This window comes from Electrona antarctica (genome assembly GCF_951216825.1).
Source record: "Electrona antarctica genome assembly, chromosome: 15".
NCBI lineage: Eukaryota > Metazoa > Chordata > Actinopteri > Myctophiformes > Myctophidae > Electrona > Electrona antarctica.
Window position 1 is genome coordinate 12,887,363 of NC_136796.1, and position 72,089 is coordinate 12,959,451.

The 72,089-nt window shown below is 42.9% G+C and overlaps 4 protein-coding genes and 1 long non-coding RNA gene across 8 annotated transcripts; 4 read left to right on the forward strand and 1 right to left on the reverse strand.

The window, feature by feature from the left end:
- Nucleotides 1-1,649: 1,649 nt before the first annotated feature.
- On the forward strand, nt 1,650-2,336 carry cldn35 (claudin 35; the record flags this gene model as incomplete). The annotated part of the gene is made up of 1 exon (XM_079522318.1): nt 1,650-2,336. One exon carries the CDS (start codon nt 1,650-1,652, stop codon nt 2,334-2,336), a length of 687 nt encoding a protein of 228 aa, XP_079378444.1.
- Nucleotides 2,337-3,847: 1,511 nt separating this feature from the next.
- Nucleotides 3,848-8,128, reverse strand: airim (AFG2 interacting ribosome maturation factor; the record flags this gene model as incomplete). The annotated part of the gene is made up of 4 exons (XM_079521954.1): nt 7,701-8,128; nt 6,316-6,495; nt 5,611-5,726; nt 3,848-3,888 (listed from the first exon to the last, which is right to left on the reverse strand). The coding sequence occupies exons 1-4, from the start codon at nt 7,967-7,969 to the stop codon at nt 3,848-3,850; spliced, it is 606 nt and encodes a 201-aa protein (XP_079378080.1). The 5' UTR covers nt 7,970-8,128.
- Nucleotides 8,129-9,005: 877 nt separating this feature from the next.
- cdca8 (cell division cycle associated 8) lies at nt 9,006-15,455 on the forward strand. Of its 3 annotated transcripts, none has more exons than XM_079522564.1 (11): nt 9,006-9,117; nt 9,391-9,512; nt 10,137-10,265; nt 11,642-11,682; nt 11,837-11,906; nt 12,118-12,191; nt 12,338-12,423; nt 13,014-13,112; nt 14,136-14,265; nt 14,752-14,838; nt 14,942-15,455. In XM_079522564.1, the coding sequence occupies exons 2-11, from the start codon at nt 9,416-9,418 to the stop codon at nt 14,975-14,977; spliced, it is 849 nt and encodes a 282-aa protein (XP_079378690.1). In that variant the 5' UTR covers nt 9,006-9,117; nt 9,391-9,415; the 3' UTR covers nt 14,978-15,455. The 3 variants fall into 3 exon arrangements, with proteins under 3 accessions (XP_079378690.1, XP_079378689.1, XP_079378691.1); XM_079522563.1 differs by having other exon boundaries at nt 9,394-9,512; nt 12,115-12,191; XM_079522565.1 differs by having other exon boundaries at nt 9,101-9,117; nt 12,115-12,191.
- Nucleotides 15,456-17,787: 2,332 nt separating this feature from the next.
- LOC306937929 (isocitrate dehydrogenase [NAD] subunit gamma, mitochondrial-like) lies at nt 17,788-18,996 on the forward strand (the record flags this gene model as incomplete). The annotated part of the gene is made up of 1 exon (XM_079521955.1): nt 17,788-18,996. The coding sequence occupies one exon, from the start codon at nt 17,788-17,790 to the stop codon at nt 18,994-18,996; it is 1,209 nt and encodes a 402-aa protein (XP_079378081.1).
- A 1,622-nt stretch (nt 18,997-20,618) lies between these two features.
- Nucleotides 20,619-37,349, forward strand: LOC306938338. 2 transcript variants are annotated; one of them, XR_013791711.1, is made up of 4 exons: nt 20,619-20,718; nt 27,493-27,651; nt 32,748-32,861; nt 36,082-37,349. It is a non-coding gene; the product is annotated as an uncharacterized lncRNA (long non-coding RNA). The 2 variants fall into 2 exon arrangements; XR_013791712.1 differs by lacking the exon at nt 20,619-20,718 and adding an exon at nt 20,965-21,084.
- The last annotated feature ends 34,740 nt before the right edge of the window (nt 37,350-72,089 follow it).

The following is a 72,089-nucleotide window of genomic DNA, read 5'->3' on the forward strand; positions in this document are numbered from 1 at the left end:
CATTCACAACAGTGCCAGACAAAAAGGGGTGCGTGAAAGCAGATTTTTGTAACTGGTTTAGAGTGTGCGCTGCATGGAATGAGGCAGTGCATGTCCATTGTAGAGGCCCCCAGATTGTCTTTGTGTTATGATCCACCTACAGACACCGCTCTTTCTCTATAGCTGTCCTTCCATCCTTTGTTCTATCGCTCTTTCACTCTCTCCCTCCCTCTATCTCTCTTTCCAGGCAGTGCAGCTCTCAAAGGGTCAGTGTAAACAGGGTTTCTGAAGATGGGAGGGACCAACCTGATGCTCTATCTATCCATTAGTCAGACCAAGTGGCTCTGTTTGCCATCCATACCCCAACTTGGGCTGGATTGACCCAATTGGGCGCCGCTGAGTTCAGAGAGGGGCAGGACGGGCGACGACGGCTGTGCCTTAGATTGAGTCTGAAGTGGCCTTGTCAAGGCTTGGACCTCCATTGTGCTTATCCTAGCAAGAAGCCACTTGAACATGGCAGCAGCCATGCCTGATGATGAGGTCTGTTCGCTTTCTTTCGTCCTGGAAGAGTGAGCTTTCGGAGATATGGACTAGCATTGCGTCTGCTGAAACCAAGTCATTCTGCACACAGGTGGAGCTGTGACTGAAGCTGGATCTTTTTTTTGGAGGGACATGTACAGATTTGCAACTGGAATTACGTCCTTTTATTGATTCGTTGACTGTTTCCATGGCTGACTAAAACATCTGTGTTTGGTCAATCTCCCGTGGATCTCTAATCTTTACACCTGGAGGACTAAAATGAGGATTGTGTGGTTAATTTACAATGAAAGGTATAAAGTAGTTTAGCGTTTTGTTTAATCTAGAATCAATATTTTACTCTTGCCGTGACCATCCAGCGCTGTATCAGAGTGGCACAGAGTCCAAGTATCAGGTTCTATCAGTCTAACTGATCTAGGTAAGGCTACACCGAACCAGAGTAAGAAACTGACACCCACAATCAACCCAGATCCAGATCCGGCTGGGTTCGAGTTGGGTTCAAACTACAGGACCTGCCTAAAATAAAAGTTGGATGAGATTCATTCAACCCACAAACATCATAGGCCTCAGTGGTGCCATTTTTCATAGCTGATCAAGCCAGTGTTGGTGGGCTGCCACAGGTGGCTGCACAGGTATTGGCTAGTCAATAATTCATCATCTCAAACTCAGAAAGGGTAAGAAGGAGAAAGTGTGTGAGCTTCTGGGCATTCGGAAAAGACTGATGCTATATGAGGAGGGGAAGAAAGAGGTTACCACCTGAAAACAATGAAAGGAGACTTGGTATGAATGATATGGAATGGAAAGTGTGTTACATTTGAAAAACCTGCTGAATAGAAAAAACGTAGTATAGTGGATGCTGACAGAAGAGAGTGACCTGCACCGCGACATTAAGGCCAGGATCTTAAGAAGCTGGTAGCCTAGAACAGGTAAAATAATAGAACCATCTGGACACTGCAGTTTGACGGAGCAAAGAAAATGTTCTGTGGCATGTTTTGTATGTAGGATTTTATCTTGCGTATCAAAAGTTTGTTGATTGTTGACAGTTTAATTGATTAAAAGAAAAGCATAGTGTTTCACAGACTATTCATCTTGAGAACACTTATTTTAGGGGTAGAGAAAGTACAATAGTTATCATGGTGAACACTGGCATGCAGCTGATTAGCTTTACCTGTGCAGTCACTGGCTGGATCATGGCAATCACAGTGACGGCCCTACCACAGTGGAAGGTCTCCGCCTTCATCGGCAGCAATATCCTCACCTCTGAAATCAAATGGGAAGGCATCTGGATGAACTGCATCTACCAGACCACTGGCCATATGCAGTGTAAGACCTACGACTCAATGCTGGCCTTGCCTCCAGACATCCAGGCTGCCCGCGCCCTCATGTGTGTGGCCATTTTCCTGGGCTGGCTCTCCTGCACTGTGTCCTGCTGTGGCATGAAGTGCACAACCTGTGCCGGGGATGACCGCCGGGCCAAGGCTGGCATTGCGCTCTCCGGAGGGGTTCTGTTCATTCTGACAGGCCTGTGTGTTCTGGTGCCGGTTTCCTGGACCGCTAATACAGTGGTCCAGGACTTCTACAACCCTAATGTGCCCCTAATGCACAAACGAGAGCTTGGTCAAGCGATCTATTTGGGCTGGGCTGCTTCGGTTATCCTTATGATCAGTGGAGCTGTGCTGAGCAGCACCTGCCCGCACATGCAGGAAAGGGCTGCTGGGTACAGAAGAGGGTACATAGGCCGAAGCTTTGCTAATTCACCGCAACAAGATCCCCCAAAGCCCATTTCATCCAACAGTCTGCCTATGAAGGAATACGTGTAGAGAGGAAAGGAAGTTTGAAGCTGTGGAAGCAGGAAAGATGGCCGTAGAAGAACAAAGCAAAAAGATGAAAGAACACTAAAGATGAGTGGGGTGGGCATTGAGTTGGACTATTGAATTGCAATTGTTCTCAGCATTTACCTGTCTGTAGTTTAAACCTTGTGAATTTAAGTGGTCTATGAATTAAGTGGAAATCCACTTTTGATGAGGTCAGATCATATTTATTTATTGAACAATTTGCTTATTCTTTTTGTAGATTTACCTCTTAATATTTTTCTGAATTGTCTCCAGTACATCACAACCTTTATACAATATTTAATTTGATATTCGGCCATTACTTGCAGTGTAATAAAGAAATGATGTCCTGCCTATTTTGTGCAACATGAGGAAATATCATTGTGATATTATAGGTCAGTAGGTCAACAAACATTTTACATGTATCACCGTCATGTTTGCTTGTGTTGAAGATTGTAGTGATTTCATAGTTATTTTCGTATGGCAATGACACTGCCTGTCACATTTCCAACATTAAACTTGGTTGAAATTGCATGAATCAAAACTGTTTAAGAATAAAATGTGTGTTTTAATGATTATGTTTCTTACATCTTATTGCATTTCCTCAAAAACATAGTCCATGTTTGAGCTGTATTCAAAAAGGCAATAAATCCAGTAGAATAAAAATGATTAATGGGTTCATAAAATCAAAGTGATTGTTCATTTTTGTCTTCCATTTCCCTAGTGTTGTTGGGGCAAAATGGTTTTGTAAAAATAGGCTTTTTGATTGATTGAAATATTTATTAACAGTTTGCAGAATTACAGTACATTTCGAGCACAAACTCAATACAAAGGCTGTTAACTGTGAGTGGACGACCCAATTAAGCATTACACTTGTTTCCAACAGGGTCCACCATGTTCAATTCATCAAAACATTTAGAGACGTACAAATAGACACTTCTATATAGACAAAGAACAGAACAGGAATTCATCATAATGGAGGTAAAAAGGGAAAAGAAACATATACAGTGAGGGAAAAAAGGGGGGGGGGATTCACGTTCAGCTCCGTTCCTTTTTTGTTTGCCTTGGAGGAGCTGCGTTGGGTCCCCAAGTCGGCTCCGTGGCCGTACCTTGAGTTGGCTGTGTGGCCGTGACCGTCTCTTGTGTTTCCCTTGCGTTGGGTCCCCAAGTCGGCTCCGTGGCCGTACCTTGAGTTGGCTGTGTGGCCGCGGCCGTCTCTTGTGTTGTCCTTGCGTCCGTGTATGAGGGATTCAGATTTTACGGGGGCCAGTTTCGAATTGCAGCCATCCGTAGGTGCCCTTTGACAAGGCTTACACAAGGAAGGCTCACATTTTACTTGAGTAAGTGGTGTGGTGTGGCTTCTGTAAAGGGTCCATTACATACAACTAATACACATACATCCAGTATGTCCGGATCGGTTTATCCTTCTTTATCAGGATTTCTGCTCCTGTACCGTTTAACCACTTCATAGAAAGGCAATTCAGTCTCTTTTTCTTTCTTCATTGTGACTCCATGAAAAGGGACACTTTGAAGAGTACATCTGAAACGAGACACGATAGTAATTAGTTCACATTTAATCTTAATCTTCATACAAGATGGAAAACATACACAAGTGTTAAATTAACGCCAAGTTATTCAAAACTAAATGTTTTTCAGAAATTCTGAAAACATAAAAGAAGTAACATTACATCAGAGCTGATGTCATGTGAGCACACTTTTTTGTAAGCGTAAGTAAGTCGTCTTTTCCACAGGAACGATTTGAATTAATATATAATCGTGATATGACAAGTGTTGACTTTTAATAGTATTAATCACTTAAGCCTTATTTTATACTTTCAAAGACATTTTTTTTTAAAGCTAAAATACCTAACCCATACAACACAATGCGTTGCGATATGTGTTGTGAGCTTGTAGATTCGATATTTTTTATTTTTGGTTATGTTTGAAAAGATAATATCATATTATGATACCAGTAAGACGCCCTAAAGGGCAAGGTTGCGTGCACGCATCAGCCTGCGTGACGGCAGACTGCTGGGTGAGCGCTGGTGCTTTGGCGTGGGCAGTCAGATCAACATATGGAATGAATTCTGTACTGGCCATATAATCATATATGGAGCGTGTCTTGAATGTACAGGGTTTGACGAGGTCAGATCAACATATGGAATGTCAGAACAGGAATGTCGGGTGGGGAAGGATCAACATATGGAATGTCAGAACAGGTCAGCTCCATATATGGAGATCTAAGGGTTTGAGGTCAGATGTAGAGTTGCTGGCCGGCTCCATATATGCAGATCTAGGTGATGATCCAGTCTTCTCCATGTATGGTTATTCAGGGTTAGATGAGGTCATTGTCATGATCTTCATATATGGAGATGGCCATATATGGTGGCGTGACCATATATGGAGGCGTTAACTTGAGCCTCATTGCTCCCGCGGGCAATGAGGCAATGAGCCTCTGAACAGCGCTCAGCGGGTCAATGGAGACCCAATCGATCTCCGGTTCCAACTACGATGTTGCAGATTTTCCCCCTGGACCCCCCTGTGGTTTAAGAGGTTAAGGGTCTCCATGATGTCACGTGGTCAGATCCATATATGGAGATCTAAGGGTCTCCATGATGTCACAAGGTGTGATGGATTGGCATTTGGCAACCATATATGGAGGTGTGACAAACAGACGGCAGATGCAGGTTTTCATAGTAAATGGTCACAATATCACGGTCATTTGGTAAAAATAGTGATATTTGTGCAAAAAAGGAATAAGATATGCACATCCCCAGTTTTTGAGGGGCGCTAGCCCCCTTCTATAGGTTAATATTTGTTTTAGTTCAATGTTTGTTTTAAAAACGCCATTGACAATGAAGAGAAATTAATGTTTGTTTTGTCCCTAACAAACATTAAATCACATTAACAATAAAGAGAATTTAATGTTTGCTTTGACACTGTTTGTTTTACATCATCATTACATCACCTAATCATATCCTCATCCTCCTTGATGTTGTAAGATGATAAGAGCGCCCCTCACTTCACACGGGTGTGATTTTTAGATATGGTGATGGACCCAAAAATGATCAAATGAAGAAAAAAGGTAATTTTGTCCGCACGCGATATGTTTGCTCCCCATCTTCTCTTTATTGTAACCAAACAACGTTTTGCGCATCCAGGGTTTCTCAAGACTTGAGAATTTTCTTGAGATTTCTTTTATTTTGCCCATATCGCCCAGCCTTAATCTGCGTAACAACAACCCTGTATGATGAGGTCTCACCAGTGATCATCTCATCTCCACTGGGTGACTGCAAGGACTCCCATCTCTTAGGGGCTGATTCCAGAAGAGAGAGGTCATCATGGCTTAGGGTCAGCAGCAGAGTCTTCCTTCTCAGAAATCGGAACATATGATTGAGGATAATAATAATTCATTAATAATGATAATGGGGAGGACAAATTAGACCCATTATTTCCTAAAGTTAGCAGCACCTCTTATTGCCGAGCAGATTTCAATTTCATCAAGAATATTTGAAAATTTGCACATATAATCCCACTGCACAAGGGAGGTGACAAGCAACATTTATATAATTACAGACCTATCTCGAAACTACCTTGTCTTGCTAAAGTCCTTCTCTGTCAGTGGCCCAACATCCATCTGTCAGTGGCCCAACATCCTGGAATGAACGACAAAACTCTTTAAAACTGAGCTCCCTACCATCTTTCGGTCAGTTCAAAGGCTGCATTGAAAATGAGGGCTTGCCCTCAACTAAAGGTGATGATGATGATGATTGAAAAGAAATAATATTTCTCTTTGTGTTGATCCTTTCAACAGGGTTTCAAATTCTACTGAAAACTTGACCCTGACTATTTGCTGATTTACATCACCCATTCCTAGCATCTACTACGCATCTATAGTTCTTCTGAGGAACCATGTTTTTTAGAGACTGGGTAATACTGTAATACACTCAATCTCGCATAAGGATACTGTTGCCGATAGTATCGCTCTGCATCCTGCAGCCACTCCATCATGTCGGCTACTGACGGGGTGGTGGCAGATCTCTGGGTGCAGGTGGATAAGTCCAGGTTGTCTGTGTTCTCCTCATACAACTGGAAGGCTCCATGCACCTGGTTACTGGTGGCATCCTTCACAGACTGGAGAGAAGCCCTGCCAGAGAGAGAGAGAGAGAGAGAGAGAGAAAAGCAGTAGTAACTAGAAAGGTCGCAATTTTAAAAAATTGCAAAGTGTGGTTGCCGCAGTGGCTTACATATGCCCCTCCCACTGATATTGCCAGCCAATTACAATGTCAGTCACCCCTGCGATCATGCGTAAGTAATTCGGAGGGGATTTATTCCCCAAAAATCATGTTTTTGCGACAAACGGTTACATTTCTCGCCTTTGCGGCGCCCCCTATGGATGAAAATAGAATTGCTTTTGGTACTTGGTTGATTGAACCACCCGCGACATGTGATTCAAATTTGGGATGGATTGGACATTCCGTTCGTGATTTATGGCATTTTTTGTGATGTAGGCCCCTCCTACTAACTTCGGACGACGATTACGGCCGAACGATACGCACTACCAAAATTCTGCCGATGGTGTTTTAACCGGAAAGGTCCAGAGATCATGTGTACCAATTTTTGTGAGATTTGGACAAAATCTGTAGGAGGAGGAGCAAAAAGTGTGTTTTGGAGAAAATTCAAAATGGCGGAAAATCTATCATGACGCAAATGGGCGTGGCCTATATGAGGAGATGCGTCATGACTCAAGGAAATCAGGGAAAAAATTATTTTGATTTTACAACCTACGGTTCAAGAGTTATAAGCCAAAATGTAAAGTGGGCTGTTATAGCGCCACCATGAGGCCGACCGATAAGATTATAAGTTGATTAATTTTAGTAATTATTATGAACCTACCCTCCAAGTTTTGTAACTATAGTGCTTACAGTCTCTGAGGAAAAAATACTTGAATGTGAGAAAATGCGAAAAATCGCATTTTCCCATTCATGTCAATGGGGAAATTCTATTCACTAATAAATTCATATCAATTAAACTATACAACATTTCTCTTAAAAAAATACAAGCACTACCTTCCCGATGAAGCCGGTCAATTTGAGATATGGCTCAAGTGCGTACAGTCAAAACTGTGGGAGGAGTAGCACATCAAAAAAAAGACTAATCCAGGTAAATAAAGAATAAAGTGTTACAATTACAATAGTCTGGTTGCCCTTTAGGGCAACCACACTAATTATGTAACTTATTACATAATGGGTTTGAGTTGAAGGGTAATAACGGTTGAATCTTGCAGATAAGGACATGTATAATGCACATTAATTGCGTTTAAAAGTCTTGTGAATCAAATACATTACTCACATTTTCTCATTGAGCTTGTCCAAGATTATTTCCGTTGCCTCGACGAGCTTGAAGTGCAATCGCTCTTGCAAATCAGGGAAGGAGTTCAGCGGAGTGCTGGACAGTTGGACATTGGAAAGAGCTTTGAACTGCTCTGCTACGTTTCCAAGAGACACGACCAACGGGCTGCATTCAGCCAGTACAGTGTTCCACTCTTTCTGGTTGCTTTGGAGACACTGAAAGCACGCCCTCAATTTTTGGTGAAGCGATAGTAACACGGGCTTTGACATTTTAAAGTTTCACAACAGTTTCCACAAGCAAATGCCATCAGATCAAGTCACATATGAACAAAATAAAAATGACCTGGTAATACGAAACGTCTTTCATTTGTTACAACTTCTTCCTTCTCCACAAACTACGTTGTATTCACAAATCAGGTCTGTTTAAGGTTTATTAAGTCACACTGCTGCCATGATGCTCTCGGTCTGTACACTGCCTTCCGGTCTCGTGATGTAAACACGGCCGTTCTATGCTATGATTGGTCGAAATCAGTGGTGGAAAAAGTACTCACATTTTGTACACTTAAGTAAAAGTATCAATACTGCAACGTAGACATACCTTTGTTACCAGAATGGGTGCGTTCGGAAATGGCGCAATACAAACTGCCAGTGCGCTCTGGTGCGCCATTTCCGAACGCCCTACCATTTTTGGAACGCCCTACCAACAGTCATTAAGACATGTGGCAGCGGTGGCCGAACGGATAGCGGCGCGGTCTAGATACCGGAAGGTTCCCAGTTCGAATCAGCCGTCCGACACGTTAAAATTACCACCGCTGAAATGCCCTTGAACAAGGCATCAACCACTACGATGAAATGTGTTCTATGAGCAGGGCCTGGCTGGAAACAAGTTCTTGAGCTTAGCCCAGATACCCTGGGTAAATATAGATTTCATTTCATTTCATTTCATTTCATTTCATTTCATGCGAATCCCTTGACTCCTTCAAAACCGCTCTCAAAGGGCACTGAATTCCAATCAATCAATCAATCAATCAACGCACCCAGCTTGTAGATCGGCTATTTTCAAATGGCTGAAGTGGTAAATGTATGTTTTGTAATAATAATTATCAACATCTGCCTCTGAGATCATGATGTAGTGTGAGTAGAAGTAAAGGTACTGGAAATTAGAAATACTCAAGTAAAGTACAAATTACTTTACACCACTGGTAAACACGGCCGTTCTATGCTGTGATTGGTCGAAATGAAAGTCCGCCGTTGCGCAGTTCAACAAAGCGCCCTGTTTGGCTGATCGGTCAACTTGGCTCCTCCCTCTCCACAGATTCGAAAAATTCTGTTCATTTTTCAGTGAGGCCGTTAAACCCAGAGGGACACCGTCCGGTAGCAACAAAACGACGAGACAACACAAAACACACATTAATACGGTAGGGTAACATACATACAGACCACATATAAGGTTGTGTACATTCCCATTTTATGTAGGACACAGTGTATGCAGCCAGATTATGGTGGAATGAATATGAAAAATTCAGTCAGCTAGCCTAGCAAACGTGCCCACTTCTCCTCTAATAGCGTTAGCTTACTGTTGCTAACGGTAGCTGTTTAACGTTTAACTAAACAGCAGTGAGTATGGGTGCCAACTGAGTGACTACCAAGCGTTATTTAAATGTTACTGTACAACACAATTGTCTTGTCAGCAGCCGTTCCGCCATACACACAGCCATGGCTCCAAGGAAAAGGACCACGAAAGTACAAAAAAAACACGACGACGTCAAGATGAAGAAGGTGGAAGCCTTCCTTCAGGACTTCGACGGCGAAGGTAACGTGAAGCTCATTCTGTTGCGCAGACGTTAGAAACGATGACATGATAATTACAGGCAGGGTTCATCGTAGCCCGTCTCCGGACCCCCCGGGTTGAGCTCCTTTGGACCATAAAGTCATCAAAATGTCAGAAACTTTAACGTAGGGTTCCGAAAGGAGCTAGGTTCATCGCCATGTTTGTGGTGGACATTTTTGTCAAAATTATATTTTTGCCAAGGACATACAAATATTACCAGAAACACGTCCTCCAAGTGGGTTGGGGGACTTTCAGGTTTCCTTGAGGGTGGTCCAAATGGACCATTGTGTACAAATGGAACCAATGGGTCCTTTTACCACTGTTGTACTGGCGAACTCCTAATGGTGTCATAATAAATCAAGAAAACCTGGAGGCTGCATCTTAACGATCAAAATAAGAAGTACATTGTTCTCTCTTTTTTGGACAAGGACAAGTTTTGCCACAGACACTTGTCTGACATTTCCATACACAGACATTTGTCTGTGTATGGACACATTGATGACCCCTGATTACAACCAATGTTATTGTGTAACAATATCTAGCTACATTCCAGGAATGTGAAATGTAATAATTAATTACTAACCGTTGTTGTTTTTGTTTCTACAGTGAAGGCTATAGTTGAAAGGCTGAAAGTGAAGAAAAGCGACCTCCTGAGGAAATCCCAAAATGCTTACGACATGGCTCTGATCAAGCTTCCCAAGCAGATCAGACAAATGAACTGGTTAGAATATTACAGTAAGTATGCACAAAGCTCATCTGGAACAAATCATGTTGACATTTTTTGAATTGGACAGGCCCTGAAAAAAAATAAGAGCCATCATGTTCCCCAGTTTAGTTTGTGCCTTGTGCATATATTTTTCTCTGCATATATGCCCATGCTGTGCAGGGAGTAGTGGTAACAGGGGGACATAATCCCCCCCCCCCCCCCCCCCCCCCCCCCCCCCCCACACCCCACCCCCCCCCCCCCCCCCACCCCCCCCCCCCCCCCCAACAGAAGCGTCATGATTGTCAGATCCAAATCCATTATACACTGACACCACGGCGCGTAATCAGCACCTCAAACTGTGACTCCGCCCACCCCCGGGGGAAGTTGTGATTTGCTCTCGTTTACTGCAATGCAATTTGCGGCATTTTAAAAACAATATTGAGCAGAGTAGCGATTATCAAACGTATTTGCAATGCCATACGTTGAAAGATCTGTTGCCCGTGGACAAGGCACGCTACCTCCGCAAGTTAGATAGCATCGGCATAGATGTTTGTCCGTATGTGATTAAGGATTGGACCAAGTTGCACTGGCAGCCATAGAAAATTCTTACCCCAGGCTAAAACCGGATGTGACGTTTTTGGGCGTTCCTGTCTAGCGTGGTGTCGGTGTATTCAATTTGATTTTTTGATTTTGAGATATTGTTGCGTTATAAATGCAAAAAACACACATTCAAATATTTTAACAGTTAAGATCTTTATCAAACTTGATAATACACCAGTTAAGATAAATGTACATAACTACTAACATTTTTAATGCAGTGACAATGGTGTAGTCTACGTTTTCAGGACTGTAAAGAAGATTAGTCTGCGTATTCAATGATCAATTTGTCACAGCAAGTCGGAGTGAGATCCAGGTGGTAAAACCACTGGTTCCAGCGATGTAAAGTGTCAGAGCGAGCTGCTGTCTTGCTAGAAGGATTATGCTGAGTGTGCGAGGTCGGGCATTCAGAGCTGAGACTTTGGGAAGTATAACATGGGTTTGTCTTAAAGAGCTTAATGTATGCTACATTATGCTAGTATGTCGCAGGGACTTGCCCTCAATTCAAGCGTTGATGCTAAGTGCCAAGCAGGGAGGCACTGGGTCCCATTTTTCAGAGTCTTTGATATGACCCGGCCAGGGATCGATCCGACCTCCCAGTCCCTGGGACGGCCGGGCACTCTAACCACAAGGCCACTGAGCTGGTAGAGAGTGGTGGTGGTGGTGGGTGAAAGTACAGAAGGGGCATTGGTGATTAGAGACATGCTCTTGTTTGTAATATTGAAGTGTGAAATCAAATCTGAATAGTGACACTCCCATTAAAGTGAGTAAACTAGCATTCATTATTTGGTATCTGCCTCTCTCTTAGGGTCAGAGAAAGCCAAGGAACAAGAAGTGGATCAAGAAACGGTGAGAACAGTGGTTTTAATGAACAGAACCAGATGCAGTGCCGTCTGTTTAGTTGTTTCGGCACCACATGTGTAGGCGGACAACCACCACTGTTACCTATGCCTTGGTACATTCAGTGATTTTCATATCTAGCTTCTCTCCTGTCTGTTTACAGAGAGATGTGGCTGCCAAGGTTGATACTGTCCTGGCTGTGGTCCATGACATCGCTCCAACAGTCAAGAAAAGTAAGTGCAGTACAGCCGCTTGACTCATCCACCCATCTGTCCTAAGAGACCATTACTGGTAATACTGCTGATATTAATCATACAGCACACCTAGTTTACACACACAAGCTTAGCTCTCAAGCTTTTTTGTGTTTTATCCTTTTGACGGCTATCATGTACAAACTTACCATGTGTGCGCATTGTTTTTTGCTCGAATTTTGTCTTCCAGCAGCATCCAAGAAAAAGGCCCCAACCAAGTCGAGCTCGGAGGATGAGGAGAACAATCCCACTGTGACAGTGAAGAAGGTGGTTACTGTTTTCCACAAGCCCAGACACAGAACAAACAAAAACAATATGTACTATATTATAGACATGAAGTTGAAGTAGATGTGCAGCTGCATTTCTACCATAGACAGTGGTTGATTTAACGGTTTGTGTGTTTCACGATTCAGGGAAGAACTGCAAAGAAGCCACCTCGAACTACAGCTAAAAAAACTGCAGCCCGCTCTGTCACCAAGCAGAACACCTCTGTTAGAAGGTAAGATTGATATCTATATTTCTAATGTATTGAGTGTGATATTTGGGGGGGGGGGGGGGGTCTAGCCTCTACCACGATTTTGTTGCTTTGCGCAATCTCAATATCGACTCCTGTAGTCTAGCGTCTAGAGGAGTAGTTAAGCGCTATAAAAATGCAATTCATTAGTAATATTGATTCCTCAGGCGTAAAAATAATTTGCTACTCTAAAAATGTGTGGATGTATGTTCCAAGTTGTACGCTGCAAGCTTCTCTGGCAAACGGAATAGGAGCTGACTGGAATTATGATAATAATAATGTACCTCAGATCGAATTGAATCGCTCAAATGTATTGTGTTGAAGTTGAATGCATCTCAACAAGAAAATGTATTGTGACGGGAATGTGAAACGTCTTGATAATATGTGATTCACGCATGTAGAAAAAGTTACGTGTTTTACATATAAATGCAGTTTGGGGGGTTTGTGACCATCATGTAAAAAGTAAACGGCGGCTTGTTAATTTATTGTCTGACCATGTGCCATTCAATCAATGGTAAGTCCGTAACTAAAAGTCTTTCTGGTTTGTTGCAACGCTAACAAGAATCTGTGTTCAGATCCAACAGGAAGCCCTTGGTTACACCTGCCAGGAACATGCTGGACTCTTCTTTATTCGTAGGAGCTACTCCACTGATCACTCCAAAATTTGACCCTAGGTAAGAGTTTAGTGGGTTATATTTGGGGGGGGAGGGTATATATGTCTCAATAATTACAAATAATACAAAAGTGTAGCCTGAATAGACACCTCCCACTATGTGAGTGGAGAGCTTGTGTCATGTTTACATTCACCCATTCACACACACATTCATACGATTGCGGCGGAAGCCATGCAATGTACCACTACCAACCAGCACATCCGGAGCAATTTGGGGTTCATGGAACCGCCGACCCACGGATCATTGGACGACCTGCTCTACCTCCTGAGCCACAGTCGCCCCTGATAAACCTGCAGTTTATCCCGGTTGAAAAAGTGATTGTTCTTTGACTACCGGGGTGCTTCTAACTATTAGTCAATCCGTGTCGCAGACCGTTGTCATGCTGTTTTCAAGCTGTGCTCAGGAGCTGACAGCTGAGATGACTGGTGAGGAGTAGACTAGTAGTAATGCATTATACTTGAAACCTGCTGCATTGGTGATGTTACCGTCTCTGACAAAGCCAGAGAAGCCTTGTAAATAATGACGACGCTCTAGTTCGTCTTTAAAGTGCTTGCCACTTTGCTGTGTAATCGGCCGGGGGACGGCAGTGGCTCAGGAGTAGAGCGGCCGCACGGGAACTGGAAGGTTCCCAGTTCGATCCTGGGCTCCCCCAGAGTTACTGTCGAAGTGTCCTTGTACAAGACGCTGAACCCCTAATTGCTCCCAATGAGCAGGTTAGTGCCTTGCATGGTTTCCTCCGCCATCGGTGTATGAATGGACCGTGAATGTAATGCACAGTCTATGTAAAGCACATTGGATAAAAGCGCTATATAAATGCACCATTTAATCGGTGTGTCTACACGCAGGGACTGTCGGCTAATGCCCCTGACTAATTTGAAACGGGCCAACTGATTAAATTCACTTAGTGGTTCAATTTACTATGCCATGGGGAATATTTGTGCCTTTTCTTTCAAGGAAATAACAGACTTGTTGAAACCCCTGATATGGATACATTGCTCACTTTTATCTCCCTATTGCCCTCAGGCTTCCCAAGACTCCTGCAGTTAGAGTTCCCCGTCACAAAGAAAGGGTCTACAGCATTTCTGTCAACGGCTCTCCTGTGGCTCCCACCACTGAGGATGTTGTCATCAGCGTCCCTATTGGCAACGGAGAGGTATTGACTTAAGCGTAATTTACATAATATACAATACGTAGGCATTAGCTGCCTTTTCCCAGGGTTCTGTATTCCACTGGTTTATTTATTTAACAATGATGCCTACACTGCCATCCACATCTAGCAATGACGCCATGGTAGTTCTATGATGCCTACCATGTAAGCATTGTAGGCAGTTGTTTTTTCATGTAAGATAGGAGGCCATTGTATGTAATGTATGTATTCAGATATTGCTTATATAATATTTCTTGGGTCATATGATATTGAGACAATTGGAACGTCTCCTTGGAAGTATGTAGTTGTACAATCCTGATTCATATTTTCAGTTTGCGGTGTCGCAAACTGAAAATATCTGATCTACAATGTGATGCGCTGTGAGCTTGTAGATGGGCTATTTTTGGTACACGACACAAGTCACACAAGTATTAATGGGGCATTGCCATGTACAATACTGAACTAACTGAGTGTTGTTTTGAACTACTTTAGTGCATTCAGCTTCTGGCAAGTCAGATGGACTCTATAGATTTATCTTCACTGGATGAAAATGCTCTAAGGAGTATTCAGCAGCTACAGGTATGGAACACGTATTCAATTTCATCGTTTTTTGTAGCTATGTATTGCATTATGCTGGGACACAAACATAATATTTGTTTTTACATTGTTTTTCTTCTCATAGAGTCAGCTTGCAGTATTCTGTGGACAATCTCAATGAGCGTTTAGCAGAGAGTCAAACCCCTTTGGCCATGTTCGGTGAGGGTCATCTTTGTTTTTGTTGAGATTTGTTTAGATTATTTCATACTTTTATCATTTTATACTAAAATATGTATATATAAATGCTATTCCAATGCTATTGGAATTCTTTTGGGTTTGTTGGAGTTTTCACTCTTTGATTTTAAGAATGTATTTTAGATTAGATGATCATTTATGTAATACTGTATATGTGTGTCACTGTACTGTGCATATACAGTATATACTGTATATATTGCATACACAAATACTGCAGATATGCTGCATCTTAGCAGTTTCTAGAATTACATGCATCTTTATGCTTGGAGTAAGATGTGATATTCTTTGGTTTAAGTGTTTTGTTAAAGTTGTTCTGGTAGTATATTTTGTTATGGACACAGAAAGACACATTCAAATTTCTTTTGACTCACAGTTTATTACATTAAATTTGATTTTACAAAAAACATTTTTTTTGCTCAATCATTTCATTTATCCTGTAAAATATTTTCTGTTTACTCGGGTAGGACTTGGGTAGTACTTGGGTAGTACCACTTCACCACTTTTCAACTTCTCTTCCTATAATTGGTCCTAACTAATGTTCATGATAAAATACCACCATTTTTTTCTACTCTAGTCTGTGTCTCATAGGAAGGCTGTGGGCAGTTCAGAAACCCGTCCACCAGTGACATCATCGATAGTGAATCCAAGCTAATAGAAACGGCAGACTTTCTTTTCCTGAAAAGTTGCAATGCAAAAGTTGAAGCCATCGTTCTCACGATAATAAAAATCTAAATATATTTTAAAACAAATCTTGTTTAAAAAAAAATCTGCCTAATGATGATGTCACTGGTGGACGGGTGTCCGAACTGCCCAAAGCCCTCCTATGAGACACAGACTGAGTAGGAAAAAATGGTGGTGTTTTATCATGAACATTAGTGAGGACCAATTATATGAATAGATGTTGAAAAGTGGTGAAGTGGTCCTTTAAACAGCTGGATAGTTGAGGAGACTTATGTTGCTGAACAAACACTATATTAATTATTACTATGGGATCATGGGCCATAATAGCTGCTTTGCACTTTAACAAAATATCACTTGCACCCTGTTTAAAAGTGTGCTAATGAAATTACCACAAATTGTTGGCAGTACAGACATGTCTCTCAGCACTTGGCTGGCAGAAATCATTCTCCATCCTAAGGATACATTTGGTGAATTACCACTTCCATCTAGTGTCTCAGAAGGGAATGGCATGTGTGAGCCAAAGCCAAAGATGTAGGAAATTGTGATGGAACACAAGTGGAAATCTAATATTTACTACTGTGGCTTTGAAAATACAAAGGGCTGCTTTTTTCCATTGGGCAGATGTTTCAATAGTATTGTAAGTATCATGATGAAGTTTCAGAGAAAAGACTTGTTATAGGTTTCAAGTGAGCACATATGTAGCCTATAGTGTCATTCCTTCTCAGTTATAGAAGAAACATGAACACATGATAAATAACCTACCACTTAAACAGCAATTTATCAACAGAAATAAGTGAGTAACTTTATTACAGCTGGGCCTACATGGTTCCACATTCCGTGTTTGAAAAATAAAATCCAACCATCTCCTGTGGGCCAGTTTCTCTTGTAGCATAACTGGCTACCACCTTATGCAAATCGCAAATGTACAGAAGGTGGCTGTATGACTAGGATACAATTCATACATGCAATATTTACAAATAACATGTTTTATGAATATGGTTTATTGTCCAACCATTCTCATGTTTGGCTTTTTGCTTGTCGTAAAACTAAAGTTTTAACCTGTTCTTTCCCTATTAAATTAAATTTGTTATATGGCCATAAAGACATAATTCATATTTAAAAAAGACACTGGTCATGTCTTTGAAGGATATCAGCTGTCAAACCCTGTTTAGGTCATTGGCTGGACTGGGAAATGCAACTTCAGAGACATGTGCAATGTATACGTTTTAAACATAACAGAGTAAGGCCCCTTCAGTACATGCAATAGGTATAAGAATTGAGGTTCCGGCACTGGACGGGTCTACTGCATCTGCAGCTGACAGCACTCCTTATATGGGCATAATCTTTGAGCTTTTGTGTTTAAGGATTGAATGGGCCATAATGTTTGAGGGGAGCTAACCCCTTCTATGTCCAGCTTTGAGTGTTTGTGTGTAAACACAAACATTGAAGACAAAAGTGAGGATGCAAATTGTGATTTGGCCGGCGTGATTGTGTGGGAGATGTACCATTGGTTGAGAATGAGATGATGATAAGAGCTCCCCTCACTTCACACTGGTGTGATTTTTATTATTTTGGTTTACAATTGAATTACATTTTAAAGACGTTAATGTTGGAAGGAATGGTTAAGCGCACATGCACTTTCAAAATAATGTCGCTCAAAAACCATGTGCAGGGACAGGATCGATGCTTGTAATATAGAAACGTAAACAAGTTAATCATAATCGAATGAAATTGTAGAATGCCATTGAAGATTCACCTGTAGTTATTAGGTTACTTGGAGGCCAGTATTATGTCATAGTGATTATGTCACTATGGAATCTCCATATGTGGGCACTGGGCAGGGTTTTCAACTTGTCACCTTCAGAGTTTGGGGAAAGTGTTTCAACCAATCAGCTTTGGAGAGTTTGGGGATCTCCATGTATGGGCAAGTGTTTCAACCAATCAGCTTGGCAGACTTTGTGACTCACCATATATGGACATAAAAGGGACAGAGATGCATGTATGTAAAGATGATTTATAGATGGATGGATTTCTCATCCTGCTTTCAAATCAATGATGGCTGTGTCCAATGTTGCACTCTCGTTGTCCAAAGTAATTAAGCCTCTTTGGATTGGATCTCTGGGAAATACGGTTAAAGTATTGGGATCAACTTTTGTGAATTATAGAGAGAAGGTGACAGACACTAGAGAATATATTACTCATGCGGTTAAACATGGAGACAGACATACAGTCACACTCATCCCTGGGGGTGGAATTGGCCCAGAGTTGTTTAATCACATCTGTGACGTTTTCCGGTACAGCCATGTTCCAGTAGACTTTGAGGTGGTGAATGTCAACTGTTCCTCGACACCTGAGGATGACATTAACGATGCCATTGATGCCATCCGCCGTAATGGAGTTGCTCTTAAAGGCAACTTGGATACAAATCATATCATGCCACCTTCAGTGAACTCCAGAAATAATCTCCTTCGCACCAGCCTTGACTTGTATGCATATGTGATGCACTGCCAGTCCCTCCCTGGCGTTCAGACCCGCCACAAGAACATTGACATCATGATCATCAGGGAAAACACAGAGGGAGAGTACAGTAATCTGGAGCATGAGATTGTGCCAGGGGTAGTGGAGAGTCTTAAGATCATCACCCGGGCTAACTCCCTCAGGATTGCTGACTACGCTTTCCGTTTGGCCAGGGAGAAGGGTCGCCGCAGGGTCACTGCCGTCCACAAGGCCAACATCATGAAGCTTGGTGATGGTTTGTTCCTGCAGTGCTGCAAGGAGGTGGCTGCTGGTTACCCAGACATCATCTTTGATGACATGATTGTGGACAACACCACCATGCAGCTGGTGTCCAAGCCACAGCAGTTTGATGTTATGGTGATGCCCAATCTGTATGGGAACGTGGTCAGCAATGTGTGTGCCGGTTTAGTGGGAGGGCCTGGGTTGGTGCCAGGGGCTAACTACGGGCACGAATACGCTGTCTTTGAAACTGCCACAAGGAGCACTGGGAATAGTGTTGCAAACAAAAACATTGCTAATCCCACTGCCATGCTGTTGGCCAGCTGCATGATGCTGGACCACCTGAAGCTGTATGACTATGCCAATGTGATCCGAAATGCAGTCCTCACCACCATGAATGAAACCAGGTTACACACGGCAGACCTTGGGGGTCAGGCCACCACGTCAGAGGTGGTCCAGTTCATCAAGACGATGATAAGCCAGGGACCGCTCACCGCTGGCCTAGCGGGGGGTGGCCACGGGGGTTAGCAAGAATGTCACAGGGTTGGCAAGAATGTGGCCCTGGCATTTGTGGACCTCACAGGACCAAGAAGGTCTTCAAGTTAAGTTATAGCTTTGTTGAAAATTAAAGAAGATTAACAAGAAAGGCAGACAGCTAGCCTAGACTACAAAACCTTTTTTCAGTAGCTGCCTATTTAATCTAACCGCTCTACAGGATTGCTGCTTCTGCATCTAGATTAATTACTATTAGACCAATTTAAAATCATAAGTATCATATTTGTGATGTTTTTCATTTAGAATTTCCATTATTATTGAACCATATAGATGTTAATATTTCGCCAACAAACATAGGAAACTATTTAGCCTACCAAATGTAATCATTACTCCCTTTGGGGAAAATTGGCAACATCACTAGCACCATTGAACAGTGGCCGGTGTTAGATCGCCATTAGATCTAACACCGGCCACTGTTCAAGTTTGATATCACAGTGCTCGCTTGTCTATCACATCAACTGATACACCTTTCACACCATCTTTCCATAACTCATACTGTAGGCATTAAGTAGCCTACACATCATGAATTAAGGCCAAAATGAATTGTTTTTTCTTACTACAAACACGTTCACCGATAGGCAAAAACAAAAATATCAAGCCATAGTAAAAAGCAAAAGTGAAACCTATCTACAGTAACTTTGTCTGTCCTTGTTATGTCTCACTGATTACTGTTCTTTTTTTTATCCCATACATGGATGGCCATACTCTCGAGTGAAAGACACATTATTCACTCACACACACGTGCAAGCAGAGATTTCAGGCATTTATACTAGACAACATACATATAGATATCACTTAGTATATTTCTTTCAAGTACTAGAATAAGATCACAGCAATACAAATTAGCCATGTCATATTACATGCTAATTTACATGCCATGCTGCATGCATTCCCAATGAATGCCATGCATTCCCAACTTGCATGGGTGGGTGGGTGGGTGGGTTGGTCAGTCAGGGAATCCGGTTCTTAGTACACCCTCTCCCAGATGCACCCAATTAATCTGTGTGTGTTTGGGAGAGGAGTGTACTAAGCACCGGATTCCCTGACTCACCAACCCGACCCATGGGTGCGTAGTATTAGTCCGACGTCCCAATAATCCGACACCTGTGTTTTTTGAGGGCTGTATCTGTCTGTCCAACAACTGACTTATGTCCTGTCATGGCAGCCAAGTGCACTTTTAACAGACAAATAGGGTGGCAGCCAATAGGCTATGGACTTTTAATGTTTGTTTAGAGCACTAAACGTGGCGTCATGTGGCAGTCAAGTCTTTGGACTTTTAATGCTTGTTTACAACACCTTAAACAAACATGATTACCAGGTGACCCTCACTTCACACAAGTGTGATTTCTTTGTAATATCCTTTATGTGCAATAATTTATTGTGCATATGCTTGTTGTCAATCAATCAATCAATCAACACAGAGAACCTCAGTATTGACTCTTGATTGATTGAATAGCCTACTTTTTCAGTTTGTAGAAAGAAAGCACAGGAAAGTACAGTTCAGAAGCCAAGGTCTGGCTGCTCTGCTAAGAGGAACCAAGGGTAGGCTACTTTTATTAGCAGTCAGGTTCGCGCCACTTTTAAAGATCTATCATCTCCAGCTGTGTGCTTGAGTGAATTCAACCTGAAGTTGAGACCAGTCAGTGGCCTGGAGTGGACCAGTGTTTTTCAGCGCCAAACTTGCGTTACTATGAGGTGGGTTTGTTTTAGTTTTTAGTTTTCTTCAAGTATGCTATATTTCTATTAACCTACTCACTGTAATTCTGTAAAAGGCTATATTCGTATTTTTAGACTCCTTTTTCGCTGAACACCACCTGGCTGGTCCCGAGTCCCGACCTCCCTGCACTGAACAGGTTGGCGTCGTTTATTTTGGAGGGGAGAGGGAGGGACATAGGCCTACAAGCTATATTTATTTTTAATTATTTATGATAATGCGGGCGACGGGCCTCTCAAAACATTTGCTTGGCGTGTGTGCCTATGCGTGTGTGAGCACGGGTGCGTGTGTTTTCAAGTGTGCTGTAGCCTACGCGCGGATACAACAGAAGATTTTCATTTGAGCAGGTAAACAAATGTAGTTTTGTTGTATTATAGACTATAGTTTAGTGTGTGTAGTGTGTTTGTGAAGGAACTGCGCCTGGCTACGGGAAAGCCTGGTGACGCGAGATGGCTCTGGGTTTAGGCTACACTGCCCATGTGTCTGTGTGTGTCGCGTGTCGGTGGACAGTGGACACAGACATAAGGCAAATAAATAATGGACATTGAAATGAAAATGGTTGAAAACCACTGACTGAACTATAGGAAGAAGGGGGAAAAGTATATAGTCACCTTGCTTGGTGGGTGACATGACATCTCAGTTTTGGCCCCTGGACCAATAACCATTAGACTTCATGGAGTTTTTAACTCTTTTCATATCAAGGTCCATTATTTATTTTACATTTGAGCCACGCCACGGACCACCATTAATATTGATGACATTAAATTTTAGTCTCTCAGACCCAAAACTAAAGAATATTTTGTATAGTCGTTAGATAAGATTTTGTCCACATTTCCATGCTGTATTGATGTTTGTACCATAGAAGAGATAACAGACAAAACAATAATCTCTAATTGTGTTGACGTAGGCCTACTTAAGTATTAGGCTAACGTATAATGCAGATTTTTAACAATAAGTTAACTCATGAGACGAGAGCATAAAATGTAACCAAATGGACCCGTAAGTTAAAGATCTATAAGGTCCATTTGGTTACCAACTTTCCATCATTTAGCTGGGGACCGCCTGGAGGCTGGAACCCCCCCAAGGACCACTGGTTGAAAACCACTGCTGTAATGCTACTTGTATTTAACTCACTTCTGTGTGTCATTTCAGCCACTAGGTGGCGGCAGCATATCATTATAGAAGTGCAGCATAGTTTGGGCAACCTTTGCTGTCGCACAGGGCACAGCTAGGCTGCCCAGCTCCCCCCCCCCCCCACATACACACACACACACACACACACACACACACAATAATGAACTGGCAACTGCACTGAATGAAGTAGTGTAGTGCAAGTGTGATGGCTGGTTAAATTCTTATCAAAGAAATTAATCGATTCTGACTAGGGTGAAACAAGAACACAATGTACTTTCGTGTTATTGTTCAATCTGCTGTGGCTGCATGCTTTAGTAGAGGGGGAAATATAGTTCTAGGCGTCTGGCTGTTTTTGCCATCAGAGCTTTTCAGTAATCGCAGGTGGTGCCTTCAAGTTGTTACCAACAAAGTAAAACCTCAATTACAATTTCAAGTTCTTCACTGTCAACCTAACTTTTATTCTGTACAGAACTGCCGTAAATACAGTATTTATTTATTTATGGCAGGTTGTTTATTATTATTGGTTACCTCAAACCTATTTTTATAAGAACAAACCTTTTTTTTGGTAATTTGATTTAATACTATATTAACATTTTGCAAAATAGTAGCCTACAGAGGCACAATTCTACAGTAATTCTAAAAGGATATGTTTCCATTATGGTCCTGTATATTCAATTCATACACATTCATTCACTTCTTAGGGCCTAAGACTTATATGCCACAGCCTGAATTCACCCATAACCATTATTATAGTTGTTGATGACGACGATGATTGCTTGTTATCATTACTTATTTTATTTTTCAAACATAGCAGATCTAAATGCAACGTCTTGTGAGCTTGGAGATCTGCTTTTTTTTTTTTTGCTAAACAAACGACAAAGTATATGTTTTTTACTTATCCAAGTTCCCCATATCCTCCTGTGACTTTGTTTTCCCAGTGAGACGGAGGTGAGTCATGTGACGTTATGTGTTGGCAGGAAGAAGTGCCAAACCGTTCCACTGCTGGCATGATAGCCTGCCTGCACTCTGACCTTCAGGGACATGAGAGCCTGCCTGCACTCTGACCTTCAGGGACATCATAATGCTGCCAATTAAGGGCTCATTAGGCTTCGTTCATTATTTTTCTGTCATGTCCGTATATATACGTACCCCGCCGCTAGGGGACGTTATTTGCTAGGTCCGTATATATATATACAGACCCCAACGTATATAATGGTTGAGCCCCACAGCAGCTTTTAACATTGATCCGGTTGCTATGCATGGGACGTTAAATCTGATCTCCGTTTACATCGGTTAAGAGTAGGATTTTCGTACCTCCATAAGTCGGAATCCAGCAGAGCTGTCCATGGTGGATCTTCAGCCATACAAAGTTTGTGACTGTGCACCACGTCACTCCCGACATGTAAACATTTCTAGCGAGAGGTAAACACTGTGTGCTTGTGCTAACAATACTAAAGTGTGTGTATTGGGCGGGGGGGCGGGCAAACTCCTCTTAAAGTGAACGCGGATGGTGGCATAGGCTAACTTAATTTATGCTAACAGCTAGAGGCAGAGAAAGAATTAAGTGTGATGAGCTCGTTAGGTGTTTCCTCCTGGGAACGAACGGGTAGTAGAGGTCATTCTGGGCATCACCTTAGGCACAGGTAGACAGTACGCATGGCTCTTTCCTTCTCCCCCCCCGCATCACACGACACCGATACACAGTAAAAACCTCTGTGTAAATGTATCCATTTGTAAGTCTGAGAGTGTACACATGTAACCACATTCGGGTTAAAATGAACCCTGCAGTATTATCCAAACATATGGGCGCTAGCACTGCTACTGCTCCACCTCAGACCTGGTTCATTCCATTTGTATCCCTATTAAGTGCTCCATCATCTGCTGATTCTTGCTGTGCAAACTGCGCACCAGAGGTAAAGCCCAACTCTGCATCCCAAGCTCCACAGCTGTTGTGGTCAGCGGTGCGTGCCGTTCAACTCCCTCGTTAGTGCACACACTGAGCCCTCGCGCACCTGTTCTACTTATCATCGCATTTCCCTTATTTTGCCGCAGAATGGATTGCATCCTCTTTTTTTTTTGTTCTCTAGGTGGGTGGAAAATTGCCATTTTGCACGGATGGCTTGGTTTTCAGTAAGCGAGAGGGGCAATGGTGCAGTGACAGGTGCGGTATGGATTGGGTGGATTTTGAGGTCACAGAGCGCCCCCCGCTACATTAATCATCCGTGCAGACGTTATGGATGAGGGACTGGAACTCCAGGCGGAGGGTGGCTGAGACACAGAACACAGACTTAGACGCGTAGCAGGTGACCATGGAATGTGGCCAAGCATTGCGCAGTGACATGCTGGTTTATGTTTTACACAAGGGGTGTTTTTAAAGTAATGATTGTGTTTGAGTGTCTTGTGCGTCCCCACCCTCACACCTACTCCTCTTTCCACTCTCATACTAACTCCGCCCCACGGCCCCAGCCTTCCTTTATCTCCTGTAGCTCAACTTTCTCCGCCTTAACCCCTCCTCCTCTCTCTTCATACCCCCACCCCCCTCTGATGTTGTATTCCTAAAATCGGTCATAATTAACACACATGTCTGACATGCGAAGGCAGTGTATCCCTCAACATGGCTTTTGCCTCCCCAAACTGTTGGAATCATTACTTAATTGAGCTTCCAGACCCGGGGAAATTGCCAAATTTTCTGCCAAGATGAATGAACCTGACGGAGGCATTTTTCGCCGGGCTAAATTAATTCTCTGGTGTGTCGTGCTCCCCTATAAACCCCATCCGTCAAGTGCTCCTCTAATCGATTTATTCACACGTACCTCGGTCTGCCACTGTCTCTCATTCAATTTGACCCAACTGAGGGCCGTGACTTGTATGATGTTCTGTGTGCTGAGGTGCATGGTCAACACTAAGAAAACACATGCCACCAAAGGCTTTGTGAGGTGTTTCAGTGATGGATAGACTAGAGGACATGATTGAAGGTAAAGAAAAGTGGCAGGGCCCCAAAATTAGGCATTCTGGACACGTATGTTTGTCTGGTGTCTGTTGGCATTTTGATGGGTGGCCTCTCTGTCACCTAGAGCACCTAGGCAACCTTATTAACCATGAACAAGGTGGAGGAACATCTGCTGTTTGCTTCTCGGAAAGAAAAGAAAATCACACCTGTGTGAACTGAGTGGTGTAACTCCGTGTGGGGGTCCCCGGTGGGTCCCCGGAACTTCCAAACCCACAGGAACGTGGCCAGGGGGGAAGCCCAGTTCCGGCGAGCCACCCCGCGTCCGAAACGGACGAGAAATGACAGTGATACCGCGTGGGGGTCCCTGGGGGGTCCCTGGGGGGTCCCCGGAACATCAAGACCACCAGGAATGCGGCCAGGGGGCCGGACCGGTTCCGGCGAGCCGCCCCGTGTCCGAAACGGTTGGGAAATGACAGTTACCGTGTGGGGGTCCCCAGGGGGTCCCTCTACTGTACTGTACTGTACTGTCACACCCAAAATCATCATATATACTGTGTGTGTGTGTGTGTGTGTGTGTGTGTGTGTGTTAGGCTGCGCAACAGTGACACTTGGTTGTGAAAACCAACCAACGCTATTTTCGTGCTCGGACCCAGCCAGAGACACACAAAGCTCCGTATAGGAGTGGTTGGACCACTCAGAAATTAGTGGAGGTACTTCTGTGGCCTACTGGCAGCATGTATATCAATTTTGGTGATTGGTTTAACGGACAGGCGGACACTGTTTAACGGACAGATGGACAGGCGGACACTAGAACCACACACTGATTTCATCTTTTGAATAAATTGCCGCTGTAGGGCTTTTGTTAGGCCCGAGTTAGTTTGTCTTTTGTCTATGATATATATTTTATTATTTTTTGATTTGTGCCTATAGGCCTGCACTGTAAATACGGCACAGGATATTTGGTGTTGGGGAGAAAATATATTATATATATACCCCAAAAGAACATTCAGAACTTTTTGGAGCTTGACAATTTCACAGTAACTTTTATTTATTATTCTGCCTTTTTTTTTTAGCAAATTAACAATTTCAATTACAATTTTGACATAGAGGACACTGATACAACTGACTTGTTATAAGTTGCTAACTTTATTCATACCTCGTAAGTAGGTACGGTATGTGTACTGTATGCCCAGCCAGGCCAGGTCTGTCATACCGTAGTATGACACCCCTTTTTTTCCCCTCACTGTATATGTTTCTTTTCCCTTTTTACCTCCTTTATGATGAATTCCTGTTCTGTCTATAGAAGTGTCTATTTGTACGTCTCTAAATGTTTTGATGATTTGAACATGGTGGACCCTATTGGAAACAAGTGTAATGCTTAATTGGGTCGTTCACTCACAGTTAACAGCCTTTGTATTGAGTTTGTGCTTGAAATGTACTGTAATTCTGCAAACTGTTAATAAATTCTTCAATCAATCAATCAATGTAGGTGATACGGTATGACAGACCTGGCCTGGCTGGGTAGACTGGACACTGGAAACAACCTTTTCTTTGGTTGGATGAATATGAGATGCAAACACTTGGAGGGTAGGGATGAAATTAAGTGAATTTTCACCCCATTCATTAAGTCAATCAAAGAATAAAAAAAAGGAAAGTGACCAAAATGAGCCGTGGGCAGGATTGCCTTTGAGAAATAATTAGAGCTCCTCTGCAATCTTGCCCAACCTCCAAGAGAAATGCTCAGCTTTTGTATAGACTACAATTGATGTTTGGTTAACCAGCCCCTCTGTATAAAGCAGACCTTCAATAAAGTATATCACCCTATTTGTGAGAGTAATACAGCCCAGTGCAGTCCTCAATTAGATATAAATGACACAGCAAATTGGAAAATTAGGGGGAGAGGGAAGGGTAATTTGCTCCAAAACAGGCTAAAACCAATTCATTAGCAGACAAGAGGAGAGACAAAGGGTCCAGGTTTCTGTTTTTCCATGGAAAATCTCACTTTACGCTCAGATGCCTCGCTGTAACCTTCCCATAACCCCTCCCCCCCTTTCTACTGCGTAATTTCACTTGTGATAGCTTGTATGTCAGATGGCATATCAGAGATTGAACTGGAATAAATCATGCATAGCAAATTGTTATAATATTATTAAACATGAAATGGAATAGGGCATTAAACATGAATGCATGGATACATGTAAAGGTTTTTTTTTCCATTCTGTCACTGTTGTTAAGTGTGACAATATATATTAAGTGAGCCATTTTAAGTGAGATAATCATTTTAGTTTAAATGTCTCACACTCAAATGGGAACATATCTGACAAGGTTGACTGTTTCCCCATGGTAGACAGCAGTACTAAAACTGAACTAAATGACATGTCAAAAGTAATAATGTAACCATAACGCAGGATTTACAGTGCCGGAAAATATGCGCAGCACGATGCGCTGTGAGCTTGTGGATTGGCACTTTTTGGTACACAACACCTACCTACTGTATATTGTGAATAAAATGTTCATCTGCAATTGACTATAGAGGTCCCATTAATATTTAAGAACAAAGTTGCACGCACACATGCACACACACACACACACACACACACACACACGTGGTTGCACACTGCACAGTATCACTCCTTCATTGCAGCTGTTTGTTTTTGTGCACTCAATACAGAAAACCAGTGGAGGAGTGTGTGCAGGGGAACTGACCTCGCTGTAAGTGACACCAACTGAACGCCGTCGGAAAGCCGTGTTCCACCGCCATGCATCACAGAGCTGTCAACCTTGAGACCTCCGTGCCAGATTGGCTCGGCTCAAGACGTGCAAAGAGTTGGTAAATCCTATCACGCGTGCCCTCCACCTTATGCACATTTTTGACCACAATACACAATTTGCAGCAGTGAAGCCATGTTTTTCCATGCTAATTGTATCCAGTTGTAAATGCAGAGATTGTACAAATATATCCAAATGAGCACTGAGGTTATTGGTTTACACATTGAACCCACCACTGCTAGCCTAGTGTTGTAGCTGAAATCTTTAGTTGGGCAGTTGTCTGATATGTTTGTGAGCGTGTCCTGGCAATGTCAGACCATAATGCTTGTGCTTGCCTTGTTACACTGCCCACTATGCTCAGGATTTTACAGTTTATTGTAATCTGTCCAGTCTGCGTGTCCATCTGTCTGTGAACAAAATATTTAGAGAATGGATGGGCAGATCGTCATACAAATCTGGGAATGATCAGTTGCCTGCTCTGAAGAGAAGAGACATGGGGCTCCATTTTCGTCACTGCTAAACCCCTTATCCCTAAACTTCTTTGCCTTTTTTTTACTATTTTGAAAACATTTTTGAATAGTTCAACTAGACAATCTACATTGACACATTGTGAGCTTGTAGACTGGCCATTTTAACTATTCAAAAATGTTTTGCAAAATAGTAAAAAAAAGGCAAAGAAGTTTAGGGATAAGGGGTTTTAGCGGTGACGAAAATGGAGCCCTTAATCTTTGAGTCAGAAGCCTTGCCCAAATTTGGAGTCATATGATATCTCGTAGACATTATCATAGAGACTACGTCACAGGCTGGCCAGTGGCCACATGAAGTTCAAAATCCTCATTGGAGCCACGCTGTTCCCAGGCGGATCCCGATAATAATATTATCGGGATCCGCCTGGGAACAGCGTGGATATATTATATCCATGTGATGTTATATTTTATGTTAATATATATTTATTCAAGATATTAATTCAACGTGGCACGATGCGCGTCCTACTTGTCTTGTGGATAGCTATTTTCACTATTTCTGTACCACCATTTTAAAACAAATACAGAGTTAAGTGGTCAGCCAATTTAACCGATTTAGTCAATTATTATATTATATATACCACCTACGACCTACCTCCTTGTCATGTGTGACACAACACATTGCGAGGCAATGCATTATGATCTTGTAGATCTACTTTTTTTGTAAATTACTTTTTTTTGTTTTTATGTATTTGTGTTACTAAATGACAGTATTAACATGCCCAAACCAGATTGAAAGCGGTTAACAGAGACTGCTATCTGTTTATCTCTGTCTAAAACACAACCTTTTTGTATCCTTTTAGTTATTGTGTCTAGGGTTCAGTTTATAGTATATTGTGACTGTGACTGAGGCAAAAAAAAAATTGGCCAAGCCACAGACGGCCAACCAGCTTGAATCTGAAGAAGCTGGGGCTTCTGGTCCGAGATGCGGTCTGCATCTAACAGCCCTGTTGGTCCCATAGGATCACCTCTATCTCTCACACCATCTGCTGGCTTGTTGCATGCATCTCCCCCTTTGCGTTAAGGAAACTAGTATCCGTCAAGGGCAGCCGTTTTGGTTCTGAGCCAAAGAGGAAACGGTAATACTTCCCGCTGTTCTCAAACACGAGACATACAACACAGATCGTTTGTGTCAAGGGTAGGACATGATTTGATGTCCTGATAAGAGACAGAAAGAGAGAGTGGGGGGGGGGGGGGAGAATCTGCGTGTGCGCGCGAGAGGAGACAGAGAACTAGGGAGAGATATAGAAAGATTGGCATTTCTGGTTTGGATTGACAGCTATGGAATCACAGAACAGTATGATTTGGAGGAAGGGTGAGAATAACTTTTTCCTGACCTTGTTGAAAGTGACTGTTGAGGTGACACACGTACAGGAGTAGCTACACTTAACTGCTTCAAAACATTGCACTGGTTGAGAAAGAACAAACATCAAGTTGAGAAATAAATCATTGTCATATTAACATATAACTGCTAAAAAGTAATTTCAGGGGGCATTCAACTGTGCTGACACCAATTACTTTGACCATGACAACGTGACTTTTGGGGGGGTGGGGGGGTATCCATGTGGTGGTGGCGGCAAGTCTTTTGTGCATTGATTTGACACTTTACTCCACAGCAGTTGAGCAGTAGTGATATTCAATCAATACTCATACTTAGCCTCATTCATACTTAGTGCACAAGGCCACAAGCCCCACAATGAGTCGCACCCGCAACAAGGCGACTTGTACTAGGTCTGTTGTTTTCGGCACGTGACACCGTTGTGCGACGGAGCATGAATTAGTCTTAACACTGCTGACTGTTAAGCGTCGAAAACTTAACCAAGGTGAGACGTCAGCACGTCCACACTTATGAGTCAAGGTGCAACCATAAAATATAATGGCCGACCCAGCGAAGAGACATACCTCGCTATATGCAAACCTAGGCTTTATCACAAGGTTAAATACTTCTTTTCCCGCGGCTTTCACCTATATTTTATATTTTTTATAGAGGGACAGACAGTAGGCTGACAGGAAATGGGGGAGAGAGATGGGGGAGTGACCTGCAGTAAAGGCCGTCGGGATCGGGAGTCAAACCCGTGGCACACTGCCAGACTCGGACTAACGGCCAAGGTGCCTGGACCGCTGAGCCCAGATAAAGGTTTAAGATGTAATTGAATGGCCAGTATGGAGGAATGCGTTTTAACCTTGCTTCTTGTGTATTCAATAACCTTTCTCTACCCAGACTGGTCAATTTAGAACCAGTACCTAGTCATAGCCTATACGTACAATACATAGTAGCAGTAGTAGTAGTAGATATAAAAATACGTATTCCAGGTTAAAAGTGGTTAAGAATGCTACAGCTACCCGTCCCGTACCCTGTGTGTAAGGTGAGAATCATCAAGTCATATATATATATGTGTATATATATATATATATATATATATATATATATATATATATATATATATATATATACACATATATATATATATGACTTGATGATTCAACTGATATGCAAGAACTAGCGTAGCAAGGAAATGTAGCAGTACTGACAATCTATAAATTTATTAAATTGAATTACAATTTAGGCATTTAGCTTAATCTAGAGCGATTTACAGTACAGTAACACAAGGTAATACCTTACCTTACCTGTATGTCTGTCTGTCTTACTGGAATGGATCATATTTTAGCTATTTATAGCTATCTGTATCTATAGCCATTAACTTTAAGGTGTTACAACTGAGTCATCACGCAGACTGTATGTCATACCCCTGCTGTTTGGACTGTGAAGCCTGTCTGTGTTGTATATATATTTAACTTTGCCATGAAATACGCCTGGAGTTAAGGACCCAAGCAAACAACAGTGAAATGACCATCTAGAATCAAGTGGATAACCACCTCTGTGTTGCCTGCGAGGTGTGATGGATGGTGAGATGCTCCTCACAGCACGTCTTTTCCATGAGCTCTCCATTGTGGCTCACTGGTGGAGATGAAGGTCATTTGAATCTAAGTGTCCAATTTATCTGTGTGAAACAGGAGTTAAGTGCAAGTTTTGAACCGAATGTAGACTGTAGTATTGCCTCACACATTTAGGTCTTTCAGTTTTTCAGGTCTTAGTTTGATTTGTCAGTCAGATTGCAACACACTCATAAAGCCACGTTATAAATAGGAACAATTGCTATTGCCAATATTTACACCAAGAGGTCTTTAACCCGACTATAACCTACAATTTGTTCCCACACAAATGTCTGTTATTGTCGCCTTTTTTATTTTCTGTCCTTGGAATATTTTCACAAATATACGTCTCAGATCCACTGCTTCAGGCCAGAATGACTAGAATCTGCCCTTCATGTAAATATCCTGCAGTGGCTTGGTGTCAGAACAAAGAAGGAGGCGTATGTGGTGAACTACCCTTGCTCCAAGCCTTGGGGTGAGACATTCCCACTGGAGCCAATCTATCACCATGTGATTTATAGGCTTTACAGGATGGTGGAGAGAGGGAGGGAGAGAGAAAGTGAGGAGTGGGAAAGGGAGCTACATATTTGCAGAGTTGCGGATAATGGATGCCTTATCACCGATTGCAGTCCTGGCTATGAAAATAACCATTGTTAGTGTCCTGTTTGTAAAGATGGGAGTGGATTATGAGCTTAGATTCTTGAAAATAAGGAAACAAATCAATGTTGACAAGTGGCAGATGGGCGACACCATTTTTAATTTAAAAAAATGAATTGTGCGGTTTAAGTAGGTTTAAAATAGAAAAGATTACCCATGTCAATCAATTTAGTTAATATTGTAACAAGTTAACAACCCTGCAAAAGACAGTAGATCAGGCAAGCAATAAGCCGCGCCAAGAGAGCTAGCGCCCTTGGAGGAGCAAGTTACGGCCAGGTCTTTTGCAGGGTCGTTACAATATTTATATAAAATTGACACATGATGTAAGTTATTGAATTAATGAGCGTGGTATTGTTTTTTTGTGTGTAATCGTAGCTGTGGACATGCTGCCTATCTTAAACTGTATGTTTGTATGCGGCTCCAGAAATCACAGAAGTCAAGTCTCTTCGCCCTCGTCTGAACAATGATTGGTCCGTTAACGTCAGAGTTTGTTCAGTAAATCACTTAAATGCTGTCAGTGTGACGAACCAATTTAGAATGCACCTGAGTGGTTTAGGGAGCTGTCATTGTGTCTACCTCTGGAAAGAATCACTTATACTTTGAAAAATAAACAAAATATGTTTGATAAGATATGGGGACGGTTTATCCAATATATTACGGTTAATGATTTATCTTATTTAATGGTGGAAGCTGAAAATGTCTAATTGTATTCTCTGCAGCTATTTGGTCTTGTGGCCATAAGGACCCCATGTTGTTACCAGTCTAAGTGCCCTTATTTTAATATACTGTATTTATATACATGTACTGTATGTTTGTTTTGTTTTTTGTTTTGTTTTTTAAGTAATTGTATTGTCTGATGTATTATGTATTGTTCTGTTGTATTGTCTGTTTGTACAAAAAAAGAAAAATGCAATAAATATATTGTTAAAAAAAGAAGAAAAAGAATGCACCTGAGGTTTTGACTGTGAAGCAACTCCTTTTCACTGTGTGTTCATTGTGTCACCTCACTTATCTAGGACTGTCTTCTCTTTCCTTCTCTCAGGTGTTCTTGTGTATGCCATCAATACACAACCGATTCCTCCTTCCAGGGCACCCCGACAGTGAACACAGAATGATGCTAGTGAAGCTATCGGTCCCCATCAGGCTACACAGTCTGGTATGTCTCTCCACTCAGCAGCCACTATATCATTGAAGCCAGGCACCACATAACGGGATGTAACGTTTTGGGGCCACGATTTTTTGTTGTTGGTAATAATCACCCTCCTTTTTCTCTCATTTGTTATTTGGGTTATGATTACAGCTCTTCTAGCTCAGGTAATTTTATAATATGTATCTGTATATTTGTTTTGTTAAGACCATGGGAGTTGAGGATTATAATTTGTATAACTTTATCGAGACAATTTATCACAGACCAACATACAGTAGAACATATCACTTTCCCAGCATCACTTTCACTTCTGTCTCCCTCTGGAATCCCATGCACACTTTCCACAGGACCCATCACTCACCCCATGCCCAACAATTTCCCTTACCTTCACAAAGAACAATACATAGATAAAAATATGTGCACTATTGGCACACCACTTAAAAGTTTCAAAAGAAAGCCCCGTTGCTTTCAGCAAACTGCCACAATTGATGAAATGTCCATTTGTGGCAGGTTTTCTTTGTGGCAGTAGCCATACATCAGGTAGTTTAACCTCTACTGGGTCATTCTGGATCACAGATAGTTATTGATCTGAGGCAAGGATGTAACAGACCTCTCTGCAGTGGCCGTTGGCACCGGCCTGGTGAAGTACAGTGGAGATATGAAGCAGCCGTTGCCCACTAGAAGGAGTGTTTGGCCCCTGGAACTTGTTTTATGGCATTCATGATGTATCACATGTCAGCAAACATAGTGAGTTGTGTGTGTAAGCAATAGGAATCTAATTCACATGCATTGAGTTGGTCTCTGTTGTTTTTCGAGGCAAAGCAACATGATCTTCCTTTGCACCTTCAAGTAGCAGATTTTCCAAGTCAGTGGCCACTCCAATATCCATCTGATTAAAACAGCGTTCCTCATGATTTCCCATGGCCAGTTCTGCCACAGCTCTTACTATTGATTGTGTGCGTGCGTGCGTGCGTGCGTGCGTGCGTGCGTGCGTGCGTGCGTGCGTGCGTGCGTGCGTGCGTGCGTGCGTGCGTGCGTGGACATAGCATTCATATTCATAGCATTCATAGCATTATGATACATGATTACTAATAGGTATTAATGATTATTTGCAAGTAAAACTAAAAAGAAAATTAATTACAAAAACAATCTAAATTCTGGTATTCTGGTAGGGCTATGGCCACCACGGCCCTATACGTTCTGCATCCCTTGATTCACTTCCAGATGACACCGGTCACCTCTGCACTGTTCAAATCCATCTTTGGTCTATTTCTATAAAGGAATGGAGAGTGGAAGGTCATAAATCTGCCCAAGAGCTGGTCGGAGGAGGTTACACTGCCTGGTGCAGGAAACCTTTGACCTAACCTGGTTCACTATCCATTTGTCAAAGCTACCGTTCACTGTACTGTATGACCTCTTCTCAACCCTTGTGTCATAACCCCTTTGAGCCATTCCTGTGTGTCCTTACAAATGCCCATACTGAATGACGCACGCACACACACACACACACACGCGTCACCATCATACATCATCATCATACATCATCATCACGAAGTGTGATTTTGAGGGGAATGTCCAGCTTTGAGGGATGGGGAAAACACAAACATTGAATGTCATTGACGTTGAATGGCCAGGTTTGAGTGTTTGATCAAACACAAACATTGAATGCCATTGACAATGAATGGCCAGTTTTGAGTGTTTGAGTGCAAACACAAACATTGAAAACAAAAGTGAGGACGCAAATTGTGAATGAGATGATGATGTATAAGAGCGCCCCTCACTTAATACGGGTGTGATTTTATTTTCTTATATGTAGACAATGTATTTTTTCTTAGTACCGATGTCGGGCATGTAGGGACTGTGCCCATATTTGTGCCCAAATATGGGCACATATTTGGGCACAGATATGGGCACGGTCCGCCTTCAGACAGACAGACATAACCACAAAGCTGATCCTAATGTCATGGTATTTTTCACCTTTCCCAATTCATCACCACATACATCCTTGGGCTTGTTTATCGTATGTAAACATGGGTAATAAATCAGTAGTGAGTGAATAAGGTTGGGGTTCATGGTCTTTCAACTCTCTCTAACCTTTTGTCCGGGCATAGTTTCTCCCTCATGGGAACTCGACGCCCTCAGAGCAAGAATTAACTACAGTTTCATCTGAAAAAAGCGAGAGGGAAGATGAGACAAAGGAGGGATATAGGGGGAATTTTATTATTAATTGGTTAGGGGAGTTCTATGGACGTCAGCAAAATCTAGGTGCTCTCACCATCTCATTACCGTCAGGCTATTTCAGCAACTTCCTCCAGATGGTTCCAGCTCCCATTCTGTTCTTTTACCGTCCAAAGTTTAGAAGCAATAAATTAAAGACAGATTTCACCAAAACAAGACTAATATGTGCCAGGGGATCTTAAAGTTTTCCTCCCCGTTCAGTCTTTAAATTTATAGTGAGAGAATTCATGATTGAATTTGTTGTTGCTGCGGGACCCAGGGCTCATTAAAGTCACCGTTGTTGTCATGCAGGGACCTCATGGGGAACAAGCTTGCGACCCATTTTGGTTGCAGATCCATAGTTTAGAAATTAAAACCCTGCTTTATAGCCTCTCAGTTTATAATTATGTGACATACTGTACACCTAGCAGTTTCTGCCTCTTTAAGTCAACTAATTTCTGTGATATTAGCTGTAGAGATGTGCTTATATTATGGTTTACCATTCTGTTGTTTTGCTGTTCTAAAGTCTGCAGATTGATATTTCAAAGTGCACTGTGCAGTAGTTCCTTTCATAATTGTTTATCGGGAGCACCAGTTTCTCGGACGTTACTTATGAACAATCCCGCTGTGCAAAAGGCCATCTGTGTGTATATGTGTTGCATACAAGGCCGCTGGGTCGCAAGACAAATATCAGTGAAAACCGACAGTCTATCTCATATGCAGAAGCCATTAGACATGCGACTCTCTCTCTCTCTCTCCCCGTGTGTTGATAGCTACTGCTACTGTACATTCCAATACTCCAATACTAAGTTAGTATTCAAGTTAGAATAATATATCTGTGACCAACTCGTCAGCCCAGAATGAGGAGCACAAGGACGATATAGCTGAAAACTTAAGTAACTTTATTGATAGAAAATAAACTCCAGGCTCCACAAAATGATTACCAATGATTTAATAAGTCATGCATTGTCTAAATAGAGCGATTGCCAATATAATTTCCCCTTGCTCCTAGATGTGTGCCATCAATGCAGTGATGTCAGGACCCAGCCTTCAATGCAGTGATGTCAGGACCCAGCCTTCAATGCAGTGATGTCAGGACCCAGCCTTCAATGCAGTGATGTCAGGACCCAGCCTTCAATGCAGTGATGTCAGGACCCAGCCTTCAATGCAGTGATGTCAGGACCCAGCCTTCAATGCAGTGATGTCAGGACCCAGCCTTCAATGCAGTGATGTCAGGACCCAGCCTTCAATGCAGTGATGTTAGGACCCAGCCTTCAATGCAGTGATGTCAGGACCCAGCCTTCAATGCAGTGATGTCAGGACCCAGCCTTCAATGCAGTGATGTCAGGACCCAGCCTTCAATGCAGTGATGTCAGGACCCAGCCTTCAATGGAAAGTGCAACACGATTACCGGTAGGTCACTTAACCACCCCTTCTGTCCTTACATTTCCTTGACTTAATTCCCCTTCATCTGGATAATACCACTTATCAGTCACCTTATCAGTGATCAAGCTCCTTGGACTGTTATGTGTGAAATGCCACTCAAAAAAGCACAGACTTGTCTGTATAATAAATCGAATGGGACTAGCGCTACAGAGGATGGGCACATTGGCCTGACCACAAACCTTTGTTCACGTGCAACTTATATACATATAAAGTTCTGACACTGACGAAGGCCTGCGCGGCAAAACATGTTTGACTGCTGCTGCGGATCATCTACATTATTAAACAAGACTCTTACTATGACTGAGAGTGCGGATTTTATAAAGCCCCCCAGTCAGTTGTTGGGGAGATTTGAGTCGTTGATTTATTTGCCAGTCGAGTCAGTTCAAGAAAGATGCGCATTTTGTGTATTATGTAAACAATTATTTTGTCAGCTCGTATATCTAAGACATATTTCCTTCAGTTGTGTGTGTGTGTGTGTGTGTGTGTGTGGTGTGTGTGTGGTGTGTGTGTGTTGTGTGTGTGTGTGTGTCAGACAGACAGAGATAAGTTCCTTGCCTAATTGCATCTTACATTACTTCTGGCCTGTCTTTGCTAAAGTCATACATAGTGAATCAATTTTATGGCAAGTATACATTTTGAGCTGTGTTTTTTTAGACTGTGGTTAATGATCAATCTGATCTGGCAACACTGCTAATTCTCTTTTTGCAAATGCTAAATCCTCGAGCCAAGCAGAGCTGGTCTGCTGCAAGGAGGGTGACTAATCCTCATTTTAGTTTTTGGAGAGGGCGAGCTCCAATGATGTGTTTCATTGTTTGCCCCTTTCCATTGGTCGGTGGGGGAAGTCTTTGACCTTTTAAATCATCCTTTGAAGAAGTGCGAAAACTCGCTGGATAGGTTGACGGTTGTTATGTTGGCTAGGACATTTATTTTCTAAAAGTTCACAGAATAAATGTTACTTTTTGTTCAAAAATGTGACAAACACAATTTCTTTTACAAAAACGTCCAGCCCCCAACCCCTTCTCAGCAACACTACGCTCAAGTCCATAGATATATATAAACTCTAGATAGCTCACCCGCGCTGTTGGCCAATGGAGAGCATACTTATATGCTTTTATACGACGTTCATATAAAAAAATAAATTAAGCAGATAAGTGTCCTGAATCATAGCCACGTTGACAACGTTTGTAATAAACCAACCCGTTTGTAAATCCGTCAAGATTTGAGCGAGTTATGACTGTTTCTGTTTGAGCTGCCATTGAACATACTGTACTGTAGCCCCAAAGTAAGATGGCTGCCGGGTGAACGACGTCAGAAACTCCGCCTTGAGCCATCTAGTGTTTATATATATCTATGCTCAAGTCTACATGCAGTCTTCCTCTATCACCACATCATCTCACCCCCAACTTTTCTACAGACTAACTTACTAATGATCTGCAGTAAGCGCTTACTCTGGTGTTTTTATGCTCCCTCACTCCACCCCTTGACATCAACTCCCCCGCCCCCCACCAGCCCTCCTCCTGACTCCACCTCTCCTGACCCCCTCTCAGGGTTGGCAGTGGCGACTTTAATTGCTGGATATCAATTAAAGTCTGATAGCTCCTCAACCCATGAGGGAACAGACACACTCGCTCAACTGCAAGCTGGTTATCTCTGCCTGCTCCTCACATCCTATGACCCCCCACCTCCCTGCGACGCACGCACGCACACACGCACGCACGCACGCACGCACGCACGCACGCACGCACGCACGCACGCACGCACGCACGCACGCATGCACACTCCCCTATCTAACTTTGTCTTCTGTGTGGCGTGGCTAGGTCTCTCTCTGCCTGTCTCTCTCTCTCTCTTTTCCTTTCACACTTTCTTATCTCACTCAATCGCTCGCTCCTCTCACCTTTCCCCACGCCCCACCTCCCTTCCTTGTCCATGCCTGACACCACTTTTAAATAGATCCCCGCGGCGGCCGCTGAGCCAGACATGGCCTCCATCATGGGACCAAGGGGAGGCTAATGCTTTTTTAATGAGGCCTCGGCCACAAAGTGACACAGTAAAGTGCTGCGAATCAGTGGCTGGTGAGCCCTTGGTCCAAGGTATTTATCAACTAAAGCCCCATGATCCTCATGTGCCAGTAGAGACCGAGCGAGTGTTGGATAGAGAGACTGGGTAAACGACTGACATGGGCCAGTTTAGTCACTGAACCACTTAACCACATAAAAAACAACAGCAACCATCAACATTATTTCCAAAATAGCAGATTAAAGGAGCATTCAGTGATTTGGGTGATTTGGAAAACCACCCAGTCCGCCCCGGTAACAAAATGTGCACATGCACGCTCTACAGTGGGGGGAAGTGCAACAGGCCAACAGCATGTGCATTAAGGCCCGCCCCCACTCGATCATGATTGGAGGAAGGCCCCTCTCATCCTGATTGGATGAAGGCTTTGCCACCCGTCACCAAAACTGAAACTAGGGTTTTTTTACCCCAGGGGCTCACTGGGAACAGGGAGGAACTCCTTATATGGTCAGCACACTCTATAGTAGGGAGGATTATCCAGAAAAAAAGAAAAAATAAGTGATATTTAGATTAAGTCAAATCACTGAATATACCTTTAATAATTCCTCTTCACTTTCTTCCATTCCTTAAGTGTCTTCTACCTGTTTAGCATCCCACCACGTAGTGCCCCGGAGTCCGTATAACGACGAGGACTAATAATAACCATAACGCTTTGACAGTAATTAATATTCCTTCCTATAAATTGCCGCAGAGCGCAAGAGAAAGGCAATGAGAGTCGTTTGGCCTCCGGCGAGGGAGCTCGTTTTATGATATTCCCATTTCATCCAATATTAATGCCCACTGGGCCCAGTATTCTAATATGAGCTCTGGTGAAATGGCCTTAAGTAGCTGCATAGCAAATAAGATAGATTAGCAACAAAAGGAAAACCACCTATTTCATTATTAAAGCGGCCGATTGAACATAATGGGCAGAATTAAAGCATAAGGTAAGAGCGACTGAAATATGAACTGGTGGAGTCATCTTTTAAATCCATTTCTCCTTTGCTGGTCATCTTGCGCTGGTCGTAAAATGCTTTCTATTACAGCAATATGCCACGTTAAATGTGTGAGAGGTCCTATGAAATGGCAGAATAGTACACTTATTGTCGCCACTTTATTTCAACCATTACCCACAAATCAGCTTCTCCATTTTCTTACTGTAGGTAATTCTAGCCTCATATTAATTTTACGTATTAGTGTGGTTGCCTATAGCCAAGCAGACTATTGTTATTGCACTCCATCACTGTTTGAAATAATTCTATTCTCCCCTCCGATTGGCCAGCGATTCAGAAATCTTCCCAAGGCTTTTGTGTGCTTTGCACTGATTGGACAGTATACAGTGACAGAGATACCTGGCCTGTCCATTTGTCTGTTTGTCATCATCATTTATTTAACTCGCGACCATGTTCACGTTGTATGGAGCACAGATTCATAGATATTATACAATCAAAATTATACACTACAATTCACAGTATACATGCAGACATAGCAAAAGGCATTCATTATTTGAAAAGCGGAAGAACATTTTTCAGAAAAGCACCCACTTTGTAGATTACTTTAGTTTTTTCTGATTTTAGTAATAAAATTAATTTGAACGTAGATGGGCGGGTTATAAAATAATTTAGCAGGTATTTTTGTCTAAAGTTCATAATGCTAATATTCCTTACATTCCAATATAACATGATACTCTCTCGGTAGCCCTTATATCTGCCAGTGACCTTTGGAATTATCGTATGGTTTAACCTGAAGTTAGAAATGGCCTGTCTGTACTTTAACATTTAACATAAAAGGTATTTCTCTAATTTAAACTCTTCTTTGTACATAACGTAAATGTCACATGATGTCATATTATTCAGTTCATCTTTCAACCTTTGTTTGACAGTTTGTTTCAACCAGTCAATGTTATTACATTTCTGGGTCAGCCAGATGTAACCACAGTCGTCCAATATTTGCTTCACATGTGCAACCCAAGGTGACACATGTACACCTGTGTTAAACAGGTTAAGCAGACAGTCGTACATTATTCTGCTCAGTTTACTCTCTTTGCCTTCGATCAACCGGGCCCAATATCTGTTTGTTTGTCTGTTTGTTTGCGTGTCTGTGAAGAGATCATCTTCGGCACCACACGCACACTCCCGAGTCCCAGTAGGCCAAGGAAGAAACTCCACTCCATGTTTTTTTAAATGGGTTGGAAATCCGGAGTTCTATTTATTTTTTACTATTAGGGTTGTCCCGATCCAATTGCGTGATTGGAAATCGAGCCCAATCATGTCACTTTCAAATGATTGGAGTCGAATTGGGAGCAAAATAAACGTGATCAAGACATCCCTAGTATCAATATTATATCCATATCATGATATTAAACCAGCTCAGTGGCCTTGTGGTTAGAGTGTCCGCCCTGAGACTGGGAGGTCGGGGTTCAATCCCCGGCCGGGTCATACCAAAGACTCTAAAAAATGGGACCCAGTGCCTCCCTGCTTGACACTCAGCATCAAGGGTTGGATTGGGGGTAAGTCCCTGCGACATACTAGCGTCATGTCCAGGGGGTGTACTTGTACATCAAGCTGCCTCACGCTACAGAAACAGGAGATAGGCTCCTGCCCTATGGGCCTCATGGCTCGGCAAGGCTACTTATGATATTAAACTGGATATTGTACTATTGTGATATGGCATAAACGTGTTTTATAAAAAATATAAATATTGGATCGGGGGAAAAAAAGAAAGTACCTGCATGTCATGTTCACAGTATCACAACATCTGGAGAATCCTCATGTAAAAAGTAATAAGACAAGAACTTAAGTTTTCACAAGTTCCCCTTCCCTTCTTCCAACCTCAGCTGTTGATTCGTTAGTGGAAGACATTTCAAAAAAGAAAAAAATGACCATGTGATTGTGAATGATTTTCAATTTAATCTAATATGATTCATTCAGATTGAAAATGTGATTAATAACACTGGAAACTAATTGTTAAGGAATAATAATGGGCAGTAGCAAGAAATTATCCTGAGGCAGCAGCAGCCGCAGCAGCACACCCAACCAACAGCCTTATGTGGGCCAGTGATGAATACCCTGGCTTCTATATCATTAATCAGACTGCTGCCTGTCTCTCCCTCTCTGTCCGTGGGGCGTCCCAGACTCCCAGCACATCCAAAACACCCTGTCTCCCTGGAGGGACCTCACAGATGGGGTGGCGTTGTGGGGTGTGGCTCCTACGCCTCCCCTTTGTAGTTCACATTCTTTACCCATTATCTACCTGGAGGTTGTCTTCTTCACCTCCTGGAGCCAGGCAGGCCTCCCTGGTGACTGTGCTCTCCACCTGGAGGTTGTCTTCTTCACCTCCTGGAGCCAGGCAGGCCTCCCTGGTGACTGTGCTCTCCCTCGGAGGAGGCTCTAAAAAAAGGCTGAGCTCGTACTCAAGGTGGCTCAGAGGAGGAGGAAGAGTGGGAAACGGGAGAGGAATGAGAGGAGGAAAGGGAATACCTCTAAAAAAAAAAAAACATAATAGTCAGCAGTGTTTTTAAGAGAGAGGATTGGAGTAAGGAAAGGAATGAAGGATGCCGAGTAAGAAGGGGGGAAATAGAAACAGGAGGAAGAAGTAGGATGAGGAGGACTAAGAGAAGCAGTGCTGCATGTGAATGGGTTCATGTCTCCCCACTTCATCCCCCCCCACGCCCCCTCCCCCCTATGCAACCGCTTCGTCTCCTCCCAGTGTGAATACTGGTCTGTCTGTAACAAGCTGTCCTTGGAGAGCTCACTTGTCGTCATTCAACTGCAGAGAGAGAGAGAGAGAGAGAGAGAGATAGAGAGAGATAAACAGACAACATGGTGAGAGGACACAATCGTTTATTTCCCAGTAATAATAATCAGTGTTGTCAAAGCCAAAAGTAACCAGTTACTTTACTTATTACTTTTTTTCCCCTCAACCCCAGTAATTGCATCTTTTGTCCCCAAAAGTCTTACTTTGCATTTTCAACATTAGCAGTTTTTTCTCCCCCTTTTCTGCAGTGTTTATTTTACTCTGAAAAGTGTACTGTATAGTGTACACATCATGATGGGTTCATTTGGTTCCATTTGTACACTCTTTTGAATTAAATGAACACTAATACTTTTTTTCCCAGGTGTTTCATGAGATTTGAAGTTGAGGTTTTCGCTGTGAGTTCTTCCCTATACACAACTTGCAGTGGACAATAATGTTCTTCTCGTCTTTATCGCAGACATAATCAAAATAATGACAATACTTCCAATTAGTGAACGTGAGTCTAACGCTGTGCGGTGCCGGTGTCTCCTCCATCTCCTCTGTTTAGTTTGTTTACGTCTCTTGCAGTCTAACACGGGTCGCACACTAGGCTTCTCCATCCGATGGTTAACACGTACAGACAAGTGTGTTTCATGAGATTTGAAGTTGAGGTTTTCGCTGTGAGTTCTTCCCTATACACAACTTGCAGTGGACAATAATGTTCTTCTCGTCTTTATCGCAGACATAATCAAAATAATGACAATACTTCCAATTAGTGAACGTGAGTCTAACGCTGTGCGGTGCCGGTGTCTCCTCCATCTCCTCTGTTTAGTTTGTTTACGTCTCTTGCAGTCTAACACGGGTCGCACACTAGGCTTCTCCATCCGATGGTTAACACGTACAGACAAGTGCGCATCATTTCCGTATCCGCTCTAGAGTCTAGATCTAGACCGGATCAGCAGCATGCAAAGCAACTCGACCCCAACCCAGTCTACCATTATAAATAAACACTCAAGCCCACAGTACCACCAAGGCTCAAATGTAATATTACTCAAAATGTGAAAGTAACTAGTTACTAGATACTGGAAAAAAGTAATAATATTAAAAAGTAATAATATTACTGGAAATAATATATTACTTTAGTTACTTGACAACACTCATAATAATAGAGAAGCAGTCAGATATAGAGTTCAAAATCTATATCTATAAATGCACCCAAAAACGTTTCTGTGTGTACGTATGTCTGTAATCCACGTAACTCGAGAACCGTTCGCCCCGCTGACTTCAAATTTGACACATGCGTTCCAGGAGCACTCTAGTCAGTCACTATTAACACAATCAGTGCCGGAAGTCCTTCAAAATAGGAGCTCTGGGGTGCCGTACCAACATGGCCGCTTTTACTCGGAAACCCATGACCCGGAAACAATCCACTAAAAAAAGTTTACTTTACATAGCTAGCTTACATTGCGATCGTTTTAGTTTATACGATATATGATCCAAAAAGCATTCATATTTTGCGGGAGAGACAGATGAGGAGCAGAAATGAAGCGCCAGTATATCGATCCGTTCAACACCACGGAGAGCGCCCTGGATTAGGAGAAACGAGTCATTCTTTAAGCTAACAATTGCCTAGAGTGTAGCATACGGTAGCTGAAAGGCGAACTGACAAATAAAAAAAAGGAACAAATTCAGAATATTCTTATCTCGCCCCGTATCATTGAGGATGCGCTAAGACGTCCTCACACGTCGGATGTACGCGTCGATTGGGACCCCTAGGACGTGTGGCGACGTCCTACGGACGGAAACGGTTAATAGAGTCTAGTGACTTCTCTAGTCTAGAGTAGGACTGACCTAGCCTGGATCCAGCCCAAAGACCCCGCCCACTCTCTGAGTGGACTGCATCTCTTGGTCTGGTGTTGCGCTGTGAACCTATAATTTCTTCGGTACAAAAATGTATTATCCAATGAGAATCGGTGGTGGGGGGGTGGGTCTAACGAACAACCAATCAGCGCCGAGTCCCGTTTTCAGCGTCATCACGCAGCGCAACACACAGAGGGTTGAGGGAAATTCTAATCCCCTCCCCCTTGAAATCGCTCAGACAGGAGACAATGTCAGACTGAAGCTTCAATAAAGCTACAGTCTGATAATCAGGCTAGGACTGACCCGATCATTGAATCAGTCTTTTTGAGTGACCTGTTGAGTCTTGTGCTGGTCCTTCTCACTGGAGTTGACGTAGTAGCAGTAAGTAGCCTTGCCGAGCCATGAGGCCCATATAGTACAGGAAATCTATGTAAAATACAGGATCAACCTCTAACTAATTGCAAAAAAACCGAACTCAGCTGATTTTGCATCTTCAATATATCCTGAATAACAGAAAGAAAGTTGCCTGGAATTGTCTGAGGGGAAAGTGTTGAAAATGGCCTGTACAGTCTGGCCACCATTGACATCCTATTATAAGGCAATATTTTCTAAATGTCCTTATGCTTTAAGTATCATGTGACATATCAAACTAGGTTGTTATCATGATGCTGAAGCCATTCCAAGCATTAGTTTTGCATAAAAACACTCATTGGGCTAAATTTGGCCATAGCAACTTGCCCAAATGTGCTGACCTCATTACATTTTGGCAAGTTGCTATGGCCAAATTTAGCCCAATGAGTGTTTTTATGCAAAACTAATGCTTGGAATGGCTTCAACATCATGACAACAACCTAGTTTGATATGTCACATGCTACTTAAAGCATAAGGAAATTTAGAAAATATTGCCTTATAATAGGATGTCAATGGTGGCCAGACTGTACAGGCCATTTTCAACACTTTCCCCTCAGACAATTCCAGGCAACTTTCTTTCTGTTATTCAGGATATATTGAAGATGCAAAATCAGTTGAGTTTGGTTTTTTTGCAATTAGTTAGAGGTCAAATTACATTATTACTGGACTAATAGGGCAGGAGCCTATCTCCTGTTTCTGTAGCATGAGGCAATTTGATGTACAAGTACACCCCCTGGACATGAGACGCTAGTATGTCGCAGGGACTTACCCCCAATCCAACCCTTTTTGATGCTGAGTGTCAAGCAGGGAGGCACTGGGTCCCATTTTAGTATTCCCCGGCCGGGGATTGAACCAGATGTAATTTCCTGGGGTCTAGTATAGGACTATAGTAATTAAAAATAAAGAAGGGGCACGGTGGCACAGTCGGCAGTGCTGTCGCCTCACAGCTAGAAGGTCCTGGGTTTGATTCCCGCTGGGGACGCTGGGGGCGTGTTCTCTACACCACGTCATCAGCGCCCATACCCGAGGCGGGGTTGGCGAAAGGGCCTTTCTGTGTGGAGTTTGCATGTCCCCCCCCCCCCCCCCCCCCCCCCCTAGGGTAGGTACCCTCACAAAAAACATGCAGTAATCCTGGTCTCTAAACTACATCCCCCTGGCCAGCCAGGGAGACAATTATGTGACATTATAATGTATGTGACATTATAATGTATATTTATTTTATTATCAATGTTGAAGATTTGATTGTACTGTGGAGCTAGCTATCAAATGTAGTAGATGAATGTTGTATGTAAATGTATGTAATAATATGGAAGAAATGTTTTAATGATGATATGTTTAAGACCCCAGGAAGAATAGCTGCTGTGACTCACAGTAAGCTAATGGGGATCTAATAAATAAATCAAATCAAATGTGACAACTGCACCTGGTGTGAGCAGGAGTGGTCTGGTGAGACGTAGGAGGGGCCTGGACAGGAGTCAATCCACAGAGCCTATAGTCCTTTCTCACAGTCCTGGCAGAGTAATTCGGGAGCGGCAGACTGTGTGACCCTGTCTTTCCCTAATTGGACTGATCGTGGGTAGCTATACTGGGACGTACGTCGGGACTTGATCACCCCGGCTGGGTCACCTGAGTGAGGGGTATGATATTGCGAGACCCGAAACGCAGATGACCTTGGGATACATCACTGAGGATACGTCCCAGGTGCATCCATGCAATGTTTTTTAGTTCTTCCTAGCCACTTGTTCGAATGCCTCCATACCCCTGTCAAAAAAAGTTAAAATCGTTCAAATGAAAGAAAGCAGCAAATTATTTTTTTAACAAACAACCTAAAACATGAACCTTGGTTGAAAAAACAACAACAACAAAGTTGTCCGTTAGTTTAAAGTGTTTGATCTATCCTCATTATACGGTAGTTTGTTACTGTATGTCAGATCTTTGCTAGTGTATGGTTTGAGTGCATTTGTGTTTGCATGCACTTGTGTGTGTGTGCGCGCGGGTGTGTGTGTGTGTGTGTGTGTGTGTGTGTGGGGGGGGGGGGGGGGGGGGGGGGCATGCTAAGCAGTGGCCATAATGTTCCGTCTGGTGAAATACACATAAATCAGTTTGACTTTGTAGCACGACAGAATGTTGTTAAGGCTGGCATTGAATAGATGGAGCAGACACACACACACACACACACACACACACACACACACACACACACACACACACACACACACACACACACACACACACACACACACCTCATTGTCCTGTCGCTCTCTCTTACACGCTCTTCTGGGTTGTACAACTTGTTTACTTCACTTTTGCCAAGGTAGATGCTGCTTGTCTATTCTACCTCTAGCCAATGTTCTCAATAAATGTGTCTCTGGCCAATGTGCTCAATACATGTGTGAGCTACAACTGTGCTTCCATTTGGCTGGTTTGAATGTGCTGAGCCTACGGACGGTGTGTCTGGTGATTGAGATGGTAATTAGTTGTGAATCTAGTGAGACACCAGCAAATGTGCTTATCATGATGTTATCAACTCACACAGAAAAGAAAGACTGAGATGTACCGGTATGCAAATACTATATATTTCTCTTTCTACCATGCATGCACGAACCAGTTAACCGTCGTATACTTTAGATGGCTAGACTCCTGCAGTGTCACGTTGTGACTATTTTTTTTGTCTTTTTTCCTGATTAAATGTAATTTCTATGCAGAAATCTTTGTGTTTCTATAGGCTGTATAGACGAATTCAGAAACGGGTCTCATGGTCGCAGCTTATGTATTTCCTGTAGGCGGAGCCGACATAACTGCGGGGTAAACCCGCACCTCTTCTACTAAGGTGAATGGTAGAGTGACTGATGTACAGTCTGCCTCAAACGTTACTCTTTTACCTGCTTTTTACTAAACACTAACATTACAAAGATGCCCAGAACATCGGGATGAACCTGTGTAGTTTATGGCTGCTCCAACAGTAGTGGCAACATTCAAAAAAAATGGCTGAGACCAGAGCCATAAGCCAAATTCCAATACCCAAAATCTCGGCCACTCGCTCACTCCCACTCGATCACTCGTGGTCATTCCAGCTTGGCCCGGAAATGGTTAACGTTCCAATTGTTAATGTGCTCCATCGAGGAGGCGAGTGGAGCCGAGTGGAGCCGAGTGGAGGAGCCGAGTGGAGCCGAGTGGAGGAGCCGAGTGGAGGAGCCGAGTGGAGGAGCCGAGTGGGCTCTCCGAGACCGCATAGAGCGAGTGTACATCAGGTGCAGGCTCGGTGGGGTATTTGGTCTCCTCGCGGCAGGATTTCCGCATCACGTGTACATGTTTTTTTCCTTCTCCAGTGACATAAGTCCGCCTCCTCCACATGGCACAGAAAACACTGCTTGAAACCCGATACTATGCACCCCCCCCCCCACCCCCATCCACTAGCTGCCAGCCGCTGCGGCTGAGTCGCTGACCCAACACACACATTAAACTAAAAAGCTTTACTGTTTGTTCAAGAGACACATTTTCGCTGAATTAATAGAGCTTCAGAATGATAAAGTAGCCTATCTATAGCCTACATATGTGAAAGTGAAAGGAGCCACTGGCTTTATTGCTTGTGTGATATAAGCATAATAAAAGTAAAGTAGGCTATATAGATTAGGCTATATTGTGCGCACCTCAAAAGCTATAGTTAATTTCTCTCTGTGCATGCCTGAATGCACAGACTGCTATGAATGACGGTGACAAAAAAATATTTATTTATATGTGGACTGAACTGAATATGTAAGTCAGAGAGACTACCTAATTCCTGTTATAGTGTCCGTTATTTGCAAAGACTGTCGGAGGAGGGACAGCAAAAAGGAACGCGGGTCAGGAATTCCCTTCACAATCATATAATATAAAAGTGTGCGCATCCTGGCGCTTATTCACTATTTCAGGAATAAATAGCCTTGGACATGTTACCAATACATACACATTGGCCTCGGTTACATGCACACAATGATGAATTGTTTATTCTGTAGACTGGGTTCGGAGTTCCAGTGATCCAGCTGTGTGACACTGTATTGTTCCACCACTTTTGCTTTGGCAATGTAAACGTATGTTTTCCCATGCCAATAAAGCCCTTTGAATTGAATTGATACACGTCATAAGTGATCGCGGAATGTGCCGTCGCTTTGAAATGACAGCGTAGTGCATTCCGATTCTAGAGGCAAATCCACTCCACCACTCTGTCCTCGAATCGAATCCTCTCCTCCTCGCTGGGGGCGGAGCTAAGGCGCGAGTGGAGGACGCGAGGGGAGTGAGCGAGTGTGAAAGTTGCGGTATTGGAATTTGGCTATAGAGTAGTGGTTGAGACAAAGCAGTGAAAGGTCCTGAAAGATACATAACGTCAGTCTTACCCAATCTTTCTGTTTTATGAACACAAGGCTGCTGTACTTTATACCTCATACTTTAAATGCTTAGTATGAGGTATAAAGTACAGCAGCATTGTGTTCATAAAACAGAAAGATTGGGTATATAGATGCCATTAATTTATTTCACCCACAGTTTATCCAATATTAATTAACATATTTCATTGACCCAAATCCACCCTGAACTGCGGTTACCCGTGGCAACCGCGGCTAAATCCGCCATCCGCAGGTCTCTATTGCAGAGTTATGAGGTTCTGTAAATGCACTGTGAAAAGACCAATACAGCAATATGTTGAGAATAAAAAACACACAGCAAGTACTCACCTACTTTAACTCAACCGGGTGGCAATGAATCTGCACTGCCTCCAACATGGTTCATTTGGTGAAGAAGTGGTTGCTAGGGTGTTACTGCTGCGTTTCTCTCACTCTCTCTTTCATTCATTCTTTCACTCTCTCAGTACGTTTTAACAGCGGGCGACAGCCAGACGAATTTTCCGGAAGTGCATTAGCGACTACTGGCGATAGCGGCGAACGGGCGATGGTCGAAAAGTGGGCGGGGCAACGTCGCCCGAAAAGATACAAATAATTCATATTTTTGGGCGATTGGGCGATGTGTCGGCCGATGCTCGCCCGCTGTTAAAATGTACTGTAACTCACTCGTCACTTTATTATTCTTTCTCTCTCTCTTCATCTCTATCCCCTCTATCTCTATGGGTGTGTGTGTGCGCGTGTACCCTCCACACACATGCATCTGTGTCTATCCCCTCTATCTCTATGGGTGTGTGTGTCCGTGCACCCTCCACACACATGCATCTGTGTCTCCGTATGTACCGTAGGTGAAAGGGACCATGTCTCGCTGTCTATTTCATGTTTTTCCCAAGGTGCGAAGGCATCTGGATCGATCGTGTGTCTCGCGCGCTTGATGCCTGGTGATTGATGGCATGTAGGTGATTTATTAGTCGTCTCTCAAGAATGGAGCAGCAGGGGGAAAGCTCTTTTGTCCCTGTCTTCTGAAGGCCCCATTGTTGTTTTTCATTCTCTCTCATTCTATTTCGTGTTGTTGCCCTCCAGTGCCTCTTTAGATCAGGCAGTGAAGTCGCCCGGTAGCTATAAGCTATATCTTAGACATTGTGCTCTGACATGATTGTAGTAGTTCCATCCTATTCAAACCATGTTCAAAAATACCTGCAGGCAGATCGATGTCCAGATTTATCTCTCTCTCTTTCTAAAAGCTATACCTCCCCACCCGTTTAGAATGCTAGTATCAACCCATAATCACCAGTAGGTTGCTCATCAAGACCATGCAATGGAGCCAGTAGGCTCTACTGGCTGCGAGTAGGAATCGCGGAAGTGAAAACATTGTGAACCTGACTTACGTTGCGTGGCCGGTTAAGACTGAGAAGAAACTGTGTGCAGATGTTCTTTCTCTTCCTTGATGTTTGCCGTGATGCCTGACTTCCAGCACCTGGTCTAAATATAGGCATTGAGATGTGCACACAATCTTCTATGTGAACTGATATCGGTTGATAACACTCGAATCCGCTAATCTCCCTCTCTCTTTTCTTCGATCTATCTCTCTTCACACTTCCAAAATCTCTCTCTGTCTGTCGTTCATTACAAGCTTTCCTCTTGCTCTTTGTTAGTCTCTCTGTTTGTCTCACTCTATCATCTGTCATTCTCGGGCCAAATTGCTCTGAAGTTGTTTGTGAAGTATAAGTAGTTGCATGACAACATTTGTGAGCTTCACTCCTCAATATACTACAGCATGTCAAAGCCTCTTCACTCTAACTGCAACCTAGCCCCATATGTGCCCTCTCCCTACGCTCATTCTGTAGCTCCGAGATGAGGTCACACACAGGGCCCCTCACACCCCGTTCAGAAACGGCGCATGTTTCCACAAGGAACGATTCTTACCCTTTTCTAAACAATGAATCCAAAACGTGAAGGGGCAGAAAGGGTTTACACTAATTCAAATTTAGCAACGTCCAAGAAAATCCGAGTTTAACGGTTACGAGCGTTACAGCGGTTGGTTTAGTCAGCCGCTTCCATGTTTATCAAGGGATTTGTGCGTGTGCGCGTGCATGTCGAGTGAACTGAAGTCAGTTGGAAATTTTCGACCAGGGGAGGCGCCGGGGAGGCGCTAAAGCTTTTCAACTTCCTTGAAAAACATGCTAAACAACCGCTAGACACTCGTGTAACCGTTTAAAGTTGGATTTTCTTGGACGTTGCTAAGTTTGAATTAGTGTAAACCCTTTCTGCCCCTTCACGTTTTGGATTCATTGTTTAGAAAAGGGTAAGAATCGTTCCTTGTGGAAACATGCGCCGTTTCTGAATGGGGTGGGAGGGGCCCTGTGTGTGACCTCATCTCGGAGCTACAGAATGAGCGTAGGGAGAGGGCACATATGGGGCTAACAGGCCTATCTCACAGCCCGCTTTCCACGCCCACTTCCGGTAAATAGTGGTGTCTTTAACATGAGCATTTACACGTTTTTTTCTCTGGAGAATCTAAGTACATTTTCTAATGTAAAAATGTGACAGACCAATATTATTATGAAGCAAACAAGATGGTAAATCAGCTCGAACAGATAGAACAAACCTTACCTTGAGAAAACAAAAGTTGTAGACTTCTTAAATTACCTCTGTTAACATGAAGCGTCTATGGAGTGACGTCACGCTATCACCACTAACCCCGAAAGGGGGCGTATTTAGGGGCGCGGGGAAATTCTGTGAGATAGGCTTACTGCAACCTGACGAACGATGAGTGATACATTATTTAAATTAATCTGCATTTTGTTCATGAAATATATCTAAGCTTGAGAACAAGAGGACACCCGCACACACTGTAGTAGTCTTACTGTACTTAACTTTATTCAAAAGACAATATTTTTCAGTCCATAGACCCTTATGAGGATTCAGTTGCATCTAGCAAAGTGTTGTATTTTTGTCAACCCAAGCCCTTATGTTGATTATGATCAATCTTCAGAAGTTCAGATTTGTTTTCAGAGTAGGCCTACTGTTTTTGAGTGTTACATTTAATAGATTAGCTTTCAGGTTAAGTTTCAGATTTTTCAAATGGTTGGTAGGACTATCTTATTTTCAGTCTCTTTGTACTGAATTGAAGAGTATAATTGTTCCATTGAAGGATTTTCAAGAACAGCTGTGGGAGTGGGATGACGGTGCTTAGCAATCACTTCAGATTCACAAAGAGCCACTTTGGTATAGCTGCATGCATCTGATTGATTAAAGTGGTAATAATTCATTGCAATGTTCCTGCAGTCATACATGTATGAACAACAGGTTAGGAATGTCTGTGTTAGTTTCATGTATGTGTTTGCACAACATGGAAAGTTTAGGGACCATTCCAAGTTTTCTTCATTTTGTTTTCGCCCATTATAGACAGACACAACGGGCAGTATTATGCGTGTCTTAAGTACCAGGTCTTATTACTTAACTTAAGACCTGGAGGCGTGATCAATGCCATTTGGCTATTCTGAGTGGCCAAACAGCATTGACCACGCCTCCAGGTCTTAAGTTAAGTAATAAGACCTGGTACTTAAGACATGCAAAATACAGCCCAACATCTCCAACAGCACCATGAACTATGACATACAGTATGCTTTCATACATTAGATTTGACCAGAGTTAAGTATAGAGCAGTGCAATAATATAATGTAATATCCAGCCTGGATAAGGTGGTATTGACATTCCGCTAGGTATAGATTTATGCTTCAGGTCTATGTAAAAGTTTCCTGGCAGGTTGCACAGTGCAACTACAAGAACAATAAAACCCTGAGTGATTCCTTCTTGGCACACTTGCAGCCCAACCTGCTTAAGATGTAAATTCACTACAATGTTTGCAGCTATCATTCTGAATAATGTATTAGTTCCTCTTTGACATTTTGACCTCTTGAGGTAGCATGTAGTTTGGTGGCTGACCCATAGATGGGGCCCTTTGACTGCACAGCTTCAAACAACTGTGACCTGGAATAATCCATCCACACAATGCACTTTGTCCTCTCTCTCTCTCTCTCTCTCTCTCTCTCGTATGTGTGTGTGAATGGGTGAATAATAATAATACAACTTAATTTGTATAGCACCTTCATGACATGAAATGCAGCTCAAAGTGCTTTAAAGAGCATAGAGAAAAAAAAGAACAGCTAAGGCATAAAACATCATCTATCTATAAATGCACCATGTCTCTGTCTGTCTGTCTGTACGTATGTGTGTGTATACGGCTGTAATGCACGTAATTCGACACACGCATTCCACACCCTCACAGGGAGTGCAGTGCCCGGTGTTGAGTCCGTCGGATCCACGGTTGTCAAGAACCGCCACAAAAGGCCTCTGCCCGGGCTCTGGACCGGGCCCCTGCCCAGGCTCCATATATGGAGCTCGCCTGTTCTGACATCACAACACTCCATATTTGGGTATGCCTGACACAGAATTCCATATATAGGAATAAAGGACACAGAGAGACAGATACAGAAATGTCCATGTATGGGCATAAAAGGGACACAGACAGATGGGTGGAACGGGTACGCTGACTGACATGGGTACAACGGGTATTGCATAGCTGGGTGGGGCATGGATCTCCAACTACCATCGTTACTGACTCGGTGCTCTACAGCCGTAACCTGACTCCGCCAGATGGGGCAGCAGAGTACACTGGGTTCCCCCCTCCTGCTCCCATCTGGGAACTCTCAGGCAGACTTGATGCTCCGGCCACAAAACGGCCTGGCCAATCAGCGGCAGCTAGAGGCGGGATCAAGGCATACACAGTGCCGTCTTGATCCCGCCTCTAGCTGCCCAGATGGGAGCAGGAGGGGGGAACCCAGTGTACTCTCTGCTGCCCCATCTGGCGGAGTCAGGTTACTACAGCCGGGCACTGGTCTAAAATAATAGCAGTAATGTGAGGACATGAATAACAACAATGATTTTAGAAGCTCAACTAAAAGCAAGAGTGTAGAAGTAGGTCTTGAGCTGTACTTTTAAAATGTCTACAGCGGCTGCCTGTCAAAGGGATATAGAGTGGGAGTTTGTTCCACGCCGTCGGCCCGTAGAAGCAGAAAGCTGCTTCACCGTGTTTTTTTGTTTTACGCACATCCAGCAGGAATGTAATGCACAATCTACAGTATGTACAGTAAAGCGCTTTGGATAAAAAGCACTATAGAAACGTACCATTTACCATTTTACTTTTCCACTCAGGAAAGTATGTACGACGGAGTGACGAGCAGAGGGAGGGAAAGTGATGATTATACCAGAGAGAGACAGAGTGTGATGAGCAGGGGGACAGATTGGCTCGCTGGCAGATGATTCAAGGAACATTCTGCCCTCAAAATAGCTCTGCGGTTACTGAGGTGGTCTGAACTCATTACTGAGTAATGAAGGACCAGAACCCCTGATGTCTTAGTGTCTGGGTGGTTACAGTACGTGCGTGTGCGTCTTTGAAACGTAGAAAGGAAGTTATATAATAACTATTCTTGTTATATGTGTGTGTCAGTGAGGGAGATAGATTAGTCATAATGTGCACCTGTTTTGATGTAGGTCAAAGCAGTCTGTTATGCGATTTTTGGTAGAATTGGTACTTCTCACAGATTTAATCATGCACACATCCTTCAGTGGACCCATGCACAGGGTGAAGATGAAGCGTTGTAAATTATTGATCGATGATGCGTGTGGGGAAAAAAATGATTCCCTCACGCGAGTTTTGGTGGCACGGGAAAGTTGAGGTTTTAGCTTGCTGGGTGTAGTAGCAGTCTACAGTGTCCCGGCAGCGAAAAAGTCTTGTATCGCACTTTATGAAGTATTTGTTGAAAACCTCAGTTGTTTTGTGAGAGTCGTAGAAAGTAGAATCTAGAAACTAGTCAATCAAGTTGACATTAGTACCACTCAACATGGGATTTATTTAAAATGTATGAAGGCTTATTACTGCCATCTCGGTGAAAAAAAACGCTGGTGGGGGCGGGACAATTTTCTGACATTAATCTCAGAAATGTCTGAGCAAAATGTTACAAATTTCTGACTTTAAAAACTCACAGAATTGCGACATTAATCTCAGATTTCTGAGAAAAATCTTGGAAAGTTTAATGCGGCAAATCTGTGAGAGTATGAAGTCAGAAGTTTGTGCGATTTTTCTCAGAAATCTCTGAGATTTATGCCGCAATTCTGTGAGTTTTTAAAGTCAGAAATTTGCCACATTAAACTCGGAAATATCCGAGATTTTTCTCCGAAATCTGTGAGATTAATCTCGCAAATCTGTGAGATTATAAAATCAGAAATTAGCGAGATTTCTCTCAGAAATGTCTGAGATTAATGTCAGAAAATTGCCCCGCCCCACCGACGTTTTTCTTTCTCACCAAGATGGCAGTAATACGCCTTCGTAATAATGAAACTTCACTAAAACAAAAAAGAGGTGGATACTTTGCTTTTGCCTTTGTTTCATAGAAACATTCCCAGAGCAAAGAAGGAGTTTTAAATTGTACCCTCATTTCCCATACAGGATAGGCTACAGGAGGATAAGTAAGTCAAATTTGGAGTTGGAACACTATCAAATTGAAGCTGATAAATCGGTTCTCTCTCCTGAATGGAAGAAATTGTTGACCCTCCTGAAAATGTATTTTCTGTTTACTGAAGAGCAGGCGAGACCGGGAGTCCCCTGTTACTGAACAATCACTCAATAGCAGTGTTTCTTTTTTTTTTCAACTTATTGTTTTTTATTGTCATTGCTGGGGTAGACAATACATTTTATACATATGCATCATATATCATCATTCAGTTCTTCAATACAGAAAATTGTCTCCCCAAGGAGACAGCAGCAACATACATAACACATTTGAAAAATAATAATCATAAATAATACTAACAACAATAATAATGAGGAAATGTAAACATGAAAGACATCTTGATCGAGTAATTCAACAGACAAGAAATAAAATAAAATAGAATAAAAATAATAAAGTAAATAAAAGGAAAGAGGGGGAAGGGGGGGGGGGGTGTCCATCAATCTTTGTAATGTTAAATCTCGATGCGCGCGAAGGGCGTCCATTTCAACAAATTGCTCATTTTGTAGCCTCACCAAATAAGTAATTTCTTCCATGTCTCTAATTTCTTTTACTTTATTTAGCCATTGTTCGTGGGTTGGAGGGTGTTTAATAGCAGTGTTTCATATAAAAATGTAGAGCTTTAATAACAAAAAGTTTGTCCTCTTAACCAAATAATTTCACTTACTTACAGCAGCAGGAGGATTTTACCGTGCAGTAGATTGGATTGAAAAAAAAGTACTGCAGTCCTGGTCTGCACGGTTTAAAATCGAAATTATACAGTCATCTTCTTTGTACCTTTTTATTCATAAAGGTGTCTAAATCTATATGGGGCTGACACGGAAAGTGCGTTTCGCATATCTTTTTTAGTGCTGCTGATCGCTCAATAGGCCAGAGCACCTGGACGGCACTAATAGATACATGGCTGTAATTTGTGAATCTATCCTGATCAGAGGGAGGGGAGGGTCAGAGAGGAAGGGATGGTGTCTGTCAGAGAGGTAAGGGGATGTATTGAGGGAGGCTGAAGCCTGATTTAAACTTCATTGTATGATGGTGCAGCCTTATCTATACACCACACTGCACAGTAGCATGTCAATTGCTGGTCTATAAGCTTGTAGATCTGCTAATTCTGGCATGCAACACCAGCGTACGATAAAGCATAAAGCAGGCACATAGACGTGTTGTGGCATTTGTAAAATTAGTAATTTTAACTCTGACTGAGACTGTACAAATGGACCATTTACATTTGTACACTTTTGGAGTTAACAAATGGATGAATTAATAGAACCCAAGGAAGTGGAAATATAGGTAAACAGGTAGGATTATACTGTGTGCAGTGGATAAATCAAGGCATCATGCATGACCAATAATACGCCATTTTTCCCATTACTATAACTTCCATGCGCCACATAAATAGTTTTACGTGCATCACACAAATCTCTTGCCTGACAGAGAAGAGAAATGAAGTGAGAGAGGATTTACACCCTTCCCATGCGAAAAGGTGTGCGTGCGTGCGTGCGTGCGTGCGTGTGAATGTGTCTATTTAAGTCATTTTGTTTGTTTTCTTGTGTGTGTGTAAGCTATTCTATATTAATAATAACTTTATGTATCACTGTTTAAAACGGGAAATTCACACGCAAAAGAGAAAGCACAGAATTAAACGAGGATGTGAACAGAATGGTGACAGATGATAATGAGTTCACAATTTCAACAAGATAAAGGAGTTGATACCGTCCTGTATATCTCATTACATCTGTTTCTTTTTTTAATTGTGTTTTTATGCCACAAATTTGTAACCCATTTTTCCACCCAGTGTCAATTATCTAATCCTGGGCACTACACTCCCTCCGCCAACCTGGGGAGAGCAACGGACTGACCTCATGCTTTCTTCAATGCATGAGCGTCCAAGCCGCTTCTTATCACACGACAGGCGGGACTTTCCCCGGTTAGACGTGTGGTAGGAACATGTTATTCCAACCAGTTCCTTTCCCCTCCATCAGGCGTCCTGGCTGGCCATTACATCTGTTGATTTAATTTTTTACCTTTATATCCCACATACCTTATCTCACATATTTTTTTTACTATGCACCTTATTTTACTCTGCACATATTGATATCTGACCTCTGTTTCTATCTTTATCTCATTGCACTTTTATTGAAATGGCATTGATGGAACTTCTATGACAAAGAATTTAACCCACTTTTCTTTTTTTACACCTGTAAACCTGTGATGTGACAATACATTTGAGTTGAGTAGGTGTGCATATGCAGGCTAATAAATATAAATAGTTGGTGTTTGGCCAAATGTTGTGTGAATGCTTGTTTTCAGCTATTGAGTCAGTGTGTCCTCTTTAGTGAACACACATCACTCTGAGCTTTGTACGAGGCGAGAGTGTTTTGTATGCATGTGTGCATGTACACTGTACAGTATGTGTGCATGCATGCGTATATGAGGATTTGTCCGTCAGAACAGGCTCTTGTATATTGCTGACACCTGTCCCATACATGATCTACTGCACGCACGCACGCACGCACGCACGCACACACGCACGCACGCACGCACGCACGCACGCACGCACGCACGCACGCACGCACGCATGCATGCACGCAGGCACGCACGCAGGCACGTAGGCACGCAATCACATTGCTCACTTAACCACTACAGACAAATGGCAACGAGAGCTGATCTATGTAATCTTCTGAAAGATTTTGGAGAATGTATACCTATTATGACAAGCATAAAACAGGGATCACCAGTGCTACAATACGTATGCCCTACCCTACCCAGTACCCAGGATTCAACCAGGTTTCCTGCGGGCTCCCGCGTGAGTGACAAAATTACGCCTGCTTGCTCATTGGAAATATTGCATTTTGAGGTTCAGGCAGTACCATTGGCAACCAGTAGTGGTCCCACCCACCACAGGATTAAAATGTCTCAATAGGAGAGCAGGGAAACCTAATAGAACCATGACAGTTGTGTTAGGCATGTTGTATTAACACAGGGGTTTTCAACTGATTTTGACTCAGGGGCCAGGGACCATCATCCTGACTAAGAGCAACCTCAGGACCACCACTATTGTCGTGTGGGTCCAGCGACGTAACTAGATGTCAGTGGGCCCTGACGCAGGCTGGTCAGCAGGTGCCCCCGACAGACCACGCCCCGTGTCTGCGTCACGGTAGTTACGCCCCTAGGTGGGTCCATCATAAACTGACCTGACAGAATAGTGGTGGGGGTTCATGCACCATTCCGTGGGTTAAAATTTGTTTTTTTCCCCTTCCTTGTTACTCACTAATCACACTATCACAGGCTACATTCATCAGTTGGACAAAAACATCTAGTTTTCTACTACTATTAAAGAGCAGGGATATCATTTGGTAAGAAGCACAATATTTTTGTTGGATACAGCCACAGTTGAATGCATCAACTAGTATTTCTTCCCTGGACCAAACAGGACAAGTCCTCTCAAAAATATTATTATTATTCACATGCAAACAAGAAACCGGCTGAACACCGGTTGAAAAAAACATGCGATTAACATAATTATTCTATTATTGTCAAAATAATGTTTTAGTGACACGCACAAATGTATTGATTGCGGCTTTAAAGTCCCCTACATGCTTAGAAGCCCGAACGACCGTATTTGTCATCTTCCCATGTTCCTCTGGAGAGCATCTGCTGTCATTCTGGAACGTGTCCTATAGTGTCTTTCACCACAAGAAGGCCTCTGGGAGAATCATGCTCCATTGTTCACCGATGTTAACCCATTTAGGCCTGACGTCGAAAAAACATATTTTTAAAATGTATTTTTTTCTGAAAAACCTCATGTTTCTATATCCGTGGTGCTCAATATTTCATGTCAAGGACCCCAAAAATGTTATGTAATTGGCCACCGACCCCCATCTGAAAATATGTTGCTCCAGGGACCCCCCAGAAGCAAAGATTTGAGTTAAAAATATATATTCCAAATCCACATTTTCACGATTTTTCAAAAATAGCAGACCTATAAGCTCGTAGCGCGCCACTCGGTGGCGCGCTATGAGCTTGTAGATCTGCTATTTTTCAATAGCTAAATTATAACATAATGTTTAAAACACCAAAAGGGGTTCCCGCCCAAAATGTGTTAACATCAAAACCCACTGCAATGATCCCCCGTCATGCTTCCCTCTTTGCCTCCCTAATGTTCTTCTAACGTTTCCCCAACACAGTTTGTGTCAGCGGCGTGCGTCCCCAGCAGGGCTATAGGGAGTAATGAATTGCACTGAGTGAGCAACCATTGTATTATTACTTGAGGTTGCTCACGAAAACCGCTGGGGAAAAGAAATATATAAAATAAAAAAAGGAAAAAGAAAAACCATTGTGACCAGATGAATTACAGATACTTTTATTATTATAAAAGGGCCATTATAACATGGTTCTCCTTCCTTGTATTCTATCATAGACATTAGCGACGGGGAAAGTATTTTTGCCATGCTAGCAGGGTTGACAGTAAAAGATTACTTGGAGCTGTAATTTATTCCAACGCAGCATCACACATGTTCAGATTGCACAAACACGAATGTAAAATCTTCCAAAGCTATATTTGAAGGTGCATTTTTGTAGACCATACAGTATCATTTTATACAACACGAAACATTACAGTGGTTCAATTAAACTACTGTTTTCTCAGTCGTAAATTAGTTACTTCTGGCGAGTGACGAAACATTTAAATTTCATTTAATTTTGGGGGTGAAATGAATCCAAAAGTGACTACATGTAATCAGTGTATGTGTCAATGTTGTGATGTATGTATTCCACTAGATTACTTGTTATTGATTACAATTTGTTGGCAGGTAGCCATTAATCACTAACAGATTACATTTTCCAACGCGGTGCATGTCCAACAGGACATGAATGTGTTGATGATGAGGATCACTTCTCCAGCATGTACTGCTTTGCAGGCGGGAGCTGTTAAGATATATTCCATTATGAACGGACCCATTACCTGCTTAAAATCTCAGGCCGTCTGCATAATGAATTAGATTAATGAACAACATCACCTGATTAGATTCAATTTATTTTTTATTACAATGCCCCCAGAATCCATCAAATTGGGATCTTAATGGGCCATTTACAATTCCAATCAATGCAATCTAATTTGTGTGTTTTTTATTTTATTTCAGAAACTAGAATAGATTACAGCTAGGCCTACTCTTTTTATGAAAAAATCCATTATGTGAGGGAGAGGGAGGGGGAGAGGTTTGAGTAGATCCAAAAGCAGGAAGGACAGATCCAATAGGGATGGGGTTTGACTGATAACACAGCTGGACTCGCCATTATGCAGATAACTCGACTAAATGCTATTGTCACATCACCGGTTTACAGTTGCAAAAAAGTGGGTGAAGATCTCTGTTGTACAGGCTCCATCATTGCAATTTCAAGTAAGGTGGTACAAGTAAGCGATTGAGAAAGAAAGAAACAGAAAAACAAGTCAGTTATCAATATGGGCAGTGTGAAATGCCTAGGCTATATTTAAGGTGCATGATATATACATAAGGTTAAGAATAGCAGCAGATGCAGCAGATGTATAAGATGCATGAGGTTTAAGGACAATATCAATCAAATTACCGGTAGGCTTTTAAATCGAGCAGATTAATAGCTCCATTTTCGTCACCGCTAAACCCCTTATCCCTAAACTTCTTTGGCTTTTTTTTCTCCAAGGAACAGCAATGTCCGTGTTCATGTGACACCTATGTGACTCGTGTTAACCTATGTTTGTGTGTGACTCATGTGTGACTCATGAGTACCAGTAGGGGCGCTGTCGTGCCAGAAACAGAGAGAAAGATAGTGCTGCACTGTTGCCTGCTAATGAGAGCGAGAGAGAGGGGGGGGGGGGGTGTAAGGGGGGGAGTTGCACCACTCAGTTCACACGGGTGTGATTTTTTTTTTTACTGTTTTGCAAAAAATTTGAATAGTTAAAATGGCTAGTCTACAAGCTCAATGTGCCAATGTAGATTGGCTAGTTGAACTATTAAAAAATGATTTTCAAAATAGTAAAAAAAAAGGCAAAGAAATTTAGGGGTTTAGCAGTGACGAAAATGGAGCCCATAATATACCAACCATGACAGACTATACATACGTAAGTGACAGTGCTGCAGCAGCAGCAGCAACAACAGTGGGCCGCACCTGCAGTCCTATATACACAGACAAATAATCCTGTGCTGTCCTGTCTGGACAGCCTGGCGACAGGCAGGCTCTGTGCTTTTTCAGCAGTCTGATGACAGTCAGGTGGAAACTGTTCGGAAATCTGGGGTTAGGCCTACTCTGTGAACCATCCTGTGGACTGTTGTGGGTCACTGTTTTCTGCTCTGTATTTTCTTCCTTTTGCATTTGGAAAAACTCCAGTGTCTTCTCAGCTGTGAATTTTACCAAGCCCTCTACAGCTGCTGCGTCTTGCAGCCAAAGTTTGTCATGTTGAGTAACTTTAGCAGCAGTGGTGTCACGCTCGTTGCACGGGGTACCACGGCGTGGTACCAACGGAAATTGACGTGAATAAGGCACGGTATGGTGAACTTATGTGCACGCTAGAACGCGTACCCCTAGATTCAAGAGAAGACGCACCAAGTAGCCTACCCAAATCCAGGGCTTACTTACAGGTTTACTGCCGGTGCGAGCGTGCCCCACTAGATTCACGACGTGTCAAGTACCCAAATCAAATGGCTACTTTGCATAACAACAGGTTTAACTGTGTCTAAAACTCTCATACACTAACACTATTATATAGGCTACCAGCTGTTCTGTGCACATGCACACATGTAGGCGCACACGCGTGCACATATGTGCGCATGGTGTCATTAAAATGCCGTTCATCAAAATGTCAGTAAAAGCCATTGAAGAGAGATGTAAGGGACACTGGCAGTGCGAAAAGGCAAAATGTGATCGGAGACTTTGCAGAAGTGCATGGAAGCCATCAAAGTAAATGAAAGGCATAGTCAAAGGGAAGAGAGAAAATGAAGAATAAAGTAGAGTGGAGGGAAGGAGGGGTCAGGGGTTTAGCTTTAAGCTGGTATCCCAGTGCTTTCTTTTACTTATCTGAGTGGAACAGGATATAGAAAGCGACTATAGCTTGAAGCTATCGTGTCTAACTGTGCCTGCTGAAAAAGACAATAAGTCAGGATGAACCCTGAGTGTTTCTCCATCAGGTCCGAGATCAATAGTTTGGTATAGGCTCACCGGTGACGGCGGTGAGAGACTCCCCTTGGCTGATATTTAGATCAATAGTTTGGTATAGGCTCACCGCTGAGAGACTCCCCTTGGCTGATATTTAGATCAATAGTTTGGTATAGGCTCACCGGTGACGGCGGTGAGAGACTCCCCTTGGCTGATATTTAGATCAATAGTTTGGTATAGGCTCACCGCTGAGAGACTCCCCTTGGCTGATATTTAGATCAATAGTTTGGTATAGGCTCACCGGTGAGAGACTCCCCTTGGCTGATATTTAGATCAATAGTTTGGTATAGCCTCACCGCTGAGAGACTCCCCTTGGCTGATATTTAGATCAATAGTTTGGTATAGGCTCACCGGCGGTGAGAGACTCCCCTTGGCTGATATTTAGATCAATAGTTTGGTATAGGCTCACCGGTGGTGAGAGACTCCCCTTGGCTGATATTTTCCCCTCCATTTACAATCCTTCCTGGATTCACTGATTGATTAACGAATTAATTAATTCCGTCTACTCATTTGCTTTCGTGGTTACTTGGTGGTGGTCCCACTGGTCCCTTCATCTGGATTTCCACACCGGCACCTCATTCCCTCACTAGTCAGTATATCTCCACTTTGTTAATTACTTAAGTTCCTGCCTGATTCTCTGGACCTTGGTTCTCTGCCTGATGCCTGCCAGTTAAGTTTGCCTTCACTGATTGAACTCCTGGTTCGCCTTGCCTGGATACCGAATTAAAACGTGCAAACTTTTGAGTTCTTTCCTGATCGCTTGTGTCGTGCTTGTGGGTTCTCTGTTCTGAATCAGGGACCGTACACTTTCAATGAGTCTCCGTTTTTTTTCTCTCTTTACTTCACCTGTCACCTCCTTTGTAGATTCAAAGTTTTCCTCTTTCAATTTCTCTTGGCACTACACCAGGCATTCTCCCACTTTTTTCATTCTCCCCTGTCTCCCGTTTCTCACTTGTCACTTCCCATGTGAGATTGGCCGTTCAGAGTGGCGGCCTCTGACTGGGAAATGTGTGTTTTTTCTGCACATGTCTGGGTATCTGTGTGCCCATGTTTTTTTCTCCTGGCTGTGTACACTACTACAGTACATACATGTTGTGTATGTGTCTGCATGCGTGTTTGTGTGTATGCATGATGCTTCAACCATGTACCAACAAGTGACACTTGTGCATTTTAGTCAAAAATGACAATGTCCTCCATCTTACTGTGGACTCCATTCAAATGAAACAATATTCATAAGTGGGATGACTAAGGTCATTTCCTCCCTCTATTTCCTCCCTCTATGCAGGCCTGCAATTTAAGCTCTTATGAGAGAGAGAGAGTGAAATTGAAAAACATGGAGCAAGAAGTGATAGAAACAAGGGGGAGATTGCAGTGGGAGATGGACAGAGAGAGGGAGAGAGAGATAGAAATGAGAAAGTGAGGATGTTCATTTTTGGTTTCATATGAAATTCTTTATCATGTTGGCTTGGGTTTTTTCAGTCAATATTTAGGCCTGAAAATAGTCGTTGGTGGAGGCGTGAATGGTTGCGAGCCAGCCACAAAGATAGCATCTGGGTTACCATGCAGGGTCATGACTCATCCTGGGTCATGCATCTTCTCTCATGGTGGGTCCCTGGCATATCATTTCAAACGGCGTTCCGCGGGCAAATTAATGTCAATTTGGGGGTCCTTAATTGACATGAAAAAGTTTGGAAACGCTGCTCTAGACCACCTCTCCAGGTGTACTTGGGTATGGTACGGTCCTCACACGCTGAACTGGTTTGCATTCAGCTGTTGTGGGTCCCATGGGGGATTTCACCTTAACGGCACAGTTCCCTGGTCTGCAACCCAATAACACACCATGCTCATGGATAAAGCCAGAGTGTCTCCACTTTGCAACACTGCCTCCCACAGTCACGCCAACACAAGTCTACGTTTCCATCCGCCACAACAACCACAACTCCCTACAATGGCCCAGTCATTTGTCATTTGTTGCAAAGGCAGATAAAGGCTGGCTAGATGTGGACATATACCTGTTGAACCAGTTCAGCACTCACACTGCAGGGTCCCTAAAGTGCAATATTATGCTCCTTCCGTGAAGTTCCGTCAAAATGTATCATCACCTCCCTTTCTGGAAAAAGGTTTTGGTGTCGAAAGGCTTCCGACACCCAAACCTTTTTCCGGAAAGGGAGGTGATTATACATTATGACGTCATTCAGACACTCCTGCACACCCATCATACGGCGCCTTGTGTCCTGCTCCAGGTCGGTGGAGACTTTGCGGTTATCCACCCCTCTCCACTTCGACTTTTTGTGGTGAATCCTGGGCTGAAAAGCTAAAGGTTTTGTTTTGAGGAATCTTTGTCATTGTCAGTGTGGCCTTTCAGCAGGGTATTTTATCATGAGCTTCATTACTAACAAGTCTCTTTTGAGTATTCTGGCCAAATGTCCTTCTTGAGAACATCAATGCATACAATCTGGCCAGCTTTTACTTTGCATTGACCTTTTAACAACAGATCTATCACAGAGCACTTAATTCTTCCCCTCAAAAACTCAAAAGAGTTGAGTGTATTGTATACAGAAACTAGTTTATAAAGTCTCTCTTTGATAAATGGTAAATGGTAAATGGTGCATTTATATAGCGCCTTTATCCAAGGCGCTTTACATAGATTGTGCATTACATTCACCCATTCACACACGCATTCATACACCGATTGCGGCGGAAGCCATGCAAGGTACCAACCAGCACATCGGGAGCAATTTGGGGTTCAGTCTCTTGCCCAAGGACACTTCGACATGTAGACAGGAGGAGCCGGGATTCGAACCGCTGACCCATGGATCATTGGACGACCTGCTCTACCTCTTGAGTCACAGTCGCCATTATAATTGCCTCCCTCTCCATTATAATTGATGGGAGGCCAAATCTTCTAACGCTGATTTCTCTGAATCTAGATCACATATTACGATTCTAATCAAAACATGCATTTTTGACGGCCCCTCGCGGTCCCGTCGCTAGTCTCGGTAAAATAATTCATGCCTTGGGCGAGAAATCGCGTTTTGGCCAAGAATGTGATAACATTATGGGCCCATGGGCGTTGAAATAACACCAGGGGTTTTGCAGTGCTTAAGAAACACTGAAATACTGGAGATAATAGAGCAATCATTTATAGAATGATTTGTATTCAATTCACTGCTAAATTATGTGTCATCTTCTTGACATATCATTTTGCAGGTCTGTAATCTTGACATATGTGATGAATACAGTTGCAGCAGGTTGTCATACAGTTGCATGATCGGTGTGGGGTTTGGGACTATTTGTTCTGAGTTTTACTGGTCTGTCACCCACGTTATGGAAGGTGTCTGCTAAGGTTCTTCTAGCAATACAGCACACACATATATATGTTTGCTGTGCGTGCACCAGAGGTCAGCCCATAGCATGTACACATGTCATATAAACATGAGAAATAACATCAGATAAAATACAAATCTATATTCAGTAGGCTTATGCCCGATACTGTGTTTTCACTTTGGTTTATAGCAGATTGTAAATTGTACTTGTATGCATGTGTGATATGTGTGTGTGTGTGTGTGATGTGTGGTGTCATCAGATAAATCCTTGAAATTAAAATGTTAGGCCTGGGCCATGGCTCAGTGGTCCAGGCACCTTGGCTGGTAATCCCGACGGCCTTTACTGCATGTCTTCTCCCCCATCTCTCTCCCCATTTCCTGTCAGCCTACTGTCTGTCCCTCTATAAAATAAAGGCGAAAGCCACAAAAAAAACATTTATAGAAATTAAAATGTTAGAACCAAAGTTGGATAAATATCACTCCTACAGTATATATCATGCATTGTCCTCTTTCTCTCTCTCTCTCTCTCTCTCTCTCTTTCTCTCTCTGTCTCTCTTCTTTCTTTCTTCCCATCTCTCTCTCTCTCTCTCTCTCTCTCTCTCTCTGTCTCCTTTCTTTCTTCCTATCTGTCTCTCTCTCTCTCTCTCTCTCTCTCTCTCTCTCTCTCTCCATTACCAATCCCCCCTCCCTCTCAGCTCATCTCTCCATCTCCCAGACAGTCGTTCATCTTCCTCTGTGGGTCGACGGTGCTCCATTTGTTCTCCCATGACATGGCCTTTTACCTCAGATCCAATTCCCACCGTTTTAATCGAGACAAAACCACATTATGGTGGGCTCATTTTTCGTGCCTCTGTGTGTGCGCGGAGTGCGCATGTGTTTGTTTGATGTGTGTCTGCGACTGTGCACGCACGCACGTGTGTGTGTTTGTGTGCTGTGTGTGTGTGTGATCTATGTGTGCATTTTCCTATTCTTTATGTTTTATGTCTGTGCTATAGGGCTGCAGGTATACCACATCAGTCTAACTTGTCCGCCCCTTTATTTGATTGGTTTCTATACCTGTGTGTGTGTGTGTGTGTGTGTGTGTGTGTGTGTGTGTGTGTGTGTGTGTGTGTGTGTGTGTGTGTGTGTGTGTGTGTGTGTGTGTGTGTGTGTGTGTGTGTGTGTGTGTGTGTGTGTGTGTGTGTGTGTGTGTGTGTATGTGTCAAATCATGGGACTATTTTCAAGCGGATTTTCATGGATAAGGTGCAAATACTTCGGCCTATGCTCCAAATGTAATTAAACAATCCCGGCAGTCACGGTATCTTGTCAATTAAACGCGTGGAATGTGTTAATTCAATGAATGCAATATTATGTGCATTCATTGAATACATTTTGAGTGTTGAGAATGCCTGACTGTCTACGTCAGGGGTGCCCACCCTTTTTTGACCAGCTCAACAAGATCTATACCACCATTGCTGAAAATAGTTTAAATATGTACCTGAGGGTGCTTTAGAATAGCGGCGCTGGTATTACATATAAGACAAATGCACTTGGAATGGGAAATAGAGGGGGAGAAATGGAATAGGTAGGGTTTTTTGTATTTAATTTATAATGCTATACCGATGTTTGTGCACAGCAACAACAAAATATTGCATCGTGGATTTGAGCTGACAGGCCCTTTTTGATGTTAATCAATCAAGTCAGTGAGTCACCTTTAATTCAAGATGCCAAAAATATTTTTGTATATATTTAATTGAAATATTCTTTAGGGGCATGTCATGTGATCTACCTACACAGCCTCTGTGATCTACTGGTAGATCGCAATCCACCCCTGGTCTACGTATAGAATGACAGAGGAATGTTTGGAAGGGAAAAAAGAGACATTACACTGTAGGTATCTCTGGGTTATTGTCGGTAGAACAATAGGAGAGAGGAAGTTGCAGGGCGGACAGGGACTGGGTGGGGGGGGTGACACTCTTAAGAATTAGGGAGGGAGGAAGACGAGTGGATATTATGGATGGAGGAAGATAAGAGCTGTGCGGGAGGTGTAGGGAGAGAGGGACAGATGACTCTGTTGTGGAGCCATCACTCTCTCTGGCCTGAGAGCGAGCAGACATCCATAAAACTGAAGGTTCATCAGAGGAAGGACACTCCTCCACGTCTCTCTCTCTCTCTCTCTCTCTCTCTCTCTCTCTCTCTCTCTCTCTCTGTTGGTGTGCTCCCTCCCTCGTCCCCCACTCTGTCACCCTCTCTTACCACCAACTGTGTGTACTGGTTGTCCTGATCCCATCACGTGATCGGAAATCGGGCCGATCACGTCATTTTCAAATGATCGGAATTGGATCGGGAGCAAAACAAAAAGTCATTGGGACATCCCTAGTATCAATATTATATCCACATCATGATATTAGACTGGATATTATCTATGATTTTGTATATTGTACTATTGTGATATGGCAAGTGTTCTATAAAAATATAAATATCGGATCTGGAGAAGTCGTTATCGGCAGATACTCAAAATCAAATGATCGGAATCGGATCGGGAGAAGAAAATAAAAACGTGATCGGGACATCCCTAGTGTGTACAGTGTGTGATGGATGATGATGGATAAAAATATAGTTCAGAGAGAGAGAGAGAGAGAGAGAGAGAGAGAGAGAGAGAGAGAGAGAGAGAGAGAGAGAGAGAGAGAGAGAGAGAGAGAGAGAGAGAGAGAGAGAGAGAGAGAGAGAGAGAGAGAGAGAGAGAGAGAGAGAGAGAGAGAGAGAGAGAGAGAGAGAATACAGTGGATAATGTCTTCAGTGTGTGTTTAATAAAACATGGATAGGGAAGAGCGAGCCAGCGAGGCATAGGTAATTGAGGCAGAATGTAGGCATGTTTGGAGTTGTACGCTGCATGGGTGGGCTCGGGAGGTGTGGTGCTTTTGTAGAACTCCCTAAATACATGCCTTTCTATTTAAAAAAAGAAAGAGATAAAATGCAGTGAGTTGGAGAACGAGAAGCCAGAGATCGTCAATAGGAAATGTTCCTAAATGTTGATCGTCAAAAAGAAAACAAAACCATGAGCTTCATGGTAGTTCAGGCAGACACGGCAGGGAAAAACAGTGTCATGATCATACACCCTCAATCACATTATGCCCATGATTCTAACGGAACAACTATAATTCAGTCTATTTATAGTAAGCAGATCGACTGTGACTGTGGCTAACTACTGGACTAATAAGAGCCAAACGAAAGGAAGTTTATCCCTAAATACTATTCACACGTTCTTAATATGTTTCACATTTTGCCTATTCAAAATTTGGCAAGATTCATATTATCAATATGACATCTTAGTGATGTGTTTATTTTGCTTTTTTGTAGGTACCTTTATTTGGGTGCGGCTAAAAATAAAACACTCTGGTGTACTGGTCCTGACAGACAGACAGACAGCAGTGTGTTCCTCATGTGTGTAGTGGTGTTCCCGGCTGTGCTGCCTGAATGGCTTTATAATTGGATAAGAGCTCCAAGCCCAAAAGCCCAGATAAGAGAGGGTTGTGTAAGATTAATTTAGTGATATTGCTCTTCAAGGAAAACAGAAGGGGAACTGAAATGAAAAAGCGTAAAAAGTGCTTCAATAATGGCAGAATATAATAATAATCCATCCCCTTTTATAGATATAAAAAAAAGTTACATCACTCAGAATCTGTACTCTTTAGATAACTCATTTTATGCTAGTCAAAAGGAGAGACTGTCTCTGGGAGATTACAGCAATTGTGAGTGTTTGTATTGTGCGATAGATGTGTGTGGGATAGGAACAGGGCTGCAGTGCATGGCTCAGGAGGTACAGCGGCCGTCTTGGAATTGGAAGTTTGCCAATTCGAACACTGGATTATCCTAGCTGTGTGTTGAAGTGTTCCTGAGCAAGACACTTGACTGAACCCAACTGATCCCGAAGAGCAGGTTAGGCTCGTGAAGGTGTCCAACGGTGAAACATTATCAGAGACCTGATTGGTTCCAAGATATATCTCGAGTGATGGAACCACCAAACCCGAATGGCCCTGGGAGATCTTGGTGTGTGAATGTGAAATACATTGTAAAGTGCTTTAAATGCAGTCCATTTAGGTCAGAGGTTCCCAAACCTTTTAGACCAAAAGTACCAAAATACATCCAAACATAAAAGTCTTATCTGATTGCATTACACAATGTTAAACGACGTCACTTTGCCCACTCACTTTATAGGGATGTCAGGTTGAAAGTGGCTGAGAGAGGGTACCAGCAGATATAGGCGACAAGGGGTGGCCAAATGCCGCGAGCGTTTTTTAAACAGCTGGTGGATGGAAATGAAGCTCCGACAAAGCGTTTTCGGTTTTCTGGCCGACGCTGCAAGTTGCAGCATGGATGGAGCTTCATTTCCATCCACCAGCATGTCTAAAAACCAGGAAGAGACTCCTGCCGCGCGCGGCATCTTGCCGCCCCTTGTCGCGTATATCTGCTTGTACCCAGAGTGGTTGAAAGACTGGTTGAGAGAGACTGTCATACTTGACGGGGTATGTATGGGAAACACCACTCTATCCACCTGTTTCCAGTGTCACATGAGCCTTTGAATTGTTCTTGAGCAAGACACTGAAGCCAATGAGCAGGTTATGCTCTTCATAGATATTCAAAATAATAGATGCCTCGTTGGCCGCTGCAGTTCGTTGGAGCCATATGTGTGCAAGAGGGGGCGGAAGTGCGCAGGAAGAGTGCTGAAGGCACGCTGCGTCGCTTCCCAAGTGACGTCACTCATGCGACTCCTGCATGTCTCTCGCTGCCACTCAAGTGACTACTGGCCAATCACAGCGTGTCTTTTCCGGGACTTACGTTACACTCCCGGAAGCTAGACAAGCTTCCGCTCACCCTACGGCTTTGCTTCGCAAGGAATCTCGGGAACATTTTGCCCCCTCTCGAGAACACACGCCCCAGAGCCGGAAGAGGCTTTATGTCTATGATGCTCTTCACGTGTCCAAAGGTGATTTTTGATGTGTGCATAACTTCCTCTTCCTCTTGCTGTGACCTGTGTTGCCAGATTTTGCAAGGGAAACAAGCGGACAGGTCTATGACAATATTTGACCACTTTACATCGGCTATTTGAAATTGAAAATAGCAGATCTACAGCTTGTACATCTGTTATTTTCACAAAATATTGAGAATAAATTGAAATATTTAAAGATTTTAACAGAAAGGGCAAAATGGAAGGAACAAGAGTACAGCAAGATGTAGTTTCTCTTTTCAAGTGAGTATGTTGTTCACTATCTCTCTCTCTCCCTCCCTCCTCTTCCCCCATTCCCTCCTTCTCTCCCTCTGCTCAGCATATCTCTTTCAATCCATCTCTCCCCCTCCGTTCCCCATGCCTCTCTCCCTCCGTTCCCCATGCCTCTCTCCATGTCATTTCACAGGTAATGTTTGTCCATTGTCTCCCCGAGGGCAACTTCAATGAGCTCTTGTCACTGTAATGCATACCTGTTCGTAGGGGATCTGGCACCGTGCGGATGTGTGTGTGTGTGTGTGTGTGTGTGTGTGTGTGTGTGTGTGTGTGTGTGTGTGTGTGTGTGTGTGCGTGTGCGTGTGCGCGCACACATGCTTAATGGTTGTGTGCATCTGTGCGCCAGTCATTTGTGTGTGGGTCCCAGACAGTCCCTAGACATAATGTATAATATGACCACAAGTGAGTGATTTTGTCTGTCTGTCTGTCTGTCTGTCTGTCTGTCTGTCTGTCTGTCGCATAAACATATTTATAGTTGTACTAATAATGCCTCTACTAGTCTACTGAGTGCGTGTGTGCGTGCGTGCGTGTCACTGTGTCACCGTGGCCCTCCCACAAGGTGGCAATGAGAGTGAATGAGCTCTTCCTCCCCCACGGTGTCCAAGGGGACCAGCATCTGTCAATGTGATGCACTCTCCACCTCTATAAACTCCATTACCCAGCATCCCGCTTCTCTGTCACTGTCAGCACCCCGCCAGTGCCCACGCTGAGCGTGCACGCACACACACACACACACACACACACACACACACACACACACACACACACACACACACACACACACACACACACACACACA

What these genes read in the sequence shown, in the direction of transcription:
- cdca8 (XM_079522563.1), top strand. Translation starts at nt 9,416, where the DNA reads ATGGCTCCAAGGAAAAGGACCACGAAAGTACAAAAAAAACACGACGAC. An exon ending in TCAGGACTTCGACGGCGAAG is followed by an intron (nt 9,513 to 10,136) that starts GTAACGTGAAGC and finishes TTGTTTCTACAG; the next exon opens with TGAAGGCTATAGTTGAAAGG. An exon ending in CGCTCCAACAGTCAAGAAAA is followed by an intron (nt 11,907 to 12,114) that starts GTAAGTGCAGTA and finishes TTTGTCTTCCAG; the next exon opens with CAGCATCCAAGAAAAAGGCC.